This window comes from Pantherophis guttatus, chromosome 18, assembly GCF_059756535.1.
Source record: "Pantherophis guttatus breed Tessera chromosome 18, ASM5975653v1, whole genome shotgun sequence".
NCBI classification, from domain to species: Eukaryota; Metazoa; Chordata; class Lepidosauria; order Squamata; family Colubridae; genus Pantherophis; species Pantherophis guttatus.
The window spans coordinates 14,352,698-14,422,406 of record NC_142080.1 but is presented as its reverse complement, the minus strand read 5'-3'; the positions used below and the strand labels follow the sequence as shown (position 1 = coordinate 14,422,406).

Sequence of the window (69,709 nt, the reverse complement as noted above, 5' to 3'; positions counted from 1 at the left end):
AAGGAGAAAGTTTGTAACTCCAGGTTGAAAGAAGGGGTCCTTGGTGCTCCCATCTATCTATCTATCTATCTATCTATCTATCTATCTATCTATCTATCTATCTCTATTTATCACATGTTCTTCCTGGGTCAACAAGCTCAGACTGCCCAAGGAGCTGCTGATCTACAGAGGAATTTGGGAGTCTCTCCTTTGTACCTCTACAACTGTCTGGTTTGGCACAGCAACCAAACTAAAAGTCCCCTAAAGAGAGAAGACGGCAAGGAAGCTACAGGCAGCAGAGAGAAAGCAGAGTTGCTTAACTCGTTCTTTGCATCGGTCTTCACTCAAAAAGAAACTATAGCCCAACCTACCAACAACGTAACTGTGAAAGACAGACTAGAAATAAAAGTTGAAAGGCTTCAGCGAGGTATTTGACAAAGTAGAACACTCCCCTCCGCTCTGCTCTGCTCTACTCTGCTCAACACAACTCAACTGAACTCAACTATCCTCCATTCTCCTCAACTCTCCGCAGCTCCCCTCTCATCCCTTCTGCCTTTATATCTCTGCCCCAGGGGCTGTGACATCAGCGCATTATGTTCTCATGGGGGACAGCTGGTGTCATGACCCAAGGGGCCTCTTACTCCCCAAGATAATAGGGATGGGATATGGAGGGTCCCCTGGATAACCCCCTTGATAACATTAGCGACATTATGGGGAGCAAAGCTAGGGGTCACTATGGAATGACCCACTGTGATGGTGTCCCTCAATGTGCTAGATCTCAAAAGAACCTAACCAAGATTAAGGCTGATCAACTTTGTTCTTTGATTGGCTAAGTCTGCTACTGAGCTTGTTTTTTTAATTTTTCTTATTATGAGATATGAGATATAGGAGATATGATATACTGGTGTAGGGTTTCCTGCATAGGCAGCGGGTTGGATTAGGAGACCTCCAAGGTTCCTTCCAATTCTCTTATTCTCTTCTCTTCTCTTCTCTTCTCTTCTCTTCTCTTCTCTTCTCTCTTCTCTTCTCTTCTCTTCTCTTCTCTTCTCTTCTCTTCTCTTCTCTTCTCTTCTCTTCTCTTCTCTTCTCTTCCCTTCCCTTCCCTTCCCTTCCCTTCCCTTCCCTTCCCTTCCTTTCCCTTCCCTTTCATTTCTTATTCCATTCCATTCCATTCCCTCTATTCTATTCTATTCTATTCTATTCTATTCTATTCTATTCTATTCTATTCTATTCTATTCTATTCTATTCTATTCTATTCTATTCTATTCTTATGGAGTCCTTGGCTTATAACAGTTCTTTTAGTGATGGTTCAAATTACAACAGCACTGAACAAAGTATTTTTCACATTTATGACCATTCTGGCATCTCCATGGTCATATGATCAGAATTCGGACCTTTGGCAAGTGATTCACATTTATGACAGTCGCCGTGTCCCAGGAGTCACGTGATCCCCTTTTGCGGCCTTCTCCCAAGCAAAGCCAAGGGGGAAACCGATTCACTTAAGAACCATGTTACTAATTTAGGAACTGCAGTGATTCACTTAACAACTGGCAACAAAAATGTTGGGCTCAGTTGTGGTCGTAAATCGAGGACTACTGGTATATATGATATTTTTTTGGTCCAATTTCTGCACTGCCCATCATCGCTGAAGTGTTGTAGTAGCTTTGGTAAAACTCTCCAACGATACGAAAGCTGCAGTTGAAAACAAAGTTTTTTTGAAAAAAGCCAAACAGTTTTTTAAAATAAAGGAAAAAAGAGACAATTGCAGAGTCGAAAGGAGAGGAAGCTCTTTCTTCCCCAACCCCCCCCCATGGCTTGCAGGGCCCCCTTGGGCCCCCAGACAGCTGGCAGAGTTGAGTCTTCATGCTCTTGGGGAAGGTCAGGAGGTTGGGGGCCTGCCTCGTCTCTGGGGCTGGGCTACCTAGACGTACAGCCACAATTCAGCTCAAGAGGCTTGGCAACTGGCATGTACTTATGACGGTTGCAATGTCCCGGGGTCACATGACCCCTTTTCTGACTTTCTGACCAGCAAAGATGATGGGGAAGCCAGATTCAGTCCCCAACCGTGTGACTAACTTATAGGATAGGATAGGATAGGATAGGATAGAATAGAATAGAATAGAATAGAATAGAATAGAATAGAATAGAATAGAATAGAATAGAATGAGCTGGAAGGGATGTTGGAGGGCTTCTAGTCCAGCCCCCTGCTCAAGCAGGAGAACCTATAGATTTCAGATAAGTGGCTGTCTAGTTTCCACTCTAGGGATTCACTTAACAACGATGGCAAGAAAGGTTGTAAAATGGGGCAAAACTCACTTAAGGACCGTCTCGCTTAGCAACCTCAATTTTGGCCTAGATTGTGATGGCAAGTCAAGGGTTGCCTACGTTTCAGTTTCCTTGCAGACCATCCAGAATCTCTTCCTTTGTGAGATGGACAATCCTTTCACTTAGATGAAGAAAGAAAGAAAGTTTGTTTTGAAGGGGGGGGGCGATTTTGGTGATTCAATGCAGCTTCTGGTTTCAGAGCTGAGTTTGCTCCAGTTGCTTTAAACACCGGCAGCTCTTTAAATTTCGAGTTTCTTGGCCTCTTCAGCTTTGAACAACCTTCAGGGCATCAGATCTCCCTACCGTCAGTTTTGCACCTAACCATTCCTTCTTTCTCACGGGGTTACACGGCACATCAAGGTGTCTGCGCTTTCTCCAGAGATTTGAGCTGCCATTCACTTGCTGAACGTTTTCTGGATTGGACACAAATAGTTTCTTTACTGGAAGAGACTTTAGACATGAAATAAACGCTAATAAGTCAAACAACAATATGAGAGCGTGTTATGTTCAGGGTCCCAGCGTCTGTGAGAAATATACCCTATTAATAATGTCTTTGTGTATTTTGAATGCCTTCACTGAACATAATTATCTGCTGTTTCCATGAGTCACAGCTATTGTCTTAATCAGTTGAACTTTGAACTGAGTAGAATTCTCCAGTTATTTCAGAATAAGAGAGTTGGAAGGGACCTTGGAGGTCTTCTAGTCCAACCCCTAGCTCAGGCAGGTGACCCTACAATCATCTCAGACCAATCTCTTCTGAAAAGCTTCCAGTGTGGTTGGAGTTTCAACTTCAGCTTCAACTTCTGGAGGCAAGTTGTCCCACTGGGTGAATGTTCTAACGGTCAGGAAATCTCTCCTTAGTTCTAGGTTGCTTCTCTCCTTGATTAGTTTCCACCCGTTGCTTCTTCTCCCTCCCCTTCTTCTTTGGGGCAGCCCCTGAGATATTGGAAGACTGCTATCCTGTCTCCCCTAGTCCTTCTCTTCATCAAACTAGACATAGCCGCCCTGAGTCTTCGGAGAGGGGCGGCATATAAACTTAATTGATTAAATTAAATTAAATTAAATTAAATTAAATTAAATTAAATTACCCAGTTCCTGCAACCGTTCTTCATATGTTTTCGCCTCCAGTGGTATTAAGACTTCACGGGCTCTTGATTCTCTCCCTCTGTTTACGCAGCCCAGAACTGTGTTGGCTTTTTTGGCAGCTGCTGCACACGGCTGGCTCCTATCTAAATGGTTGTCCACTAGGACTCCAAGACCCCTCTCACAGTCACCACTATTGAGCAAGGGACCACGTCTACGGTACCTGTGCATTTGGTTTTTCTTGCCTAAATGTAGAACCTGGCTTTTTTCACTCTTGAATTTCATTTTGTTAGATAGCGCCCAATGTTCAAGTCTGTCAAGATCCTTCCGTAACTTGAGCCTATCTGCTGGAGTGTTGGCTGTTCCTGCCAGCTTGGTGTCATCTGCAAATTTGATGAGTTCCCCATCTCTCCCCTCCCCACCTCTCCCACCAAGCCATCAGTGACCGTCTGATAGGCCAAGTCAATGGGGAAACCGGATTCACTTAAGAACCGCGTGACTAACTTAACAACTGCAGGTCGTACAGTGGGGCAAAACTTGCTGAAGAACTGTTTCGCTTAGCAACAGAAATTTGGGGCTCAGTTGTGGTCGTAAGACGAGGACAATCTATAGAAGGAAATCACTGAAAGATCTTGTTTATCCTAAGTATTCGACCACGGCATTGGCTTAAGGACTGCTGCGATCACTTAGTGACCACTGGAGGTTCTATGACGGTCATATGTCGAGGAGTATACTATGGGAAAAGGTAGCGTAAATGACAGTTGTAAAAATACAAAACTGCCTTTAATGCAAAGAGTAAAAGGAATTTGGGGTCACTGAGTCTTCCTTCCTCCCTTCCTCCCTCCCTCCCTCCCTCTCCTTCCTTCTTTCATTCCTTCCTTCCTTCCTTCCTTCCTTCCTTTCTTTCTTTCTCCCTTCCTTTCTTCCTCCCTTCCTCCCTCCCTTTGCTACCTTCCTTCCTTCCTTCCTTCCTTCCTTCCATCCTTCCTTCCTTCCTTCCTTCCTTCCTTCCTTTCTTCCTCCCTTCCTTTCTTCCTCCCTTCCTCCCTCCCTTTGCTACCTTCCTTCCTTCCATCCTTCCTTCCTTCCTTCCTTCCTTCCTTCCTCCCTCCCTCCCTCCCTCCCTCCCCACCAACAACTTCTGGAGGGAAGCCATTCCACCGATTAACAGACTAGCAGAAGACCTTGGAGGTCTTCTAGTCGAACCCCCTGCTCAAGCAGCAGACCCTCTACAACAGGCACCCTCAAACTACGGCCCACGGGCAAAGAATACGGCCCGCGGAGTGGTGTGATTAAGCCCCGCCCCTTGCCCCGCCCCTAACTGCCTTATCTCCCAGCGAGCCAGCTGCAAGGCCAGCTGAGGGCCAGCTGAGGGGTGATCTCGCCGGTGCAGCCTGGAAAAGCAGCTCTGGGCTTGTAAAGAACTCCTTCAAATTAAAAGTCTTTAAAACAATTTAAATGGGGGCTTAGAAAGAGAGAAGCCAGAAAATGGACAGTTAAATTGGCCACGCCCACTCAGTCACATGACCACCTAGCCATGCCCACCCACCCAGTCCGGTCCCCCAACAGTCTGAGGGACTGTGAATCGGCCCCCTCTTTAAAACGTTGGAGGACCCCTGCTCTACAACCTCAGACCAATGGCTGTCCAGAATATTGGGGTGCATCCCAAGGTCTCCTCACCTCCGAGAAGAAAACCTTCCCGATGGTCTTCTCTCTTAGATCGGGACGGGGCAGGTAGGTGTTGGCCTCTCTGAACATCACCTTCAGCCCCAGTTTAGAGAAGCTGAATAAGTTCCTAAAAGAGGAAACACGGAGAGCTCAGACAAGATCTGCTGGTTAGGGAGAAAAAAACAAGCTAGAGAAATCATGATGTGAATTCAATTACTCAATGAATTACTCCATTGAGAGAATTTCTCACCCTCCCTCTCTCTTTTTCACTCTTCCCTTCCCTCCCTTTCTTCCCCTCTAACCTTTCCTCTCCCTCACTTTCGCCTTCTGTGTCTCCCTCCCTGTCTCTAATAACATAAATATCCATTAGTATAGTAAAGTATAGCATAGTATAAAAATGTCATAGTAAGTTGTTGAGGACACGAGGATTAGAAACCTAACCAAGAAAGCGGCCCCTTGGTAAAAAAAAAAGAAAGAAAAAAAAGGAAGCTCTATAGTTCATTGGCTTCTTTGTTGCCTTGTTTTCCCCAGATGAATAAATGCAAGCAAAACCTTCCTGCGATGTTGGATCAGATGCTGGGATTCCTGAGGAGCCGGAACTCTTCCCATCGCGAGGCAGCTGCCCTCTTAATTGGTAATCACCAATGCCAACTCTGGAAGGAGGGCAGGAAAACCCAAGACAGGCGGGCGGCCTTGTCACCAAAAGAATCTATGCAGAATTAAGCCATGTCGCTTAATCAGACTGGAAGCTGCTCTTATACCGTGTGGCTTCTCCGGAACGGCTACGATCGCGCAACAGTTTCTCAGGCAGTTCCTGCCCTCTTTCTTAAGGGTATCGCTGCCGTTGTTAAGTTAGCCACATGGTTGTTAAGTGAATCTGGCTTCCTCCCGGATTTGGCTCATCCGAAGATCGCAAAAAGTGATCTTTGACCCCCAAGACACTGTAAGCGTCATAAATACGAGTCGGTTTGCCAAGCATCCGGATTTTGATCTTGATGTGGCAACGCTTCCAAGTGTGAAAAGCAGTCGTAAGTTCCTTTTTTCAGTGCCATTGTAACTTTGAATGGTCACTAAATGAACTGTTAGAAGTCGAGGACTACCTGGCCTGTATCCCTCTCTCTTGTATAGGCAAACCCACAGCCGTGGCTTTTTCTCTGGAAATATTTCCAGCTGGCCTCCCATTCTAGTATTAACTGGATTCAAGGCTGCTTAGATTTTTTTCCAAGATGATGGTTGTTTGCACAGTCCTAGAACATAAAGTAATAGAGTTGGAAGGGACCTTAGAGGTCTTCTAGTCCAACCCCCTGCTAAAGCAGGAGACCCGATTCCATTTCAGACCAGTGGCTGTCCAATCTCTTCTTTAATCTCTTCTTGAAAGCCTCCAGTGAGGCCTGGAGACAAAAACAGAGGAAGAACGGCTACCCCTCGTCCTTCTTATTATTAGACAGACCCAATCCCTGGAACCATCCCGTAAAGTCCCAAAGCGACTCTTCCAAGTGGAAACCAATGAATTGCGCGTTTTTTTCCTGAATCAGTCGATTTAGCCGTCTCTGTTAACCCCACCAACGTTTTCTTTTTACGTGCCCAGGCTGCTGCGCGCAATACATGCAACCGGAAGTGATGACTTCAAAACAAATGAAAGAAGTTTTCCTGGGTGAGTTTCAAAGTTCCCTCGCTTGAAACAAGGAGTTTTTCTCCAGAAGCTCTGTCGCTGATCAGGGCTGGTTCTCACGGTTGATCCCGGAAATCCTTTGTTTTCTGGATTCGTTTCAGGTCTCCAGGATCTGCAAGGCGATTCCGAAGCCTCAGTGGCTCAGGCTGCAGCTGACTCAATGCAAGAAATCTTTCGGCAGTGTGGCCATCTGATCAAGCTGGGTCTTGTTAGTAGTCAACTCCTCTCCAAAGGCATCAGGAGGATCTCCGAGACCAAGCAATAATAGTTTCATAGTTTCATAGTTTTCATTATTGTCATGGCACCTCATAGAATGAAATTAAGTGCCATCCTCACTGTATATTATACTTTTTAAAAACCCTATAAAAATAAAACAAAAACACACCTCCTTCACATTGTATGCAATTGAATTAAAAAACCCTCGTATTGTATTAATATTGCACTGTACGTAGAATTGTATAGTTACTGCTCTGGGATAGAAGCTGTTTTTCAGCCTACTTGTCCTTGTTTTTATTGTCCTGTACCGTCTGCCAGATGGTAATAGTTCAAAAAGAGGGGGGCCCAGGGTGAAATGGATCCTTAAGGATGCTTTGAACTTTCTAAAGCCAGCGGGAGCTATAAAGCTCTTCCAAAGTGGGGAAGGGGCAACCCATGACCCTCTGGGCACCTGCCTTCCAGCTGGTCTTTGGGGAAAGCGAGGAAGCGTGAAGATAATTCTTACATCGCGAAGGACCACGAAGGAACGTCGCAGAAACAAGACCTGGCAGGGAGATTGTGGAAACAGGCCCTGGAGATAGACAGAACAATTTAATGTCAGAGAGAGGAGAAGGTTCCACGAGAAGGTCACAGAGCCACAGGTGCTATTGGAGAAGGGTGGTAGCAACCATCAACCATCGATGATATCTGGAACATCTCCACTCTTGCTCGTCTTCCAACAGAAATAGGAACGCCTAGAGTAGGGCAGATGCAGAGAGCTGAACACTCCGTGGGGGGAGATCTAATGTCCTCCAAAAAGATGCTCATTATTATCCACATAGATGGAGCATTGAATAAAAGCCTTCGGGAAAACCTCTGGATCCCAAAGGCGTCTTCCCATGGGCCCTGATCTCCTTTGGAAAGCATGCGACGTTTCTCAACTTAGTTTGTTAAGCCAGAAGGTGGCCGAGCACTGGTCCCCTCCTCATATCTGTTCCTGGCAGTCCTTTCAACTTTCAGCCCTGAATGAGCCCAGCCTCATAGGTTGTAAGTTGGACCGGTCATAAACCAGGTCATCCTGCGTCCGTGATCGATTTAATGACTTTTAAATGGATTAAGGGAGTTGTTCAGTACAGACATTGTCAATAATCATATATTCATGTGCGTCTCCTAGGGGAAATTGTTTTGAGAATAGAAGAAGAAGAATAGAATAGAGCTGGAAGGGACCTTGGACAGGGGTGAAATGTAAAATTTGTTACTACCGGTTCTTTGGGCGTGGCTTGGGGGGGGTAATGTGACTGGGTGGGCATGGCCAACTTTGTTTTTTTAACTTTTCAAAGCATTTTTTCTGCAAATGCAAAAAAATGCTTTGAAAAGCCTCTGCCGATCAGGCAACACAGCTGGGATTGTCAGAGGCTTTTAAAGCATTTTTTAAAAAAGCCTCTCTGCCAATCAGGCAACTCAGCTGGGATCGGCGGAAGCATTTTTTCGGCGGAAGAGTTTGTAGAAAAAATGCTTTTAAAAGTAAAAAAAAAAGCCTCTGATGATCGTGCGGGTCAGCTGGGCATGGTGTGTGTGTGTGTGTGGGGGGGATGCAGGGATTTTTGCTACCGGTTCTCCCAACCACCCGCCGCCATCGGTACCGGATCGGGCAATCTGGTCCGAACCAGGAGATTCATCCCTGACCTTGGAGGTCTTCTAACCGAACCCCTGCTCAAGCAGGAGAATTTACACAATCTAAGATAACTTTGTCCTCTTAAAAGCCTCCACTGATAAAGCACCCACGACTTCTGGTGGCAGGCTGTTCCACTGGTTAATTGTCTTCTTTCTTAGGAAGTTTCTCCTCAATTCCAGGTTGCTTCTCTCCTTGATGAGTTTCCGTGGTTTCTTCTCCTGCCTTCTGGTGCTTTGGAGAATAATTGGACCCCCTCTTCTTTGGGGTAGCCCCTCAAATACTGGGAAACTGCTATCATGTCGCCCCTAATTCTTCTTTTCTTTAGAAAAGAATAGCGTCTAATTATGGTAGATGCCCCAAAGTGGAGAAAGGCAGACCAAAAAGGCATAGAAATATCAGGACAGGTAGTTCTCAACTTATAACCGGTCATTTAGTGTCCGTTCGAAGCTACAATAGCACTGAAGAAAGTGTTTTACGTCCCTTTTTCACACTGATGACCGTTGAAACATGGTTGGTCCTCAACTTACGACCACAATTGAGCCCAAAGTTTCTGTTGCTAAGTGAGACATTTTTAAGTGAGTTTTGTCCCATTTTACGAACCATTCTTGCCACCATTGTTAGGTGAATCTCTGCACTTGTTAAATCAGCAACAAAGTTGTTAAGTGAATTGGCTTTGCTGGTCAGACGGTCGCAAAAGGGGATCACATCACCCTGGGACACTGCAACCGTCGTAAATGTGAATCAGTGGCCTAGTGTCTGGATCTGGATTGTGTGACCCTGGGAAATGCTGTGGAAAACAGCCCTAAGTCACTTTTTCCGTGCCGTTGTAACTTTGAATGGTCACTAAATGAACTGTTCTAAGTCAAGGACTACCTTACCCCAAGGCTTTCCTTTCTTTTCATTCTCCACTTTCCGTTTCCTTTCTTTTCGTTCTCCACTTTCCGTTTCCTTTCTTTTCGTTCTCCACTTTCTGCCAAGTCTTTCCAAATTCTTCCAGCAGATGGTGGCATAATCTTACGAGTCTTTCCTCAGCCAAGTTCTGTAAAAAAATAATAATCAGAATTTGATTTTGGAATGTTGGAATTTCCCGATATATACGGCATACCTTGTTTGAACTTTCTGAACATGTCCCGGTCAGTTTCTCAACATGATGAGATGGAGGAATAAGACTGAAGAAGAAGGTTCGCAAAAAAGTCAGGAAAAAATCGAGATGGAAAAATTACAATCTTTTTGCCTGGGGAGGATAGTAGTAGTGAAAATGAATGACTAGACTTTTATTTAGGGACATGATTTGTTTTGAAAAGTTATATTAAGTAATCTTACGTTTGAATTGTTATGGGCTACTGACCAAACTTTCACTTTTGTCCTGAAGTATATTAACACTAAAGTTAATTTTAAGGAATGCTTTGCTGAAAATTTATATAAGCTTATAAAGAATGTTTTGTTGAAGAATAAATATAAACTTGTGGGGTATAAGGAAAATATAAGTGGTGCAAGGGTTGAGGGAAGGTCTTTTACAATATTTTTTATAGATATCAAATAGTGAAGATGTTATTTGATTATAAGCAGTGTATTTGTAGAGAATAAGATGAATAAGTTTATGCAAAGTTATTAAGTAAGGCATGTTCCCAGGAAGAATTAATATGAGTTTATGGGGTAAAAAGTACAAATAAGGTTTTTACAGTATAGTTTATTTAAGATTGGTTAAAATATTTTGTCAATGGGTTCATATATGTAAGGGTTGGAGATGTGATGGTTAATTGTAATTGGGTGCTGATTGTGCAATGCTGGAAGAAAGAAGACTTGCGTATTATTGAAGAACGGACAAGAATGAAGTTGGATTCATTATTTTCAAACAATAATTGGTTTAAATAGTTATATTCAGATACGAACAAGGGGAGTTAAAGTGTAAAAGGGAGATAAATCTATAGATAGTTAGCTTATGTTTTTTTTATATGTTTGTTAAATGCTATAGCCTGTATTTGCTCTGGGAAGTCGGGGGGGTGGGGGTGGGAGGGTTGGGCAGGAGGGGGGAGGAGGGAAGGGAAAATATGTGTAAAATTAAAAAAAACTTTTTAATAAAAAAAAAGAAGTGGTTTGGAGTAGAAGGCCTCCAAGGCAGGGGTGAAATGCTACCAGTTTGGGCAGGTGAGCCCGAACCGATAGTAATAATTGCTACCTTTTGCCCAAACCGATAGTTTAAAAATGCTTTAAAAAGTACGACAATCAGCTGAACCAGGCAATATCGGAGCTTTTTTAAAACTTTTTTTTAGCATTTTTTTACTACCAATCAGCTGTGAGAAATCTGCTGTGCCTGATTGTCTATGAGGTTCCTGCTTGTTGCAGGGGCCATTTTGTGTGAAGTTCAGCCGCTTTTGCATTGCGTGTGAGTCAGTTGTGCAGCTTTTGTGTTATTTTTGTGCAAAGTGTAATAATTTCTTTTTGAGCTCTCTGTGATTCTGTGAGGTTCCTGTTTGTTGCAGGGGCCATTTTGTGTGAAGTCAAGCAGCTTTTGCATTGCGTGTGAGTCAGTTGTGCAGCCACGCCCACCCAGTCACATAACCACCAAGCCACGCCCACCCGGTCAACTGCCCACCAAGCCACGCCCACAGAACCGGTAGGGAAAATTTTTGAATTTCACCACTGCTCCAACTTCCAACTGGGTCATTCTGGGAAAAGCACTTTTGGGTTAATTTTGGAGACACGCTGCTCCTGGAAACCTCCCCCCCTTGACCAGTTTTGGGGTCCCTGGCACTTCCGGTGGCGCAGAGGCCCTCCGTGAGGGACGGCCCACTGAACTCTCAGCCACGGAGGGTGCGGTGTGGCTTGCCAACTCCTCAGCAGATGTGGCAGGGGAACGGCCAACGTTTTACCTGCCTGGGCTTCCTTGGAAAGCAAACTTCGGGAGTGGACCAGGGTTTCCGTGCTTCGGAAGGCTTTCATTGCTGCAGAGAAGAAGCAGCAAAGGCCCAGGAGCAACGTAAGCTTCCTGCCATCAGATCAGTTGGCAACCCTGGCTCCTTCACAGGGAGATACCAACCCAGAGGAATATATGGGCGGTCCTCGACTTACGACACAAGTGAGCCCAACATTGCTGTTCTGAAGCAAGACAGTTGTTAAGTGGATTTCCCCCCATTTTACGAACTTTCTTGCCATGGTTGTTAAGTGAACCACTGCAGTTGTTGAGTTAGAAACAGTTGTTGAGGAAAGAAGGAAGGAAGGAAGGAAGGAAGGAAGGAAGGAAGGAAGGAAGGAAGGAAGGAAGGAAGGAATTAAGGGAGGGAGGGAGGGAGGGAGTGAGGGAAAGAGGGAAGGAGGGAAGGAAGGGAGGGGAGGGATGGGGGGAAGAAGGGAAGGAGGGAAGGAAGGGAGGGAGGGAGGGAGGGATGGAGGGAAGAAGGGAAGAAGGGAAGGAGGGAAGGAGGGGAGAGGGAGGGGGAAGAGGATATGGGAATGACCTTTTAAAGATATTTTAGGACTTTTCTTGTCACATCTGTTAAGTGAATCACTGCAGCTCTCAAGTTAGAAACATGGTTGTTAAGTGAATCTGGTTTCCCCACTGACTTTCCTTGTCAGAAGGTCGCAAACTGTGATCGCTTGACTTTGGGACACAGCAACGGTCATAAATCTGAACCAGTGGCCAAGCGTCTGATGCTGGGCTTTTTTTTTCTGGCAGCCAGCAAACACTCTGCTGCCCATTGGGAGACTAAGGAGACTATGATAGATCTATCTCGGACTTATAAGTCCTCCTCAGTTAGCCACACCCTCATCCCATGTATCCTCCCTGTAAAGGTACAGTATTTGGTTTTTTTTTTCCTTTCCTTTTCATAGGCTTTATGTGTATTTCTCTTTAGCCAGGTTCTTCCTACATAAACCAAGATTTTTATGGAACCCTAATTCAGTGAAATCACAATCCACTAGTTTCTAGGCTTTTTTTTTCATGGCAGCCAGCAAACACTCTGCTGCCCATTGGGAGACTAAGGAAACTAAGATAGATCTATTTTGGACTTATAAGTCCTCATCAGTTAGCCACACCCTCATCCCATGTATCCTCCCTGTAAAGGTACAGTATTTGTTTGTTTTTTTTCCCTTTCCTTTTCATAGCCTTTATGTATATTTCTCTTTAGCCAGGTTCTTCCTACATAAACCAAGATTTTTATGGAACCCTAATTCAGTGAAATCACAATCCATTAGTTTCTAGGCTTTTTTTTTTCTGGCAACCAGCAAACACTCTGCTGACCATTAGGAAACTAAGGAGACTATGATAGATCTATCTTGGACTTATAAGTCCTCATCAGTTAGACACACCCTGTTTGTATTAAAACGGTTCATTTGGCCATCTGTTTTCTAATCCTTTCTTCCATTGGTGGGGGGGATTTAATCTATCTGGATTGGCCGTCTCTTCGAAAATGGGGAAAGAATCTGATTTTTCCCCCAATCCATTTTTCCACCTGCACAGAAGCACCAGAGAGTTATGGAAGGCGCTGGCCGCAGACCCCTATGCTAACCTGAAGATCATGAAGCCCCTCCTCAAAAGGCTTCAGGATCAAGACCCCAGCACCAAAGCCATCGGGAGAAGAAACAGCAAGTCTACCATGCCCATTGCAGTAAGCCCTCAGCCCGCGGCTCTGCTTTCCTTAAATCTAGAGGTGGGCCAGGCCTGAGGGAAGGGGGAAGGGGCTGAGCAGAAGAGTCAGCCTCGGGGGGTCTCCTCATCAAGAGCAGGCATGCCCTGGTTGGTGGGAGGCAGTGGGCAAACTGGTGGGGGCTGAAATTATTTAATTCGTTTTTAATTCATTTTAATTTTTTTGTATTTATGTGTTTTATCTTGTGGCTGTTCACCGCCCTGAGTCCTTCGGGAGAAGGGCAGTATAGAAATTTAATAAAAAAAAAATTGGAGCAAAATTTGGCATAAGCCCCCACCCCCCAAAATGCACCACTGAAAGTAGAGGCATCTGTGGGCTTCCTCGCCAGAACAGCTTTGATATTCATCCATCCATCCTTCCATCCTTCCATCTATCCATCCAGTCATTCATCCATCCATCGGTTCATCTATTCATTAATCCAGTCATTTATTTATTCATTTATCCATCTATTCCTTTGTTTATTCGTTCCTTTATTCATCCATTCACTCATGTATTTATTGATTCCTTCATTCATTTCTTATTTCTTACAGAAATAATTAAAAAAGAGGAGGGGAAACCAGTTTGTCGTGATTTGGTTGACTTTCGTCAGGAAAATATTTCAACAGGAGAGGAATTAGATGGACCGCCTCAATGCATGGATGTCCGCAGCAAGGAGCTTAAGGAGGAAATGAAGGGTCCGGAGAGTTTCCTTCGCTACACTCTTCTCTGGGTGACAAGCGCAGTTGATGACCGGCATGAAAACTGGCCCTGAGATGTTCTTCTGGAGGAAGCAGGGAAAGGAACGAGCAATCAAACACGGTCACTGGAGTTCTCTGAGTCTCGCAGCGATCATGACAAACACAAGAGAAGCCCACAGAGCATAGAAGAAGAGGGTTGAAAAGGAACTTGGAGGTCTTCCAGTCCAACCCCCTGCTCAAGGAGAAGACCCTAGACTATGCTGGACAAATGGCTGCCTGGTCTCTTCTTGAAAAGCTCCAGTGATGGAGCAGCCACAACTTCTGGAGGCAAGTCGTTCCAAGGATGAATTGTTCTCACAGTCAGGAAATTTCTCCTTAGTTCCAGGTTGTTTCTCTCCTTCATCAGTTCCCATCTGTTTCCTCTTGTTCTGCTTTGAGATCTTCTCCAAGAGGATCTACTTGATCCTTCAGATCTTCCAGGGGTGCACCCATCTTTGTAGAAGAGACACCACTCTAGCTGAGTCCATCCTGTTCCTGATGATTGTCTTCTTCTCCTTCTTCTGTCCTCCCCAGCCTTGAAGACTTCCCAGAGAGTGAGGCCACACCTGCTACTACCTTGGAAGCCACTCACTTCCTGCCCCCCATCTCTTACCTCCAAGGGGTGCTGAAGAACATATCCCAGTCCTCTCACGCTAAAGATCTGGATAAGAGGATACGGCTGAATCATCCATTCCAGGAGAACCTCGAGAACGTCTGGCGTCATAAAGAAGTCTCCAACCTCCGGGTGATACAGCAGCTGAGGAAGAAGAGTGGAGATACGGAGCATTAGCCAAGCCAAGGAAGGGAACTGCCCCGAGAGCCTCGACTAAAGATGCCACTTTCAGCCATTACGGGGAGAGAAAAAGAAAATACAGTCCTCGGTTAGTGACCACTGAAAGTCACAACGGCACTGACAAAAGGGACATGCCCATTTTTCAGACTTTCAGACCATTGTAGCATCCTCATGGTCATGTGATCAAAATTTGGGTACTTGCCGGTCCATATTTATGACGGTCGCAGTGTTTCGAGGTTACATGATCCCTTTTGTGACCGTCTGATAGGCCAAGTCAATGGGGAAACCAGATTCACTAATTCATCAGATTGACCACCGTAAGAACTGCACTGCAGCGATTCACTTAACAACTGTGGCAAGGAAGGTCAAACAATGAGGCAAAACTTGCTTAAGAACTTTCGCTTAGCAACAGAAATTTGGGGCTCAGTTGTGGTCGTATATCGAGGACAACTTTTAGACGGAAATCACTGAAAGATCTGGTTTATCCTAAGTATTCGACCACGGCATTGGCTTAAGGACTGCTGAAATCACTTAGTGACCACTGGAGGTTCTATGACAGTCATATGTCGAGGACTACAGTATGGCAAAAGGTAATGTAAATGATAGTTGTAAGAACACAAAACTGCCTATAATGCAAAGAGTAAAAGGAAATTGTGGTCATTGAGTCTTCCTTCCTTCCTCCCTCCCTCCCTCCCTCCCTTCTTTTCCCTCCCTCCCACCTTCCCCACCAACAACTTCTGGAGGGAAGCCCTTCCACCGATTAACAGACTAGCAGAAGACCTTGGAGACCCCCTGCTCAAGCAGCAGACCCTCTACAACAGGCACCCTCAAACTACGGCCCACGGGCAAAGAATAGGGCCCGCGGAGTGGTGTGATTAAGCCCCGCCCCTTGCCCCGCCCCTAACTGCCTTATCTCCCAGCGAGCCAGCTGCAAGGCCAGCTGAGGGCCAGCTGAGGGGTGATCTCGCCGGTGCAGCCTGGAAAAGCAGCTCTGGGCTTGTAAAGAACTCCTTCAAATTAAAAGTCTTTAAAACAATTTAAATGGGGGCTTAGAAGGAGAAAAGCCAGAAAATAGACAGTTAAATTGGCCACGCCCACCCAGTCACATGACCACCTAGCCATGCCCACCCACCCCGTCCGGTCCCCCAACAGTCTGAGGGACTGTGAATCGGCCCCCTCTTTAAAACGTTGGAGGACCCCTGCTCTACAACGTCAGACAAATGGCTGTCCAGAATATTGGGGTGCATCCCAAGGTCTCCTCACCTCTGAGAAGAAAACCTTCCCGATGGTCTTCTCTCTTAGATCGGGACGGGGCAGGTAGGTGTTGGCCTCTCTGAACATCACCTTCAGCTCCAGTTTAGAGAAGCTGACTAAATTCCCAAAAGAGCAAATATGGAGAGCTCAGACGAGATCTGCTGGTTAGGGAGAAGAAAATCACCAAGCTAGAGAAACCATGATGTGAATTCAATTACTCAATGAATTACTCCATTTAGAGAATTCCTCAACCTCCCTCTCGCCTCCCACTCTCTCTCACCCTCCCTCTCTCTTTTTCACTCTTCCCTTCCCTCCCTTTCTTCCCCTCTAACCTTTCCTATCCCTCACTTTCGCCTTCTGTGTCTCCCTCCCTCCTTCTTTCTCTCCCTCTCCCCTCCCTGAGACTGATTTCTAGGATCTTACCCAATGAATCCAAACACAGGATGCAGTGAACCAATGCTCTTTATTGATCAACGTTTCTATTACAGGTATTTAGCTGGAAGTGGCCCCTGGACGCCTGGACCATGACTTAAGTACCTGGGAGGCGGAGCTAAGGGAAGGAGGGGTCAGGGGAGGATCTAGGTGGATGTAGAGTTAACCCTTATCATACCTGGGATGGTGAATGGTGGGCATTTATACATAACAAATCCCCCTCTAAATGCCCAACAGTTGGACCTGTTACAGAATCCATGGATCAGGCCCAATAACTGGCACGAGTCAATCATTTGAATAAGTCTCTTTTATTTACAGGTTCATCATTACGTCACATACTGCATCTGGAAGTGGAAGTCGGGGAAGAGTGTGTCTACTTTTTATACTTGTGGGCGGAGATTCAGGTAAGGAGTGGTCAGTGGGTGGTACTGACCAAGTGAGTATTGTAGTTAACCCCTGCACTACTGTGTCCCTGTTGACCCCTGGCATGAGTAAGGCATTTATTTCTGACAAATCCCCCTCTAAATGCCTGACCTGTGGCTGTGGATCTGACTGTTTAAATGGTGCCCAAGGGCGGATATTGAGTTTGGATACCAGGTGTGAGTGTTGCCTGCCCTGTAGTGGTTTCGTGAGTATGTCTGCAGTCTGTTCTTCTGTGTCGCAATGTATGGCCTTTACAAATCCGATTTTAGAGAGCTGTCTCACATGCTTGTACTTTATGTCAATATGCCTGGATCTCTGCCCTACCGCGTCGGCCATGGAGATTTCTATAGCGGCCTTGTTGTCTTCGTAGATGTTTATCGGATACGCAGGTTTGCACCACACACTGGCGAGTAGGTCGTCAAACCAGATGAGGTTGTTTGCGGCCTTGGATAGGCATATGTACTCCGCCTCTGTGGTTGAAGTGGCCACTAAGTTTTGCTTACCCGTGTACCAATGCACCGGACTATTGTTCAAGTAGAATACGTATCCTGATGTGCTTTTCCAGCTTTTGGTGTCACCGGCCCAGTCAGCATCAGCATAGCAGGAGAGGACGGGCTCATTGGACGGCTCTGGTTCTAGGACTAGACATGCGTCGGCACTTTGCTTCAGGTACCTCAGTACCCTCTTTACAGCGTCCCAGTGGTACATGGTGGGTTTGCCTATGTGCCTGGACAATAGATTAACTGATAATGCAATATCTGGCCTGGTCCAGTTGGCGATATATAAAAGAGAGCCTATGACTGACCTGTACAGTGTGTTGTCTTCAAACTCGGGTGATTCACCATGTGTATTTTTTAGGAAGTCCGGCTGCATGGGTGATTCACACCCCTTGGCATCTGCCATGTTGCATTTGTGTAGTATTTCTTCTATCTTTTCTTTCTGGGACAGTTGAAAGCCCTTAGGTGTTTCGTTGACCTGCACGCCTAGGTATCTGTTTATTTTCCCTAGGTATTTTAATGTGAAGTGTTCACTTAGTTTACTGGCGAAGGCGTTGCGGTTCCCTTCGTGTTTACTGATGTAAAGTATGTCGTCCACGTAGACTAGGATGTATTCTGGTGAATCCCCCTCTCTCCTAGTGAAAAAACAGTTGTCGGCTATGGTTGCTGTAAATCCCATTGACTTCAGGACCTCAACCAGGCACTCATACCAGCGTTTGCCGGATTGTTTCAGTCCATATAGGTTTTTGTGAAGTAGCCAGGTGTCCCCCCCCTGTTGGTCTCTTTACTGTGTGGTGCCCTAACGTATATTTCCTTATCTAGGTTGGCATGCAGGTAAGCTGTCTATACATTGAACTGATGTACCTCTAGTCCTAGCAGGGAAGCGATGACCAGGGCACTCTTGACACTTTCAGTCCTTACAGTTGGTGAGTAAGTGTCAGTGTAGTCTTCTGGGAACCTCTGGGCAAATCCCTGGGCAACCAGCCTAGCCTTGTACAGGTTTTGGCCACCCTCCAGGTTCTTGATTTTGAAGATCCACCTGGTACCTATCGTATTTTTGCCCTCTGGAACCTCGGCTGGAATGTAAACTTCTAGCTCTCTCAGACTGTCCATTTCCTTGGCCATGGCTGATTCCCATTTCGACCTCTCCTCTTGTGGTAGTCTCAATACCTCTTCATATGAGTTAGGTGTGATATGGTTCGTGTGTATGTGCATCACATAGTCATTTAAACTTCTTGGTAATTGGTTCCTGGTTGATCTGACTGGCCTATCTGTCGTTTGTTCGGTGTCATGTAAGTACCTGGCTTCCTTTTGTGTTAGTGAGTCTACACTTATCTTGGGGTGATTCCCTTTCCATTCCTCAACCTTGATGCCTTGGAGCTTGGGTTTGTGTTCCTTCCTTTCCTGTCTATCTGCCGTTTCGTGTTTATCTTGCACTTGCTCGTCTGGCCTAGTCTCCTGCCTGGTGGATACCTCGTTGAGGTGTATCCTGGACCAGTTAGCTTGTTCATGGAATACCGCTGTCCTAGAGATCACGAATCTGTCGTTATTGTCCACAAATCTGAACCCCTTGGTACCTGGCTCGTACCCCATAAATCTCAGTCTCCTGGATACTTTGTCCCCCTTCCTGCGCAGCTGTTTGGGTATATGGACATCAGCAGTTACGCCGAATACATGTAGGTGTGCTATCTGTGGTTTTTTGTTGTACATGAGTTCGTATGGCGTTTTGTCTATTACACTGGACCAGGTTCTGTTGAGTGTGTAGTTTGAGTAAACTAAGGCCTCAGACCAAAAATGTTGACCAATTCCCGCGTCCTCTAAAGCGCACCTGATCATAGTCTGTAGCGTGGAATTCCGTCGTTCTGCGACACCGTTCTGAAAGGCCGAGAACGGGGACGACGTAAAGTGAAGCACGCCTTTGGATCTGAGCCAATGAGAGAAATCCTTTGACAGGAACTCAGATCCTCTGTCTGTCATGATTTGTTTGATTTGTGTGTTGTTTTGAGTCTCTATCCTTTTGTAGAACTCTTTGAATTTTTGGAAGGCCTCATCCTTTCGTTTTAGAGTATAGACGAAGCCATAACGACTATAATCGTCTACGATGGTGAGAAAGTATCTTTTCTTGTATTTCATGGATGGCCTTAGGGGCCCCACCAGATCCATATGGACTAAATTGAATACTTGTTTGGTGGCGCGTGAGGATTTCTTAGGTCTGGGTTTGACCTTTAGCTTAGAACATTAGCACACCGAGCACTCGAGGTAATTTTCACAACTCTTTATTTTGACGCCCTCGGTACAGTTGGCCATTTTTTGGATTACGGGGAAACTGGCGTGCCCTAGTCTCCGGTGTAGTAAGTGAACACAGTCGTCGTGCGTGAGTTTGCCTATCGATGGCCTTCCCTGGGTGTGTTTGGTGGAGTGTGTTTCATGTGTCATGTTCTCCTCACTCTCTGTCTCTCTCTCATTCACCTGTTCTTCCTCAGCTTTGTCCTGGTTAGTGTCCTTCGTGTATTCTGAGTTGGTGTATATGCTGGGTGTGTTATTCTCATGGAATGTTATGTATGGTAGCCCTTGCTTGATTGTCACTCTACCTACTCCCTCTCTACCCTTGCTGACGTGAGCCTTCCCTTCTGCAAAGGTTACCTTGATCCCTGATTCTTCACTGAGTTTTAATGCAGCCAATATGTTGTGGGGTATCTCCGGGACCAGTAATACCCCCTCTATTTTCCCTATGCCTGGTAGCGTAACTACCCCCCTGCCTGTTACCTTAACCTCGCTTTGGTTTGCAACCTTGATTGAAAAATTCTCCTCTGTGAATGAGGAGAGCAGTTTTTGGTTATAGGTCGTGTGGTTGGAGGCCCCAGAGTCCAGAAGCCACGAATTGGCCTCCCCATCCTGACATGTTATGTGGGTGCGCTCCCCTATCCCATATAATGATCCTGTTCTGCTGTCACGTGAACTATCCCTGTTCCCCCTCCTGTCTCTGGGATTGGGTGAGTCCCTGCGTCTGTACCTCTCTTCAGAAGTGTGTCTCTCTTTCTGTCTGAATCTATGTTCCGGTCTGCTTCTCTCTCTGTGGTTCTTGGGGCAGTCTCTCTTGAGATGTCCCCTTGACCCGCAGCTATAGCACTCTGTTACGCCATGCTGCCTGTCTTGGAAGGCTACTTTCTTTTCATGTTTATGTTCTCTGGAGGGACCAGAGCGGCTCCTTTTCAGATTGTCTTCAGCGATCAGTTTGTTAGACAGCTTCTCAACGGACAGGAGGCCTAGACTAACAGTATCTAAGTGTGCTAAGAAGCTGTCCCATGAGTGATCTAAAGAGTTAATTATTACACTCTTCATGATCTGATCTGATATGACTTCCCCCCTAAGGTGTAGTTCTGCCCTGGTAGCGTTTAGGGACACCAGGTGCTCGCTTATGGGGGTCCCCGGTTTGACTCTGGCAGAGAAGAAATCTTTGGAAATCTGGGTAGTGGTTGCCACACTTTCACTGTAAAATAACCCAAACATTTTTTGTATGATTTCTGACACAGTGAGATTGTGACCAATGCTATGGTAAATTGTGGGAGATATGCTAGAAATTAAAAGGTAAAATGCCCTATGGTGCAATACAGTCCAACTCTAAAGTCCATGGTCTCTCTGGGGGGGTCATTAATAAAATGTGACATGTTTTCTTTTAGGAACACCACCTGAAGCTGCTGTGACCACTCTAGGATATTGCCCCAATCCATCCTCAACTTTGGAAAGTCACTTGGTAAGTTCCCAGCATTATTTGTAAAATTACTTACTGCAGGCTGCTGTCCATGGTTCTTTATGTGCCTATAACAGCAGTACGGCATGGGAACGCTTGCCGGCAGTTTAAAAGTCCCTCTCTGTAATTTTTTTCTTTTTTCTTCCTCTAGGTGAAACAGCGCATGCGCGAAGTCCATTTCAGCTCTGCCGTCATCGTGGAAGGACCTGTTCATTGCAGCTCCGGCGTAGAGGTCTCTATCTCTCAGGTAGGCCTCGGCTTCGGTCTTGGGGGTCCAGGTGTGCTCCGGAAGGTGTCGTCTTGCAGCGGCTTCGTCAAAGTGAAGATCCTGATGGCGTTGGAGTCCCGGCGACGAATGCAGGTAGCTGCCCCAATCCCTGCGTTCTGGGGTGCGTGGCCTGGGCGATCGGAGGCGCGGTGTCCTTGGGGTGCGTAGGGGGGTTGGCGCGCTGGCGTGGGCATCGGTAGTCCTCGGGTGGGTGTTCCGGTGCCCCTCTCCTCGCTTTCCTTTTTGCTTCGGCCCCTCCGGTTCCCCTTTTGCGATTTTGAGGCCTGGGCTGAAGGCGGCGGCAAGGGTCTTCATGGCCTTATCGACTTGCCACTCGGTCGGGGTGCATCTGGAGTCCGAATCGGATTCTGTCCCCTCACCCCGGTCACTTTCTTCGCCGCTTAGGGTCGGGTATTTTTCGCGCGCCGGCCATTTTGAATTCTGGCTACCGATTGGACGGGAGTCGGCCATCTTGTCTGACCACGTGGTCAAAGATGGCCGCCGTTTCAAATTTTGAGCGGGGCTTCGCGGCTCGGTGACTGCTGTGGGGTCTTTTGGGGGCGATCCACTCACCGAGTTCAGCTTTTCGAGCTCCGGATCCTAGTCTTCCTCGCTCCTCGCCACATCGCGGTCCATTATGAAGCTTCGCAGGTCCGCGAGAAGGTTCTTGTCGCTGGCTCGCTCCTTTAGTAATCATAGGACGTCGAGTCGTAGTCTTTCTTCCTCCCGGTCATCATGGTCTGCTATTTTTCCTTTCTTGACCTCCCCCTTTTCTTCTGTTGCGGTGGCCTTGGGGTCGATCGAGGTTTCTGCCTTCCCTGGCGATCCCGCTGGGTTGCCCTCTCGTTGCTTCGGTGTCGTTGCCATCTCGTTGGCAGCGATGTGTCCTCATTGCGTGATCGGGAGTTATTGGGCCATAAAACCATCCTCTGCTACCATATTGTTACAGAATCCATGGATCAGGCCCAATAACTGGCACGAGTCAATCATTTGAATAAGTCTCTTTTATTTACAGGTTCATCATTACATCACATACTGCATCTGGAAGTGGAAGTCGGGGAAGAGTGTGTCTACTTTTTATACTTGTGGGCAGAGATTCAGGTAAGGAGTGGTCAGTGGGTGGTACTGACCAAGTGAGTATTGTAGTTAACCCCTGCACTACTGTGTCCCTGTTGACCCCTGGCATGAGTAAGGCATTTATTTCTGACAGGACCTGCTTGCGTATTCTGTACCCGTACCCCTAATTTAGTCGTAAGGTAGGCATGTTGTTTGCTGGGTAGAGGTTTGGTCAGGATGTCTGCGGCTTGCTCGGCGGTCTCACAATGTACAGCCTTAATAAAACCAATGTTTGTTAATTCTCTGACATGTTTGTGCTTAATGTCTATATGTCTGGACCTTTGGCCTACTGCTTCTGCCATGGATATGTCTATGGTTGCTTTGTTGTCCTCATGTATTACTATCGGGTAGGCCGATTCATTCATCTTTTGTACCATTGGAAAACTAGCGTGGCCTAGTTTTTTGTGTAGTAAGTGGGCGCACCCATCATGAATGGGTTTGCCAATATGTGGTTTCCCTTTGTGTGTTGTGTTTGTGGTGGGTTTGCCTCCTGCGGTGTGTTCTCCTTCACCCCCTCTATTTTCTGTGGGCATGCTTGTCCCTTTCTCGTTACTTTCTGAGTTAGTGTTTGAGTGCTCTTGGGGCACTAAGTAGGATAGTCCCCCTTCTATGATGATCTTTCCTATGCTTCTCTTTCCTTTGGTCATATATGCTTTCCCTTCCCTGAAGGTTGTCTCAATGCCCAAGTCTTTACTTAGTTTGAGTGTTGCTAATATATTGTGGGGTATTTCTGGGATGAATAGTACCCCCTCTATCTTCCCTATTCCATCTATGTGTGCGCTCCCTTCTCCTTTCACCAATACCTTGTTCTGGTTGGCTACATTGATGTGGTATTCCTTAGGTGTGAATGCCTCCAGTATGTTCCTATTGTTGGTGGTGTGATTGGTGGCTCCTGAGTGAATGAACCATGTGTTCCTTCCTTTTGCCTGGGTGTTTGGGTGTTGGTGGTCTCTAAGTTCGTATAGTGACCCAGTCTGACTATCCCTGGAGCTATCCCTATATCCTCTCCTGTCCCTGGGGTTGGGTGAGTCCCTGTGCCTGAACCTGCTTTCTGGGGAGCGCCTGTCTGAGTAACCTGGTTTGCGGCCTTGCCTTTCCCTATGGTAGCTGTGGTCCCTGTCCCTCTGGTTTCTGGGCAATCTCTCCTATAGTGATTCCTAGACCCACAGTTAAAACATTCTGGCTTATCTTGGTCCCTGGTCTGGAAGTCTACCCTTTTTGTTGGTCTGCTTTCCCTGAGGCTTGATGAGCGTTCCCTTCTCAGGCTGTCCTCCGCAATCAGCCTGTTGGATAACGTCTCTAAAGAGAGGTGCTCTATGTTGAGACTATCCAGTTGCATGATAAAGTTCTCCCAACTGGGGTTTAGGGAGTTTATGATGATGCTTTTCATGATATTATCAGAAATGGTTTCCCCCCTTTGTATGAGTTCTGCCCTGGTGGTGTTTAGCTTGAGTATATGTTCCCCCATGGGTGTCCCTGCCTTATGCCTGGCTGAGTAAAATTCCCTGGATATTTTGGTTGTAGTGGCTGCACTCTTACTGTAAAATAAATTAAGTATTTTTTATAGTATCTCTGCCACGGTTAAGTGGTGGCCAAGACTGGGGTAAATGCTGGGTGACAAGCTAGACATTAGCAGATAGTAAGCCCTGTGGTGCAAACAGTCAATCTCAAAAGTCCATGGCTTCTTGGGTGGGTCATCAAATAAGTACAACATATTTTCTTTCAGAAAAGCAATCTGTAGTTGGTGGTACCACTCCAAAAGATTGGCCCCATCTAATTTCAATTTGTAATTGTCAGCAGTAAAAGTTATATTACTTACAGTCTGTTGCTGTCCATGGTTCTTTATGTGAGTGAACTCACAATATGCTGGGGGAATGCTTGTTGCCAGTCTGAACTGACTTATCTCTATGTTCCTTGTACTTATCTCTATGTTCCTTGTACTTATCTCTATGTTCCTTGTACTTCCTGTAGGTGGCGACTGGGCATGCGCGAGGCTCATTTCGCGCCGGAGGTCGTCTGGTGAGGAGCTCCTTATTGCTGCTCTCAGGCCTAGGCCTAGGCCTGCTGGTGGGGGGCTGGGCTCGCTCCTGGCGGGCCCGTAGCCCTCCCTGGGCGTCGGATGCCATGGCTGGGCCCCTGCATCTTGGGCGAAGGCTGGAAGAAGGCGAGGAGGTGAGGCGGTCGCAGGTCGAGGATCCCTGGGGACGGTGGCGGCGGCTGTCGTAAGTCGAGGATCTCCCGGATTCGGCGGCACGGTAGCGGCGGTGTCAGGTATGCTTCCTTCAATATCCAGGAAAGAAAAACCCAAACTCAATCATTTTAAAGAGCTTAGTACTTTTACTGAATATGAAATGATCGCAACCCAGGTAAAGCTGGAAGTGAGCAAAATGCGCGAAATAGCATCTACTAAGCTTCTCCCCCCCCCATGTCCATTGACCATCATCCAATCCAAAGGTCTCCCAAAGGTCAGGTGGCATCACGTCTGGCTACGTCATTCATCAGGAATGTAGGGCAGTTGGTCAGGGCAATCTCCCCTTTGGAGATTCACTTTCGTTTCTTGGGAAGACACGTCCTACAATGGAAAAAACACCTCCTGCACCTTCCCCCCCTTCGCCCCCTTTACTAGTCCCTCCCCCCGTTTCTTATGGCAGCTGAAGCAGGCAAAGCTGAGGCTGACATTCGGCCCCTCTTGCAGAAGAGAAGTTATTCCTAAATAAGAGAAAGGGAAAAAAGAGAGAAACAGAATATATACAATAATTATGGTTTATCTGGGTATTTGGTATAGAATTGCTGTATTTTCTTGGGAGCTCGGACATCCCGTTTATTCACCCATTCAGCCTGAGACAAAGGGAAATGTTTCCAGGCTATCAGATATTGGACTTTACCATGGTGTTTCCTAGAGTCCAAGATTTCCTTAACTTCAAAATGTTGCTCCCCCTCTATGAGAATGGGAATTGGAGGGGTGCTTTGATCAGCCCTCAGGGGAGACGAGTGTTCAGGTTTTAATAAACTAACATGAAATACAGGATGTATACGTCTCAACGTTTTTGGCAATTCCAATTCAACTGTTACTGGATTAATCAGTCTAATCACACGAAATGGTCCTACATACTTAGGGCCAGTTTTTTCGACTTCTGGGTAGTCTGTAAATATTTAGTAGATAAATAAACTTTATCACCCACTTTATAAATGTGAGCTGGGGACCTTTTCTTATCGGCTTGCGCCTTATGGGCCCGGTGTGCCTCATCTAATGCCTTCCGAGTCACTGCCCATGTGCTCTTTAATTGTTCAATCCAATCCATCAAAGAGGGATTCTGGGGATCATCTTGTGGTAGCTCGGGAATGGGTACGAAATCCTGGCCCGAAGCGACCTTAAAAGGAGTGAATCCGGTGCTACTGTGTACGGAATTATTATATGCCACCTCTGCAAATGGCAACAAGTCTACCCAATTGTCTTGCTGGTAATTTACGTAACACCTCAGGTATTGTTCTAGAACCCCATTGGTTCTTTCATAGGCCCCATTTGTCTGAGGGTGGTGACTGGAACTCAGCCCCTGGGCGGAGCCTATCAACTTCAAAAACTCTGTCCAGAAACTGGAAGTAAATTGCACACCCCTTGGAGATCCATGTAGCCGGTAAATCTGCCGAATAAACAGTTTTGCAAGGGTTTTTGCTGAAGGGATCTTTGAGCAACGGATGAAATGTACTTGTTTGGAAAACAAATCAGTTACTACCCAAATGACAGTGCAGCCTTCACTCTCTGGTAAGTCCACAATAAAATCCATAGATATTTCCTTCCATGGGGCATTCGGTCTGGCCACACCTTGCAGTAATCCAGGGGTTTTTCCTGGAGGTCTTTTAGCCGAGGCACATACTGGACAGCTAGCCACATATGCCTCTATGTCCTTTTTAAGTGCAGGCCACCAAAATTGTCTCTTAACAAGATGTAGAGTCTTGACAAACGCAAAGTGTCCCACGGCCTTGGCATCATGAGCATATTTCAATACGGTTGTTCTTAATGTGGTCGGAACATACAATTTCGATCCAACCCAAGCTAGTCCATCACAAAGTGTGCATTCATTCGAGTGGTTCTTAAACCACTCGTCAGTTTTTAGCGCTTCTCGCAATTTTTCGAGTAAATCCCCCAAGAGTTCTGGTTCGGGTTTTCCCTGCACTCTGGTAGTGACAGGTGTTGCCAATTGTGTCGAGGGGATCATAGGTTGAACCACCTCCTTCTTGATGCTGTTATACTGCGGCAATCTGGAAAGTGCGTCCGCCATGAAGTTCTTTCCACCAGGAAGATAACGTAGGGTGAAATTGAAACGATTGAAATGTTGGGCCCAACGAGCCTGTTTTGGTGATAGTTTGTGTGGTGTTTTTAATGCCTCTAAATTCTTGTGATCAGTCCACACTTCGAAAGGGTGTTTCGCCCCTTCTAAAAATTGTCTCCATGTTAACAGCGCCCATCTAACTGCAAACGCCTCTTTCTCCCATATGGCCCATCTCCTTTCCGTTTCTGATAGTTTACGGGACGTGTAAGCACAGGGTTGTAATATCCCGTTCTCATTCTTTTGCAAGAGTATTGCTCCTACAGCTACGTCACTGGCGTCAGCTTGTACTACAAAAGGTTGTTCCATGTCGGGGTGTTTGAGCATTGGTTCAGCCGCAAACAGCTGTTTCAATTTTTCAAAAGCGGCTTGACAGTCCATAGTCCATTCTAGTGGTTTCGAGGGTTTGGGCTCTACTTCCCCTTTCCTTTTTAGCAAGTCTGTAATTGGTAGTGCGGTTTCTTATGGCAGCTGAAGCAGGCAAAACTGAGGCTGACAGGCAGTGGATCCTGGGCGACGTTGGAGGACCTCCGGATGGGCCAGGAAGCCTGGTGGAGGCCGCGTGGTTGGTGAGTCATTGTTTCTTCTCCTCATTCCGCGGCCTAGGGAAGTTGGTGCGGCGGGTGGCGAGTGCGAATCCTGCAGGTATTCAGTCCTGCAGGCGGCTGGGTCTTGGGTGTAGTTTTTGGGGTGCGTTGTCCCACGTGGTGTCTGCTGGCGTGCTGCAAAAGTTCCGGTGGCTACCCTGCTGCTCTTTTGGGGGTGCTGAGCGTCGGTTTGTTTCTTCCTGGCTCCTGGGGACTTGAGTGCTGAGCCGAGTGCTGCAGCCAGGTGTTCGATCGTTTCCTCTGCTTCGGGCTCGATGGGTGAGCCCCCGCAGGCTTGTGATCTTGCTTGGGTGCTGTTTTGGGGGTCTTCCCCAGCGAAGTTGGGGTTCTCGCTGTTTCCCGCCATTCTATTTGAATCTCAGCTTCCCATTGGCTGTTGGCCATTCCAAGATGGCCACCGAGAGCATGGCGCGGAAATGAAATCCTCTACGTCCGGAGCTTCAGCTTGGGGATACCTTCCTCTTGCCGGGCTGAGGATTTCTTCTCTCTGTTGCTGGGTGCTCATCGCTGCTCCATTGCTTTCGAGTAGGCTTTGGAGTTTCGCGATGAGCTCCTCTTTGCTGGCAGTCGCTTCCATCATCCCCAGGATGGTGGATCGGAATTCTTCATTGCTTGGTGGCTCTGCCCTTTCGCAGTAGTAGGTTTCTTCTCTTGGCCCTTCGTCCCTGAGTTGTGGACTCGGGTTGTAGTCTCCATCACCTTCAGTTGTGGTGGTCCTTGCTGTGGCACCTTCGAGAACCTGCAGTTCTTTCATCTGTTTGATGTAGGCTCTGGTGGCCATTCTTTTCTCTGCCTCTGTCTGGGTTCTTGATTCTGCCATCTCTGTGAGTTGCGGGTAAACCGTCCTCTGCTACCAACCTGTGACTGATTTCTAGGATCTTACCCAATAACTCCAAACACAGGATGCAGTGAACCAATTCTCTTTATTGATCAATGTTTCTATTACAGGTATTTAGCTGGAAGTGGCCCCTGGACGCCTGGACCATGTCTTAAGTACCTGGGAGGCGGAGCTAAGGTAAGGAGGGGTCAGGGGAGGATCTAGGTGGATGTAGAGTTAACCCTTATCATACCTGGGATGGTGAATGGTGGGCATTTATACATAACAGAACCAGCCTATGCCAGTCTTCAAAGCCCTGAAACCTCATTGAACATCAGTTAACTCTGCATTCGTATTTGTCTTTATCTCCCCTCCCATTTGTGTTTCCTTATTTATTTATTTTATTAAATTTCTATACCGCCCTTCTCCCGAAGGACTCAGAGCGGTGAACAGCCAGAAGATAAAACACAGAGATACAAAAATTTAAAATAGATTAAAAACGAATTAAATAATTTGGCTGAATTTAAAATACCCCATAATTTAAACAGATTAAAATTTGTATTTAAAATTTATATTTAAAAGGGGAGAAGATTTAGGCCAGGCCAGCTTGATGAAAGAAAAACGTTTTAAGCATTTTTGCAGGACTAACATCTCTGAAAAAGGGGGCAGAATGTCAGAACTGCAATCTTCAACTTGGCACTTCACTGGCGTCCTGCCACCAATTGTTAGGGGAGAGGATGGAGGCAATTGTCATGGACAGGGTAGAGTTGGCCTACAGGGAGGGCGTGTAACAGGCTTCAAAGAAACCACAGGTGTGAGAACCAGCCTGTTCCAGTCTTCAAGTCCACAAAGCCTGAGAAAAGAATGCAAACTTCACCAAGAGGCACCAAACATCTGAGCGGTTCCCCAAACACCTCCTCGGCACACCATTGGTTGAAGACGGACCGGTCGGGGTGGGTGGATGGGATGGTGAGAAGGGGAGAAATTTGCAAATTTTTGACCAGGAGCTTTAGTTCTAGCCGGCTTTTGCTGCAACCACTAATTCCTCTTTTAAAAACCTATCACTTCAACCAAGTGACACTTCAACCAAGTGTCCGGGAGGATCCCGGATCTGCGCACCTTCCGTCGCGCGCTTAAAACGTTTTTATTTCATCAAGCTGGCCTGGCCTAAATCTTCTCCTCTTTTAAATTTAAATTTTAAATACAAATTTTAATCTGTTTAATTATGGGGTATTTTAAAATTCAGCCAAATTATTTAATTCGTTTTAATCTATTTTAAATTTTGTATCTCTGTGTTTTATCTTCTGGCTGTTCACCGCCCTGAGTCCTTCGGGAGAAGGGCGGTATAGAAATTTAATAAAATAAATAAATAAATAAATAAAACGGAGTGGAGGGTCTTTCTTTCCTAACGACCTACTTTTGGCAAGCCTAACAACATCATCCTGGGCAAAGGAAGGAGGCCAGGAACTTCCTGACATGATTGGGATACCTACTAGAAACACTCACGTCAAAGGACTCTTCCACCACATTTTTGTTGCGATTTGGCGAGATCTGGCCATGAATGGTGTGGATGGGTTTTAATTGTTTTCTTTTATTGAAAAGTTTTACAAACAAGAATTTTTTTCCAAATATTTCCCCTTCCCCGCCCCTTCCTACCCCCCCTCTACCCCCCCCCCCCGGACTTCCCAGAACAAAATACAGGGTAAAACAATTAACGGTCATATGCTAAGCTAAGCTAACTAACTACAGATTCCTATCCCCCCCTCGACACTTTAACTCACCTTTTACTTAACTAAATATACATACTCTTAACTTTTCCATTCATTCATAAGCTATTTGATACTTTTTAGTCCGATATTTGTTTTGAATATAATCAATCCATCTTCTCCATTCCAATATATATTTTTCTTGTGAGTGATCTTTCAAATATGCTGAAATTTTCGCCATTTCTGCCAAATTTGCCACTTTTAATGTCCACTCTTCAATAGTAGGCAATTCTTCCTTCTTCCAGTATTGCGCCACCAAAAGTCTAGCTGCAGTTATTAAATTTAAAATCCATTTAGTCTCTATAACCGTACAATTATACCCAAGAAAAACAATTGTGGGGTAAACTTTATCTTCTTTTTAAGAATATTTTGGATAATCCACCATATTTTAATCCAAAATGCTTTAACTTTTTTACAAGTCCACCATATATGATAATCACAATCACATCTCCAACACTTAGATTGCAAATTCAGATACATACAAGCCAACTTTTTAGGATCTAAATGCCATCTGTAAAACTTTATATAAAAATTTTCTCTTAAATTTTGTGCTTGCATAAATTTTACATTTGTTTCTATTTCTTGCATAAGTATCTTGGTTACCCAAACCATGTCTATTCTGGACCAGGACTTATGGGGGTTAGAATAATATGTGAATTTCTTTACCTCGGAATTATAAAATCTGCAACCATCTATTAAATTCACTTCTTGTACTAAATCCATAAAAGTTCTAGGCAGTACATTTTTCTTTTTTTTATTACTCTGATCACTGCTATAATCCTTTTTACATCTACAATTGCGTTGAAATCGCCGATCAAACATATATTCCCTATTTTTTCTTCTATTATCTTTTGATGTACTTTTTTTTGTAAAATTCTAATTGTCCACTGTTCGGCGCATAGATAACCACCAATAACATACTTTTATATTTAAATTTTACTTCTATCATCAATATTCTTCCTACTGAATCTGCATATCTCAATTTACACTCTATTCCTTCTTTAATGTACACCACTATTCCTCTTTTCTTTTCTTCCGCTAGTGTTACAAATGATTCCCCTAATTTTTTACGTAATAAGTATTTTTCATCTTGTTTTCTTATGTGTACCTCTTGAAGGCACACAATATCCATTTTTTGTTTTATCACTTTTCTAAAAATTTGATGTCGTTTAGCCAGAGAATTGAGAGCATTTACATTTAATGATAAGATTTTAAAATTTTGTTCCATTCCTTTGTGGTTCTACTATGCGATATTTCCTATTACTTCCTGTCCTTTCTCTTAGCTCTTCTTTTCACTCCTTCTTCCTCTTGAGGTTCCCCTTCTTCCTCTTTATCTCCTTCCTCTAGTAGTTTTTCTCGCTCTTCCTGTTTTTGTGTCCTTTTAGTCCTCCGTTCCGGTTCCTCCCTGTTACTATTTGCTCCTTCTATGCCCATCATTTGGTCATGCAGGTTCTGTGCTCTGTGCTGTGAATCCACTTTTATTTTTTTCCCTTGCCACGACACCACCATTCCTTCCGGTATTATGCATCTAAATGGTATATGCCGTTTATTTAATAATGTGGCTAGGAACCAATATTCTTTTCTTAGTTCTCTTATTCTCTTAGGTACTTGCTTTACCGTAATTATTTCTTTGCCTTTATAAAACATGGGTTCATTTTTTGTCATTTTATAAACAATGTCTCTTATTTGGAGGTGGGGGTGGGGGTGAGGATACAGTACAGCCTCAATTAATAGGACTAAAAACCCAATGTCAGACCAAGCTATAATAATAATGCAAATCCAGAGCATGTAAATAAAAATATCAATCTCTGCTATAATTTTCTGTTGATGTAATTTTTTGTTGCAGTGAATGAAACAATACTGATTTGGTGCGCAGGACATCTGCCAGGACCCCTCTGAAGGCTTCTCAGGGGGAGATGGAGCCTGGCCTGAAAGAGCCCCCTCCCTTGCCAAGGAGGCCCGAGAGGGAAAGGGCTCCGGGGAGAAAACGCTCACCAGACGCCGTCCTTCCCTCATATCCAGGTATAGATGCTACAGGGCTGGGCTACCTATGGAACCAGCCTTGTCCTATCACATCAGCCCACCCCACACAATCAATCCATAACACGGCCGCAATTGGAATCTCGGGGGCGTACACGGTGGGCTCTAGGTCACGCCACATAGACATCCGCTACAAGAATGTCAGGTAGCTTGCCAGAATGGGGTTTGTACACATCAAACATTGTAATACAACCGACCAGTTAGCTGATCTGTTCACAAAACCTGTGCCCATTGACCGACACAACCTTCTGTGTAAGCGTTTGTGTTTGCTCCTGTAAACGATGCATCTGCATGTCTATGACGCCTGCTCACCCCCTCACTCATACTCACTGGCACCTGTCATTGGCTGGCAAGAAGGGGAATTGTTAGGTGTTTTGTGCCAGCCATGGCAGTTTCTTAAAAGGCCACCAGATGGGAGCAAAGAGGCACCTTTGATCCCACTGGTGGGCCAAAGGGCTCCGGCCCCTGCAGCCCCATTGGGGAGAGTTAATGGCCCTCCGGCCCCCTCACACTTTGGTAAGGGAGAGGCCAGGGGCCCCTCTAAGAATCCCTGCACAGGGGCTGCTCTTTGGCTCTTGTTCTAACTTCCTACAGGACTGAACCATGGGCTCAACCCAGGCATGGATGCCTCCATGCCAGGGAACTCATTTTACTCTACTTTACTTCTAAATAAAGACTCAACGTGATTGCATCCTTGTGTGCTGCCTTTTCTTGGAAGTGGCCTCAACGAACCATTGATCTTTGTGAGATCCCTCACATCCCCATCATCTTTGCTGGTCAGAAAGTCAGAAAAGGGGGTCATGGGACCTCGGGACACTGCAACCGTCATAAGTACATGCCAGTTGCCAAGCCTCTTGAGCTGAATTGTGGCTGTACGTCTAGGTAGCCCAGCCCCAGAGACGAGGCAGGCCCCCAACCTCCTGACCTTCCCCAAGAGCATGAAGACTCAACTCTGCCAGCTGTCTGGGGGCCCAAGGGGGCCCTGCAAGCCATGGGGGGGGGTTGGGGAAGAAGGAGCTTCCTCTCCTTTCAACTCTGCAATTGTCCCTTTTGCCTTTTTTAAAAAAACAAACCTGTTTGGCTTTTTTTTAAAAAAACTTTGCTTTCAACTGCAGCTTTTGTATCGTTGGAGAGTTTTACCAAAACTACTACAACACTTCAGCGATGATGGGCAGTGCAGAAACTGGACCCCCCCAAAAAATCATATATACAAGTAGTCCTCGATTTACGACCACAACTGAGCCCAACATTTTTGTTGCCAGTTGTTAAGTGAATCACTGCAATTCCTAAATTAGTAACATGGTTGTTAAGTGAATCCGGTTTCCCCCTTGGCTTTGCTTGTCAGAAGGCTGCAAAAGGGGATCACGTGACTCCTGGGACACGGCGACTGTCATAAATGTGAGTCACTTGCCAAAGGTCCAAATTCTGATCATATGACCGTGGAGATGCCAGAATGGTCATAAGTGTGAAAAATACTTTGTTCAGTGCTGTTGTAATTTGAACCAGCACTAAAAAAACGGTTGTAAGCCAAGGACTCCATAAGAATAGAATAGAATAGAATAGAATAGAATAGAATAGAATAGAATAGAATAGAATAGAATAGAATAGAATAGTATAGAATAGAATAGAATAGAATAGAATAGAATAGAATAGAATAGAATTAGAGAGTTGGAAGGAACCTCGGAGGTCTCCTAATCCAACCCCCTGCCCATGCAGGAAACCCTACACCAGTATATCATATCTCCTATATCTCATATCTCATAATAAGAAAAATTAAAAAACCAAGCTCGGTAGCAGACTTAGCCAATCAAAGAACAAAGCTGATCAGCCTTAATCTTGGTTAGGTTCTTTTGAGATCTAGCACGTTGAGGGACACCATCACACTGGGTCATTCCATAGTGACCCCTAGCTTTGCTCCCCATAATGTCGCTAATGTTTTTTGTGGTTTTTTTGAGAAACTTTATTGAGATTTTTTACAAAAAAGAAAAAAAAACATAAGTGTACTGACATTTACAGTTAGTATCAGATGTGCAGTGTTTTAACTATATACATAAATAATACTTGGTGATATTTCAAATCACTTTTTACCGTTATTTAACACACCTTTAGGTCTTTCTTTCATTTTATCATGCATCCACTTGTACCACCTTTCCCACACAATATAATAAACTGACTTCTCATCATCGTTTAATTCATGAGTTAATTTAGTCATCTCTGCGCACTCCAATATTTTCCTAATTGTGAACTCTTCTGGTGGTTGGGTTTTCTCTTTCCAGTACTGTGCGTATGCCAATCTGGCGGCTGTAATTATGTGGATCATTAAATGTATCTTTTCCTTTCCATATGGCTTCTTTACTATTCCCAGGAGAAATATCTCTGGTGTTAATTCAATATCTTCGCCAATTATTTCATATAACCATCTCCTGATCTTGTTCCAATATCCTTTCGCTTCCGGGCATGTCCACCACATGTGAAAGAAGGTGCCTTGACCGTGGCCACATTTCCAACAATTAGGATGTATATTAGGGTATATCTTTGCTAGTCTGGCCGGGACTAAATACCATCTATGTAGCATTTTATAATGGTTTTCCTTGTATGTCGCCGCTGTAGTCAATTTAAGATTCCTATTCCATGCCTCCTCCCATTCCCCAAAATTTATATCACGCCCTATATTTTTCTCCCATGCATTTATTTGATTCTTTGTGATATCTTCGGACTTGTCATCACCTAATAAATAGTTGTATAGTTTGGCCAGAATCTTTTTATTTGTTCCCATCAGGACTTTATCCAATCCATTTGATCCAAGTTCTAAACCGTATTGTTCTTTGTCTTTCTGATATCTAGATTTTATTTGTGAATAGGTCCACCAATCTAAAGTTATTCCTTGCTCTCGTAAAGTATCATTTGATTTAAGATTCCCTCCTTCGTCTAAGATATCTTTGTACCAGCCCATTTTCTCCATCCCCCATCTATTGGGGTGGATCAGGGCCTCCATCGTTGAGAGCCAACTTGGAATTTTTTTGTAATATCTTTGCCTAATCGGGGTCCATGTTTGTATCAATGAGTCTCTAATTTTATGTCTATGGAAATATGTCTTCCTTTTCTTCTCTACATCCCAAATGTGGGCATGCCACCCTTTTTGCAAATCGTGGCCTTCTAGGGTAAGAATCCTCTCATTTTCCAGGGTGATCCAATCTCTTATCCAGACTAGCTTAGCTGCCCTGTAATATATTTCCCAATCGGGGAGTCCAAATCCACCTATATCTCTTTTGCCCCTTAAAATTTTAATAGAAAACCTCGGTTTTTTCCCCTCCCATATAAATTCTCTGATGATTTTGTCTAATTCTAAAAAAAACTTTTTCTCTAAATTTACCGGTATGTTTTGGAATAAAAATAGTATTCTGGGGAGAATATTCATCTTAATTGTGGCTATCTTGCCCAAAAGTGATCATCTTATTTTCTTCCATCTGTCAAGGTCTTGTTTCATCTTCCTAATTAGGGGAGTATAATTGTCGTCTTTTAAGGTCGAACATCTTGATGTAATCCAAATTCCTAGGTATTTAATTTTTTTGGCAACCTGTAGTCCTAATACTTGTTTTTCTGGCTCTCAGTTGTATTCTTAATCAATACTTTGGTTTTGGTTTTGTTCAATGTGAAGCCTGCCACCTCTCCATATTTACTTAATTCCTCTAGCACTTTTGGTCCTGATTCTATGGGGTCTTCAAGGATTAAGGCTACATCGTCTGCAAATGCTTGCGTCTTGTAAATTTCCTTCCTGATCTTCAGTCCTTTTATTTCCTCATTAATTCTAATTTTCCGTAAAAGAACTTCTAAGGCCAAAATAAACAATAATGGGGATAGGGGGCAACCTTGCCTTACTCCCTTACTAATTTGGAATGTTTTAGTCCTATGCTCAGTGGCAGACTTAGCCAATCAAAGAACAAAGTTGATCAGCCTTAATCTTGGTTAGGTTCTTTTGAGATCTAGCACGTTGAGGGACACCATCACAGTGGGTCATTCCATAGTGACCCCTAGCTTTGCTCCCCATAATGTCGCTAATGTTATCAAGGGGGTTATCCAGGGGACCCTCCATATCCCATCCCTATTATCTTGGGGAGTAAGAGGCCCCTTGGGTCATGACACCAGCTGTCCCCCATGAGAACATAATGCGCTGATGTCACAGCCCCTGGGGCAGAGATATAAAGGCAGAAGGGATGAGAGGGGAGCTGTGGAGAGTTGAGGAGAGTAGAGGATAGTTGAGTTCAGTTGAGTTGTGTTGAGCAGAGTAGAGCAGAGCAGAGCGGAGGGGAGTGTTCTACTTTGTCAAATACCTCGCTGAAGCCTTTCAACTTTTATTTCTAGTCTGTCTTTCACAGTTACGTTGTTGGTAGGTTGGGCTATAGTTTCTTTTTGCATGCAAAGAACGAGTTAAGCAACTCTGCTTTCTCTCTGCTGCCTGTAATTTCCTTGCCGTCTTCTCTCTTTAGGGGACTTTTAGTTTGGTTGCTGTGCCAAACCAGACAGTTGTAGAGGTACAAAGGAGAGACTCCCAAATTCCTCTGTAGATCAGCAGCTCCTTGGGCAGTCTGAGCTTCTTGACCCAGGAAGAACATGTGATAAATAGAGATAGATAGATAGATAGACAACTAGATAGATAGATAGATAGATAGATAGATAGATAGATAGATAGATGATAGATGATAGATGATAGATGATAGATAGATAGATAGATAGATAGATAGATAGATAGATAGATGATAGATAGATAGATAGATAGATAGATAGATAGATAGATAGATAGGAGCACCAAGGACCCCTCCTTTCAACCTGGAGTTACAAAACTTCTCCTTTATTGACAGGATCTCCATCCAGTTCAAGAACTCCCTCTTCACGAGAGGATGGACCACATGCTAAAAAAGTTGCCCTTCTTGAAGAAGGAGGACAGCAAGGAGTCCCATCCACAAATTACGAATAATGACCCATGGCAGTGGAACAGTCACTTCTCTGGCTCCCACCCGTCCACTTCTTCGGCCACTCAAAGAACCACGCAGGTCTTGCCCCTTCTTGTAAAGGGTTCCCCAGCTCCAGTGGACATGAGCAAGAAGGTGCAGCCTCCAGCACTGGTGCTGCCAGAATTGGTGCGCAGGACCCCTCTGAGGGCTTCTCAGGGGGAAATGAAGCCTGGCCTCAAAGAGCCCCCTTCCTTGCCAAGGAGGCCCGAGAGGGAAAGGGCTCCGGGGAGAAAAAGCTCTCAAGACACCATCCTTCCCTCATATCCAGGTATAGATGCTACAGGGCTGGGCTACCTATGGAACCAGCCTTGTCCTATCACATCAGCCCACCCCACACAATCAATCCATCCATCCCTCCATCAATCAATCCATCAGGACAGAGCCAGAAGGGACCTTAGAGGTCTTCCTTCTCCAGAGACCAATTGCATTAAGCAATAAGTTTCTCTTCCTACCTTCTAGTGCTTTGGAAAATAAGTTGACCCCCTCCTCTGTGTGCCAGCCCCTCAAATACTGGAAGACTGCTCTCATGTCACTAGTACACCCTTCCTTCCTTTTCCTAACTACCCAAATCCAAATCCTGCAATCGTCCTTCATCAGGTAGGGACGTTATGGTGCAGACTCCATCAGTCAAAGAGTTTCGACTGTGGGGCCTAGGAAGAGGGTCTTCTCTACTGCTGCCACTGTATTAGGGAACATCTTACCCTCAGAGGTGAGGAAAGACCCCTCCCTCTTAGCCTTTTTCAAAGGCTAGATCTAAATTATAAGATTACAACATCATGAAATTTCAAAGCAATAAAAAATTCCAATTCCATATATAAGATGGTTGTCTAAGGACAGGAAGATCAGGGCCTCGAGACTTATGACACGTTTGACCCCTCCCTCAGGCTCAGCCTGGTGATCCACTACGCACTCCTTGTCTCTCTCTGCTTTGAGAAGGCTTGTCCTGTCGAATTGCCCATCAATCTCTGTCTGTCTCTTCTTCTCAGAACTCTCTGACGAGTCTTTCAAAAATTTATGGGAGAGCAGGAAGCCATTAAAAGGCAGACCCGTCAAAGAAATCTTGGATCTCATGGACGAGAGAGAAATATTAGAGACCATCTTGGACCATCTTCGTCCTTTCCAGGTAAGCAGCTGGGTTTGTGTCGCGGTGGGCCCTGAGGTCCATCGTGGAGAGGGTCCAGAAGCCAGGGCTGCCTCGGTGGAGATCATTTATCCCAAAAGTAGACAAATGTAGTTATGGAGAATTTGCTGAACTAGGGGGTCCTTGCTGGAAGGATCATGGAACGACCATGGAATGATTGCCTCAACCATTTTGGACTCCACCTCAACATCAAGACAGGATACTTAGGGACTGTCACCACCCCTGGAATGCTTCAAATCAATGGAGAAAACCTAAAGCAGGTGGACATTTTTTGGTATCTGGGATCCCACCTCCAATGTCAATGGTGACATCAATGGCGAGGTGAGAGCAAAGGAGAATGCAGCCTGGATACGTTGGCGAGAACTCACCAGTGTGTTACTGGACAGACGAATGGCCACCCATCTTAAATCTGAGACCTACAAGACAACCATCCGCCCTGTTGCACTGTCTGGCACTGAATGCTGGGCAGCAACAACAGGGACCGGAAGCTCTCTGCATGCCACGGAAATGCGAAATGGTCCTGAGTGTGAGAAACAGTCCATTTTTTTCAGTTGTAAACTATCCTTTATAACTTCGAACAGTCAGTAAATAAATGTTCTGACCCAAACACGACAAACCCTCTGAAGTGAACTCAAAGATTCCTTTATGAGGAGAGCCAGCAGCCCCGACAAAAAGTTTCTCTCCCACCACAGGCTAACAAGTCCATCCGGCAGGGAGAAGAATCGTTGTCTGCCACATCTATTCATCTCCGCCCCCTGCCTTTTATCCCCAGAGCTAGGGGGGGGCTTCGCTAGCAGTGGTGGCTCGTCTGTCCCAAGGACCGGCCCATAGATTTCCACTGCTCTCCTCTCCTCTGCCTTCTGTGTATCCGCGCGTCAGGCACTGGACCCAGATGTTCCTCCTCTTCCTCATCCACCTCCAGACCTGCGGTCTGTTGACTCACCATCTGAGGGCTGACGGATGGCCCAGGCTCCTCCTCTGTCTCTCTCTCTGCCAGCCCCATTCCCTCTTCCCCCTCGGAGCTCTCAGGTTGCCTTGATGCTGGCCCTGACTCCCACGCCTCCTCCTCCTCCTCCTCCTCCTCCTCCTCCTCCTCCTCCTCCTCCTCCTCCTCCTCCTCCTCCTCCTCTGATTCGGCTGCTGGAGGGCCACAACAATAAATGGTGATAAATCAAGTTCTCACAATTTGTGGCAGAGATTTTCCAACCGTTCATCTCAAAAGCTGCCTCAGCTCCAGCTGATACAATCCGGATGGTCCTTGTTACGTGCTTCGTGTCTGTCCCAGCTAGAAAAGTCAAATTACTTATAATATGCATCCGGACGCAGAAGGGAAACCAATCCTCCCCTTGGAAACACACAGAAAGCTGTTCCTTCCTCTGCTCCTTCACTTTCTCACAACTTCTTTTTTGTTGTTCTTGTTGTTGTTGGCAAAGCAGATTCCTTCAGACCACAAACTGCCCAGGAGGAAAACAAGCGCATTGCCGCCCATCGACCAGAAGCAAAGCACGTCCCAGGTCTTGTCTAAAGACAAGGTAAATATGCGGAGGTTTTACACTTTTAGGGCCGCAGTTATCTTAGATGCAACATCAGAAGAGGACAGCTTGCCATGGCCAACTCACCGTGGCTGCCCACGAGCCACAGCAGACTCACCGCGGGTTAATTCAACCATTCCGTTCTCTCCAATAATGTTAAAAATCATTTTAACATTTGTCGTTTATGTTTCATTTGTCCCTCCTTTGAGGCCTCCTTTCTTTGACGCTTCTGTTCCACCATTTCCTCGATATTAGACAGACAATGAATAATAGAACTACAGACTTGGAAGGGGGCCTTGGAGGTCTTCTAGTCCAACCCCCTACTGAAGGAGGAAACCCTTTCCCATTTCAGGCAAACGGTTGTCCAATCTCTTCTTAAAAGCTTCCAGTGATGCAACACCCACAACTTCTGGAGGCAAACTGTTCCACTGGTTAATTGTTCTCACTGTTTGGAAGTTTCTCCTTGGTTCTAGATTGGTTCTCTCCTTGATAAGTTTCCATCCATTGTTTCTTGTCTTGCCTTCGGGTGCTTTGGAGAATAGGCTGACCCCCTCCTCTTTTTGGCAACCCTTGAGGTATTGGAACCCTGCTATTAGTGTAACTCTTGTTCCCTGGTGAGTTGGCCACGGCAAGTAGGCCATGGCTAGTTGGCCATGGTTAGTTGGCCAAGCCAAGAGGGCCATGGCAAGTTGTCCCAATCCACCACGGAGAGCTAATGCATGTAAAAAGATGAAGCTGCCAGATCTCCACAGAAACCATAAAGGATCTCAGGACGGCCAAACAGAGAATCAGCAAAGGGCACCTATGGGGATGGGGGAGGGGGGTTAAAGTAGCTTTTCAAGAAGAAGAAGAAAGTCAAAATGGCAATTATTGACTTATTAGATTCGTATGCTGCCCATCTCCCCGATCAGGTCACCCAGGACCAGTTTCCGTGTGCTTGACCACACGGAGTCCTTTTCTGATCCTAATTTCTCCTATATTTCCTTTTCCTGGCCGTTTGGTGGAGCTCCCTAGGACTCACGGACTCTTTTTCCCACCTTCAGATTAGCCTCTACAAATATTATGGCGTTAAACTGCGAAACTCAACACAGAAGGACCTGGTGACGGAACAGCTCCAAAGCCTTCTAAGTTTTTCACTCCAGGAAGAAACAGACCGAGAGGTGAGTGGCAGTGGGATGCCTGCGGGGGCTGAGACCTCCATCTTTGTGGGGTCCTTGGGGCTCTCTGAGCTTGGATGTTTTCTTGCAGACGTTTAGTGACCCAACTAGGTCACCTCATCAGTGCCAGAAGAGAACAGGTTTTGCAGAATAGAGGTGAAGGGAGGAGGAGGAGGAGGAGGAGAATTGTGGGGTCCTTGGTGCTCTCTTAACTTGGTTGTTTTCCTGTAGATGTTTCATGACCCAGCTAGGTAACATCATCAGTGCTAGAAGAGAATGGGGGTTACAGAGAGGAGGAGGAGGAGGAGGACTGTGGGGTCCTTGGTGCTCTCTGTGCTTGGTTGTTTTGTTGCAGACATTTCATTACCCAGCTAGGTAATTTCATCAGTGCTAGAAGGGCCTGGGGTTTGCAGAGAGGAGGAGGAGCAGGAGGTGGAGAAGGGGAGGAGAAAGCGGAAGGTAAAGACAAAGGGTTAGGTGCAAATAAGAGCCTTGGTGGTGCAGCGGACTAAAATGCTGTTAAGTAGCACGTAGCTGCCAGCTGCCGGCAATTACTGTGAGTTCAAATCTCACCAGGCTCAAGGTTGACTCAACCTTCCATCCTTCTGAGGTAGGTAAAATGAGGACCCGGATTGTGGGGGCAATAAGCTGACTTTGTATTAAAAAAAACACCGCTTTGGGGGGGGAAAAGACCTACTAAGCAGGTCTATACAAAAGTATGAAGGCTATTGCTTAACACATTGTAAGCCGCCCTGAGTCTCCGGAGAAAGGGCGGCATCTAAATCGAACCTATAAATCAATAAATGTCCTAATTCACAAACATCGCTTTGCCTAGGGAATCTCGGAATCCATTCGAATGGCATCCTTTTGCCACCTGCCTGAGATTCTGGTGGCCCTGGAGGAGGCTGGCCAGTTCAGGCAGACAAAAGGACCGTTTGCAGTAGAAGCCCCCATTGAGGTAAGACCAGGGATGGGGTTGCAAGGTCTGAAACTCAGTGCAGAAGGAGGCTGGGGGATTCTGGGAAGGAAAGTCCAATGTGCTTAGAAGGACTTAGGCTCCAGGCTGTCAGGTCTCCTCAGATTGGTCATAGATCTCGTAGATGTAGGTGGTGCTGAAATTCTCCATCTCCATCTCCTGGAGAACTATTTTATAAGGCTAGAGAAGATTAGGAGCTGCCCCAACAAACACCTCGAGTAGACCCAAAGGTGCTTTTTCCAAAGGCTTGGGCTTGGTTTTTTCCTGAAGACATTTCGCTTCTCATCCAAAAAGCTTCTTCTCTTTTGACCCAAGTCAGACCTGAAGAAGCTTCTGGGATGAGAAGCGAAACCTCTTCAAGGAAAAACAAAGTCCAGTTGCCTTTGAAAAAGCCCCTTTGGGGCAACCGTGACCTGGATGACTAAGAAGCTCCATCAGTTTCCATCCATTGCTTCTTGTCTTGTCTTCTGGTGCTTTGGGAAAGAGTTTGACCCCCTCGTCTTTGGACTGACAGGACTCACAGACTCTCTCCGAGAGATGGATTCGGACCACATTAATACTCTGCTATGGCCAGGCAGTCCTGGGAGCGCAAGTAGAGGACATGATGCCTTTCCTGGACAACATTGTCTCAGAAATACTCTATCAGTATTCCAGCATGAAAAAGGTAGGCAGGTTTCCACCCTCTACTTCTCTTAATGCTGAGTTTAATCACAAGAACAATTATAATCCGGAGTCCTTAGCTTGTTTGATTTCTTAAAGACATTTCATGACCCAACTAGCATGTTGTGGGAGAGGAGGAGGAGGAGGAGGAGGAGGAGGAGGAGGAGGAGGAGGAGGAGGAGGAGGAGGAGGAGAATCTATGGTCTTGTTGCATTTATTATCCTCAAGGCAGCGCTCCTGCATTACACTCTTTCTTCCTTTCCACACAACAACTCTGTGACGTGTTTTGGATTGAGACTGGCCCCAACTCACCTAGCTGGCTCTCGTGCCTAGGGCGGGACTTGAACTCACAGTCTCCTGGTGATTGGCCCAAAGACAGTTGGCCTTTTTCCCTAAGGAGGAACTAGAACTCACCATCTCCTGGTGATTGGCCCAAAGTCTCTCAGCTGCCTTTCATCCTATAGTGGGACTAGAACCCAGAGTGTCCAGTGATGTTTTGATTGGGGGCCCCCAGAGTTCAACCAAAGACAATCGGCTACGTAAAGGTTTCAGTAAATAAATACATCCTCTTCCTTCTGGTTTCTTTTCATTCCCACTGGGGTTTTCCAGGACGAAGGGCTGAAGAAAGCCTTCATGAGGTCCATCATCATGATCACCAAAGCTGTTGCCAACAGCAGGAGGCAAGACCTCGATTTGCCCCAGAAACAGGAACTGGTCACAAACATCGTTGTAAGTGGGGAGAGGGGGGGAGGCAGGTGCTCCTGGGCGTCTTTCTTTTTGGAAGTGAATTTGAACCGAATTGAATGCCAATCAATGGAGCCTGAAAGGTTTTGTTGCTAAGTGGGACATTTGTTAAGGGAATTCTGCCCATTGTACGACCTGTCTTGCCACCGTTGTTAGCCGAATCATTTTCGTTCAGTTAATCGCACGGCTGTTAAGGGAATCTGGCTTCCCAATTTTATATAGGTCATCAAGAGGCCACAGTTACCCACCCCTGACTTAAATCATGGTCACGGGACACTGCAAACTGCCATCAATGCAAGCTGGTGGCCAAGTGACCGAAATGGGGTCACAGGATCGCTGAGGAAGGGGCGCCTCTCGGAACTTGGCATCTGGGTCATAAGTAGTCCTGAAGAGATCCCTCAAAACTTTAAATGGTGGCTAAGTGACCAGTTGTAAGCTGGGGACTTCCTGTGTCAACCAGAAAAAGCGTAGGGCTGGGAAGAGGGCCAGCTGGAGGGTGGCCATATCTCAGGTTCTTTCTTAGATGGGTTTCCTTCTCTTTTCAGGAAGTCATTGAAGATGAGCCCGCGAGACCCTTGTCCATCGAAAATCTCCATCAAGCGATCATCACCATCACCTGCATGAGGTATGTACCTGCCAAGAGACAGAGAGAGAGAGAGAGAGACAGAGAGAGAGAGAGAGACAGAGGAAGGAGGGAGGGAGAGAGAGAGAAATCCTGCATCCTGTTTTGGTCACCACAATATAAAAAAGATGTTGAGACTCTAGAAAGAGTGCAGGGAAGAGCAACCAGGATGATGAGGGGAGTTCTGATATTTGAGGGGCTCTCAGAGAGAGGAGGGGGTCAACTTCCCCTCCAAAGTAGCTGAGAGCATGATGAGAAGCGATGTATGGAAGCTTATCAAAGAGAGATCCAGGAGAAATTTCCTGACACCGAGAACAATCCATCAGTGGAACAGTTTGCCTCCAGAAGTTGGGGGTGCTCCATCCCTCGAGGTTTTCAAGAAAAGAGGGGACAACCATATGACTGGGATGGTTTAAGGACCATCAAGCAAGGGTTGGAGTAGAAGACCTCCGAGGTCCCTTTTAGCCTAATGAGTCTATGATCTTCTCACCCTCCTCCTCTTTTCTCGTCTTTCATCAGCCGTATGAAGCCCCCCTTGAACTCCGAGATGAGGTCTAAAGTGGTGAGAAAAAGCATCCAGAAGGTGTTTTCCTTGCCGGCTTACCTGGTGACAAAACTGAACGTGAACGGCCCAGGACAACCAGCTCAAACTCAGGTGAGCAGTCCAGATGGAGCCAAGCCATCTGAGATCCACCTGGAAATAAGCATGATTCAAAATCTCCTCCAAAACTCTGGATCCATCCATCGAGCCCAATGTCCTTTTGTTCCTCGTGTTCAGCCGAGAAAGCATTTCCTCCAACTCTGGAAGAAAAACCAGCCCTGCAAGACGGGCCACTCCGTTGATTGCAGAAGGGTGGACTTCAACTCCCAGAAGTCCGTGGCTGGCTCAGGATTGTTGGGCGTTGCAGTCCACCAGTCGTCCTAAAAGGGCCATAAATTCCCCAGCCCTGGATTTCTTCCTCTTTCTTCCTTTACACCACTTCTTCCTTTAGATATTCTTTTTCTCCTTCTAGGATTTTTATGACCAGATGGTGACCACCTGCAACACCATGCTCACCGCCTTGCTGTCCGAGGCTCCCAATTTGGATTCCCTGCAGGATGTCTTGACGGTAAAGAGTGATTCTTTCTCGGGGTTGGTCAGCCAGATGTTTAGGCTGGATTTGGCGATTCTGTCCAGCTGTCGAGCCCCTCCCAAGGACCCGGGATAGGCAAATGTGGCTGTTGGGTGGACAACTCGTCCCATGGGACAATTCAACCATTCAATTGAACTCATTTCAATAGTTAAAAAATGATGTTCATTTTTGTCATTTACATTTGTTTTGTCCCTCCTCTGGCATCTTTTCACTAATGATTCTATTCCACTATTTCTCTGATATTCGTGTCTCTCTTGTCCCACGGCAAGGAGGAAGGGAGGGAGGGAGGGAGGAGATGATAATAAGAGTGAGGGAGGGTCTCAGGGAAGTCCACAGGTGCCCCTGACACGAGAGACGTTGAGCTGGCCACTCCCACCTCGGCCACGCCCCCCTCGAGGTCAAACACAACCTTGATTCGGCCCTCCATGAAATCGAGTTTGACACCCCTGTCATAGAGCCTCGCAGCTGTTCCGAGTAAAGCTGCCTTCTGCAATTGACCGATGCAGATTATGTCGATGCCGATGGGATTCATTTTAGCAACAGAAATTTTGGACTCATTGTGGTCATAAGTCGAGGACTACCTGTATTTGTGATGGTTGCAGCATCCTGGGGGGGGGGGGGTGTCACCTGACCACCATTGGCGAACTGCCCAACTGGCTTCCAACAAGCCAAAGTCTACGGGGAAAGCGAGATTCGGCTAATGACTGCATTATTCACTTAAGGACCACAGGGATTCGTTCAACCCTGGCAAAAAAAGGTCATAAAGCCAGTCACAAGTCGCCTAACATCCACCTTGGTAAGCACCCCAAATTCTGGTCGTAAGTCAAGGACTACTTATACAGGAAGTCCTCGACATACAGCCATTCATTTAGGGACCGAGCTGGGATGCTGCAGCCGTCATAAAGATGAGTCATTGGCCAAGTGTTCAAATTTTGATCATGTGACCATAGGGATGCTGCAATGGTCATAAGTGTGAAGAATGGTCGTAAGTCCCTTTTTCAGTGCCATTGTAACTTTGAACAGTGACTAAATACTAATAGCACTTAGACTTACATACCGCTTCACCGTGGTTTACAGCCCTCTCTAAATGAGGACCCAGGTTCTTCTCCTATCTGGGTCCTCATTTGACCGACCTGGTAAGGACGGAAAGCTGAGTCAACCTGGAGCCGATCAGGATGGAACTGCTGAACTTCTGGCAGTTGGCAGAATTAGCCTGCAATACTGCGTTCTAACCACTGTGCCACCACGGCTCTAAATGAACTGTTGTAAGACTAGTTGTATTCCAGAAATCTTCAATTGCTACTCTAGTTTTCAGTCTAAAATAGACCTCAATTGACCAATGTCTCAAATTTGTTGAGCTCCTTAGATTTTCTCCCCAGTCCTGGCAACTTCTGTGGCTCTTCCAACTGTGAATCACAAATTCTTCCTTTCCTCCTCCTCCTTTGTTTTTCCTGGCAGCACATTAATCCCTGGATTGAATCTCCCAAGAGACACGAGAGAGAGAGGGCCATCAAGAGCATCAGACACCTCCTGAAGTTCGTTTCTGAAAACGTCAATTTCGACGTAAGTCACCGTTTGGGATGCGCAGTGAGATGTTTTCAAAGAAAGGAAGAAAAAGAAGCAAGTCCTGCTGCCTTTTGGAAAAAGCATCTTTGGGATGTGACCAGGAGGATATAAGGAGTCCCGCTTGATGAAGGGGTTGGAGGAGAAAACCTCCACAGTCCCTTCCAGCAATTGAGGTTCTGGGATTCTAAGGTTCTATGATTCTGGGATTCACAGATTCTAAGATTCAGAGATTCAGAGATTCAAAGATTGTATGATTTAGAAATTCAAAGATTCTATGATTCTAAGATTCTATTATTCAAAGATTCTAGGATTCACTGATTTTATGAATCTATGACTATGATTCTAGTCTTCTAAGATTCAAATATTGGATAATTCTAAAATTCTAAGATTTTATGTTTCTAAGATTCTGTGATTCTAGAATTCTAAAAGGTAGGATTCTAGGATTCTGTGGTGCTATGGTTCCTATGCTCTGATTTCAGTTGGCTGAAACCTTCATGAGCCCCCCTTCTCATCTTTCCCCTCCTTTTTGCTTCCTTTCATTAGCCCACAGGTGACTTTTCTTTGCTGGGACAGCTGGTGGCTTTGCTGGGCCTGCACGTTGGCGACACCAGCAAAGAAGTTGGCCAGACGTCCGCAGAGGCCGCCTACCACCTCCACCACCTCATCATGAGCAAAATGGGTGAGAAAGTTGGACTCCAAGGGCTGCCAGGAGCCCAGGGATGCGCACTGCCCAGGAGAGCACTGGGTGGCACAGCTTGTGGCGTGACCAAGACCCCGGTCGTTTGCCTGGGCAGAGATGCCTGGAATTGGCCGTTGGTATTGGCACCTCTCAGGGCCAGGGGTCATTTGAAGACTGAGTTTCTCACGTTAAGTGGATCCGTTAGGCCAGTGGTCGGCAAACTCATTAGTCAACAGAGCCAAATATCAACAGTACAACGATTGAAATTTCTTTGGAGAGCCAAATTGGTTAAACTTAAACTAGATAGGTAGGTACATTGTTATTAACTTAATTAGGGTACTCCTAAACTGGCCTTTGCTAAGAACGTCCTCAATCTGATGGAGGTACGTTCGCTGAGGTCGACCCCTTCCATCTCTCCCATCCACACTCGTCCTGTATACTTCTTTCGTCTATCTCCTTTCGTTCATCCTCTTTATATGTCCAAACCATCTCCTCGACACTACATCTTCTTTCACTCCACAACATTCCCTAAAATTAACTTAATAAACTTTACTTAAAGTTTTAAGTCTTAGTTAAACTATAGGTACGTTGAATAAAACTTGATCTCATACTTAACAACGATATTATTTATTGATAAAATTAAATTCCTTACAATTGACCTTACAATATCCATAAAATTAAATCATGACAATGACTGACAAACACTAATGTGAACAATGGCCTTGCATCTCCTTGGAAAGTTTGAGTAAGTCAGGTTTGTATGTTGTTTTTAATTTTAGGCACGATTCCAGGTTCTCATCAATAAGACAACTTCTCAATTTACTCTTTTTTTTTTTATTGAAAAAGTTTTCAAATACAAATTTCCCCCCCCTTTTTTTTCCCCTCTCCCTCCTCCTCCCTAACCCCCCCTCCCCACCCATCCCCCCCTGTGACTTCTTCATAACAAAAAAAAAAAACCTAATTCATAACAGATTACTTACTCCCTCCTCTAGATATTGACCTTTACTTACTAAAAATATTATTAATATTATAACATCCCCCTTTATCCATACATTTCAGAAAAGAGAAAAGAAAGGGAAAAAAAAAAGACATTATACTATGACATTATAGAATAACTTCTCCACTTTAAAACTATACAATAAGTCCTACTTTAACATTTAATCTTCTATATATATTAGTATAACATTTCAAAGTGGCCTTCCCCATAAAATCTAGTTTAACATTTATTCCACTCTATCCATTTCCTCCACTCCCCTAAATATATCACTTAAAAATCCCTTTTCTTAGACTAATCAATCTACTAACTAGCTTATTCACCCACTATCATGCAAAATTACCATACACAACATTTCTTAATATCTTTGAATCACTGCCCACACTACTTAAAAATATATGTCTATATTTTCCATTATATCTAAATAAAAAAAAAGAAAAGACAATGACTTTAAATTTATAATCCATGTAGTATCTTCTTTGAGGTCTTTCCACTGGATTGGTAGAACCAACATCCATAATCGGGTAACATAGCTTACTGGTGCAACAGTTTATTCAGGATCTTCAATCATATCTGCCCCCGTCAGTAGTAAATATCTTCTTATATGTATAAAAGTAAAAACAACCACCCGAGTGACATTATAATTATATTCCATATAGTAATAATTGTGGGTTTCATCAGGATTATTAATTCCCATCATCGTAGTGGGTAACAACCCGATCTTCTGCATGCCCCAGCATAATTCTCTTGCCTTGTAATTCAAGATAATATAATATGTTTATCAACACAAAAAGAAATTCCAAAATGGATAATTCAAATCCATCAGTTTAAGGCTCGTTTCACGTCCCCAAATTACGGCCATGCAGAGATCTGCCACAATCCTCAGGATGATATTAACCAATACATCGCCTCTTCTGTGTTTAGACATAATCATTCATATTTTAAAGTCACTGGCTTCACTGTTGCCTAATTTAGAAATTTCTATTTTTATGCCACCTATTTCTTTTTTTCTTTTCTTTTTGTGGGTTTGGTTTCCATCCTGGTTTCCTTTCTACAAATTGTGTATCATCTGGTCGGTTTTTATTCTGCTTTGTAGATTGGTCTTGTTGGTTTTGTTTTTGTATCTCATGTTTCTTTTTTATCCCTTGTACATCCCCTAATTGGTTTCCATACTTATCCTTGCCTTGATAAGTCATCACATTAATGTTAGATGCCACTTCTCTCAAATTTGTAGATAGTCCAGCTGGGGTATCCAATAAATCCAAAGGCAATTCATCTAGTACAGTCTCTGTAATTCGATATTTTACCTTTATTTCCGGCTCCTTCTGCTTATCCTGTATTATACCTGAAGATATTAAGTTCATTTTCAACCTATTTTGATAAAATTCTTCCGCTCTTTCAACAGTATTTAGCTGATATCTTTCTCCTTGGTATCTAAATATAATACCAACTGGGGCGTCCCACCTGAATGAGATATTTCTCTTTTTTAACTCATTCACCAGAAAACCAAATTTCTTCCTTTCCATCAATATCTTAGGTGGGAGTTCCTTGTAAATCCAAATCTTTCTTCCATACAATTGCAAATTAGAATTGAAGGAATTTTGCACGATATTATTCCTAATTTCTTTGTCTGTAAAATAAATCACCACATCTCTAGGCAATTGCCTTTGCTTGGCAATCCAGGAGTTAATTCGATAAACTCTGTCAATCCTACAAAACACTTCGTCAGGTTGAACCTTTAGAATCCCAGCTAGAAATTCAGAAGATATTTTCCTTAAATCCTCTCTATTATTTTCCTGCAAACCTCTTAATCTTATCGCATATTCTGTGAAATTATATTGTACCATTAAAATCTCTTTTTCAATCTTCTGTTGCAGATTTTCTGCATTACCATACTTTTGATCAGCATCAGCGATGTTTCAACAGGCTTGGAAAGTGAATCGAAGTTTCTCTTTCAAAATCTTGAGCAAAAAGAGATCATTGGTTTTCGAATGAAATAACTTCTTCTAACATCGAAAAAATGGTGTTTCCTTTCCCCTGTAGTTTACGATTAAGCTGATTCAAATGAGACGTAATATCTACCATGAAATAAAATTTTTGGATCCACTGATCGTTCGTTAGTTCTGGATAGCGAATCCCCTTCTCATGGAGAAATGCTTTAATTTCTGTTAATAAGGAAGCGAAACGTTTCAAAACGTTTCCTCTTGATAACCAACGTACCTTGTTATGCAGCAGAAGATCGGCGTACTCGCTCTCCATTTCAACTAAAAATCCTTTAAATTGGTGATGATTAAGAGGTTTAATCAGTATATTCGAAGACATTTTGACTGTTCTGTCTTTCACTGTTTTAGCAGACAATGGTAACTCTTTAATTTTTTTTAGAATATCGGCTTTGTTCTTAAAATCCCGAAATAGCTCTTCGGATGCATTTATAAAACAACTTTTTATGTATTCGCCGTCTGTATATGGTTTTCCTCTCTTAGCAATCTTTTGACTAACCACAAAACTTGCAATATTAACATTGTTGGAAGATTGAATCCAGTAATCAAATACAGAACTTGATTTTTCTTGACTCTTCTGAAGTTCCTCAACTGCTTTCTTCCTTGCATCACCGACAGGATATTTACTACTAAATGGCACGTGTTTAGTTTTAAAGTGTCTCTCCAAATTTGATTTCTTGTTATGCACCAATTTTTCCTGACAAATGAGACAGGTCGGAAGGCCATTTAAGTTTTGAACAAACGCGAAAGTCTCGGTCCATTCAACTTTAAATTCATGGTTTTCGTCTTCCGTTTTTCTTTGCTTCTTCTTTGTAGCCATGTCAAACAGGGCACCTAAAAAAATGTTTCATTTTATAATAATAAAGCCACCAACACAAAATAATTACAATTCTTAAATTGATGACAAAAATACCTGTAGGATTTGCAGCTGGTTGGAAAAATACAGGTAACTTTATGCTCCGAGTAGTTACTTTTGTCACCCGCGCGTGATTGGCGGATGCGACTAGCACTAACCACTGCACAAGGAGATTGCTGACTGACTGGCTGACTCAACTCGTGCATGAATCGCGTGCGCCTCTCCCACGCTGCGTATCCCATGGCCCACCTGCGCCGCGTCTCCCGTCTCCCGTCTCTCGCCCGCAAGACACCCCCACTTCTTCTAATGCCACTTCTTCAGAATAGACTCGCCCAGGCCGAAAACCGACTTCTGCGCATGGGCCACGAAGTTCCAATCGCACTGTGCGTGCGCGCCCGCAGGTGGTATTTTGTGGAAGAGCCACACTCAAGGGGCCAAAGAGCCGCATGTGGCTCGCGAGCTGCAGTTTGCCGACCACAGAGTTAGGCTAGGCATCTGCCATCAGCCAGCCTGGGCTTGTGAGTCTTGGCACATGGATTGGGTCTTAGCGTGTTTTGCAAAGCCACCTTTTAGTCATTGGATGGCTGCATGTATTGCAGGGAGCCAGAAAACGGGTTAACCAAGTTACGGGTTGAGTGGGCATTGTTAAGGAAAGAGCTAAAGAGGGTTTATAATTGCAATACATTATTTGTTAATTTTATAGTTTCAACCCCATTTTACGTGTCTTCTAATTTTTAATTGGGAGCCGTCCACAATCGGTTGAAAGACAGGCACTTATATCAATGGTTTACCTAAAGAAAAGGATCGGTTAAATTTGGCTAGTTAAAAGCTTAACCCAGTGGCAACTTTAAGCCATGTGGATTTCAATGCCCAGAATTCCCCAGGCAGCACACAATCAATTCACAACCTAATGCTTCATTTGCACATCAGACCAAGGTAGTCTGGGTTAAATCCGGTTAGATTCATTCATTCGTTTGTTCATTCGTTTGTTGGTTCATTCCTTCATTCCTTCATTTATGTAATTTGTCTCTTATGTAGCCCTATATTTCCCCTCCATTTACAGTCCCATCTATTGTGTTAACCTAGAAAAGGGGTTACAGGTAGTCCTTGACTTACAACAATTCATTTAGTGACCATTCAAAGTTTAACCGGCACTGAAAAAAAGTGACTTGTGATTGTCTTTCACACTTACGACCGTTGCAGCATCCCCATGCTCACGGGATCAAAATCTGGACACTTGGCCACTGACTCCGATTTATGACGGTCGCAGTGTCCCAGGGTCATGTGATCCCTTTTGTGACCTTCTGCCAAACAAAGTCAATGGGGAAGACGGATTCACTTAACAACCGTTTTGCTAACTTAACTGCTGCGGCAATTCACTTAACCAGGTTGGCAAGAAAAAAAATCGCAACCTGAGGCAAAACTCGCTTCATAACTGTCTTGCTTAGGACTCAATTGTGGCCGTAAGTCGAGGACTGCCTGTAATTGGACCACTAAAGAGGTCATTGTACCTGTTTCGTTCCTGATCAGTGAGATAAGAGAAGGGGGGGGCAGAGAAAGAGGGAGCGAGGGGGGAGGAGGAGGACTGGTGTCTCTGAGCTTTGTTGTTTTCTTGTGAAGGTTTCATGACCCAACTAGGTAACGAGAAAACCACCGAGCCCAGAGAGCACCAGGGACCCCTCAGGTCAGCCCTGAGCTACAGATCTTCTCTTCTGTTGGAACGACTAAACCGGCCGTCAGACGAAGGATGTTCAGAAGTTCCGAATGCCAAAATCTGACCTTCTCTTGTTTTCCTCCCTCCAAAGCCAAAGAAATGGATGAGAAACCTAGAAACAAGAAGGGGAAGGTCGTCACTTGGCTGAGGGAAGACTTCTCCTTTTCGGGCCCAACAATATTTTATAATAACGTCTCCAAAATGGCTACGGTACGTTTTCGTTCAGCATTTTGCCTGGCTTCTTATTGACCTTCCTTTTTCTCCTCCTCTTGACCTGGAGATACTCAAAAAAGTCAATATCACAGTGGGGACGGCAGGCTCCAAAGGCCGGAGGGTGGATATCCATCCCCCACAATGTCTAGGAGCAGGCGATCTCGGCTGCCATGTTGGCTTCTTTCACCCACATCCTAATATCACGTGGTGGATGTCATGGAATACGGCCTGCCTCTCTACATGGGGTGCTGTCCCCAGATACGGGTCAAAGTCTCTGGCTTGTCAAAACCCTGATGCATCTCTTCATGGTCTCCTTTTCTTCTTTCCGATAGGCCTTTGGCGAGCATCTGAGCCCGTCTCAAATAAACGACCTGATCTTAAAAGCCCTGGCAGCTCTGACACACCTGGACAAAAACATTTCACACACTGCGGGACTCCTGCTCAATTCGTTCTTGGAAGAATGTGGGATGGACATGGAGGAGGTAAGAAAATGGCAGGGTTTGGAGCAAAAGGGATAGAGGAGATTTTGTAGAAAAGAAAGATGAGAATGGGTGAGACCTTGTTGACTTGGTGACAACACTTCGGCTGGATTTAAGAAGGCTAGGGTTGGATGGAGACCACCAGGTAATCTTAGGGCTGTTGAGAAAGTTGGTCATCCCTTGGATTTCTCTTTTGCCATAGCTGCCCATGATCCTCAAGGAGATCTACCGACGTCTCCCGAAGATCTTGGACCCTGCCACCAAACAACAAACGCTAAAGGCAGTGTGTCACCTGGCGTCCAAACGGGTGAACAAAGTCGTGGATATTCTCCTCGAGTGCTCGGTGGCGTGCGATGGGTAAGAAGAACCTCAAGGAGATGTGCCTCCTGTTTTCTTGTACTCTACAGAGATTCTCAACCATTTGCGATAGGGGTGAATATCTGTAGCTTGGGGTGGGCAGGTCATGTGCTGATTGGGGGGGAGGTTGCATTGGGTTGGTTGAGGGCCAGTGCAGTCGCTGGTTGGCTGTGCAGTCGATCTGAATTCTGAGAGCTTCCTAGGCTGGTTGTCTCCACCATCCAGGTCATGATTGTCCCAAAGGTGCTTTTCCAAAAGGCAGCTGGACCTCCTTGGTTTTTTAACTTTCTTGGTCGCCACACTGTAGAAACAATGCAGAGACTCTGAAAGAGTGCAGAGAAGAGCAACGAAGATGATTAGTGAACCGGAGCCTAAAACATATGAAGAAGAGTTGCAGGAATTGGGTCTCTCTAGTTCGATGAAAGGAAGGATTGAGGGGGGACAGGATAGCAGTGTTCTGATATCTGAGGGGCTGCCACAAAGAGGAGGGGGTCAACCTATTTTCCAAACCACCTGAGGGCAGGACAAGAAGCAAAGGGTGGAGACGAATCAAAGAGAGAAGCAACCTACAATGTGCAGAACTTTCCTAGCAGTGCAAACAATTAACCAGTGGAACAACTTGCCTCCAGAAGTTGCGGGTGCACCATCACTGGAGGTTTTCAAGAAGAGATTGGACAGCCATTTGTCTGAAATGGGATAAGATTTCCTGCCTGAGAAGCGGTTTGGAGTACAAGACCTCCAAGGCAGGGGTGAAATCCTCTGGTTTGGTCTGGTTCGCCCGAACCGATAGTAATAATTGCTACTGTTTGCCCGAACCGGTAGTAAAAAAAAAACGCTTTAAAACGTACGACAATCAGCTGTGCCGGGCAATGTCGGAACCTTTTTGTAATTTCTAATTTCAGCATTTTTTTACTACCAGTCAGCTGTGAGAAAATCAGCTGTGCCTGATTGTCTGTGAGGTTCCTGTTTGTTGCAGGGGCCATTTTGTGTAAAGTCCAGCTGCTTCTGCATTGTATGTGAGTCAGTTGTGTAGCTTTTGTGTTACTTTTGTGTAAAGTGTGATCGTTTGCTTTTGAGCTCTCTGTGATTCAGTGAGGTTCTGCATTGTGTGTGAATCAGTTGTGCAGCCACGCCCACCCGGACACATAACCACCAAGCCACGGCCGCCTGGTCATATGACCACCAAGAAACGGCCACCCGGTCACATGCCCACCAACCAACGCCCACAGAACCGGTTGGGAACATTTTTGAATTTCACCACTGCTCCAAGGTCCCTTCCAACTCGGTCCTTCTGTGAAAAGCACCTTTGGGTTAATTCTGTAGACACACTGCTCCTAGAAACCTCCCCCCCCTTGACCAGTTCTGGGTTCTCTGGCACTTCCGGTGGCGCAGAGGCCCTCCTTTGAATGGCTACTAGACAAACGGTTGCAAGTCGAGAACTACCTGTAGCTTTATTTTTTTCCATGCCTTAAAGCAGTTCATTTGGCCATCGGTTCTCTAACCCTTTCTTCCGTTGGGGGGGTTAATCTATCTGGAATGGCCGTCTCTTTGAAAATGGGGAAAGAATCTGATTTTTTTCCCCAATCCATTTTTCCACCTGCACAGAAGTGCCAGGGAACTGTGGAGGGCGCTGGCTGCAGACCCCTATGCTAACCTGAAGATCATGAAGCCCCTCCTCAAAAGGCTTGATGACCAAGAGCCCAGCACCGAAGCTATTGGGAGGGGAACAAGCAAATCCATCATGCCCATTGCGGTAAGCCCTCAACCGGTGGCTCTCCTTTCCTGAGATCTGCAGGTGGGCCAGGCCTGAGGAAAGGGGGAAGGGGCTGAGCAGAAGAGTCACCCTCGGGGGTCTCCTCATCAGGAGCAGGCACGCCCTGGCTGGAGGGAGGCAGAGGGCAAACTGGTGGGGGCTGAAATCGGAGCAAAATTTGACGTAAGCCCCCCTTCCCCCCAAAATGCCCCATTGAAAGTAGAGGCATCTGTGGGCTTCCTCACCAGAACAGCTTTGATATTCATCCATCCATCCATTCATCCACCCATTCATCCAGCCAGCCAGCCAGCCAGCTCTATCATCTATCCACCCATCCATCCATCGGTTCATCTATTCATTAATCCATTCATTCATGTATCCGTTCATTGATTTATTCGTTTATTCATACATTCCTTCATTTATTCATTCCTTTACTCATCCAATCATTCATAATTCAATTGATTCCTTTATTCATTTCTTACGTTATTTCTTACAGAAATAACTAAAAAAGAGTTCGATTTAAGAAAATACATGATAGGAACCAACAAAGGCAAACACCCAACGGAGTACTTTGTGTCATATCTTATTTTAAATATTCTTAATCTGTATTTTTATTATGTGTTATATTGTTTTATTACATTGTTGTAAACTTCCCAGTGTCAGATTGCTCAGATGGCCGGTGGAGAAATTTAATTAATTAAGACCAATAGATTTGTAGTCCAGGTTTGAACTGTGGGGTCCTTGGTGCTTACTGAGCTTGGTGGTTTTCTTGCAGATGTTTCACGACCCAACCAGTCTAACCCTACCTCTAAGCCTAACTCTTCCAGCACTGATGAGGTTACCTAGCTGGGTCATGAAACATCTGCAACCAAAAAACACACGCTCAGACAGCACCCAGGGCCCCTCCAAGGACCCCTAAGAGGTGGAGAGTCAAGAGCCCACTTAGGAATGAAGACAAACAGAGAAACGTGAGGTTACCAATCTCTTTGTCCCCAGTTCTGTCTCACTTGTGCTACTCGTTGTCTCCCTTTTGTCCTGTATCTACACCCCACTGGCCTCTCAAAGTCTGGAGGGGGTGTAGAATGGGAGTTTCAGAAGTCCCACTTCTAGCAACCTTTTGCTCCGTGTCTCAGACATGGACTTTCCTGGCTCAGCTTTCATGGACATGAGGATTTTTTTCTTTCTCTGGGCACAATGAGAATGTATCTGCCGAACAAAACTCTGCATTGGCGACAAGAAGGGCATCCAGCCAGGAAAGCCTCAGCTCCATTCAGTTGCCCAGACTCCACCCCGCAAGGGATTAGGGGGTCGTTAAAAGAAGAAATAGATGATGATGATGAATCTAAGTAACCTGATGAGCCCGAGCTGACTCTCCTCTCCTCCTGTTTCTAGGCCACCAATGCGCTCTCCTTCCTCCTCTCGCTTCCTGAGGCAGCAACCATTGTCCAGCATAAGTTCTCCAGCCTGCTCCTGGCGCTCGTGACGCACATCTATTTTCTGCTGGGAGCAGGCAAGAGCGGGTCAGAACAGACCTACCATCTGGGGTAAGGAATCTCCTGGGCCCAATCTGGATCCTTTCTCCATTTCTGCAAAGCTCAGGAAACAGTCATTAAGTGAACTTTGTCCCATTTTGCAACCTTTCTTGCCAGAGTGGTTAAGTGAATCATTGCACTGGTTAAGTCCCATGGTCGTTAAGTGAATCTGGCTTCCCCGTTGACTTTGCTTGTCAGAAGGTCCCAAAAGGGGATCGCGTGACTCTGAGACACTGCGACCGTCATAAATATGGGTCAGTTGCCGAGAGTCTGAATTCTGACCACATGACCATAGGGATACTGTAACGGTCGGAAGTGCAGTGGGATCAGCTGAATGATTGGCACCAACTCTTCTGCCTTTGTTTCATTTAGCAACGCAGTCAAAGCCGTCAAACACCTCATCTTGCGCACCGGCTATCAGGAGGAGTTCAAGGACTTAGATATGGTTCAATGTTGGGCGATGCTGATGAGTCCTGAAAGTGTGTTTGAAGGCATTTTCCACCTGGTCCGGTAAGAAATTAAAAGTCAAAAGAGCTTGGCTACGAGGGGCAGTGGGTGAGAGAGGGAGGGGAGGCAGAGGGAGAGGAGGAAGAAGAAGAGGCAGAGAGATAGGGGGAAGGGGAGAGAGAGGGAAGGGGAGAGGGAGAGGGGAGAGGGGAGAGGGAGAGAAAGAGGGAGAGAAAGAGGGAGAGAGACACACAGAAGGCAAAAGTGAGAGAGAGGAAAGATTAGAGGGGAGGAGAGGGAGGGGAGAGGGAGAGGGAGGGGAGAGGGAGAGGGAGAAAGAGAGAGGGAGGGTGAGAGAGAGAGAGGGAGGGTGAGAAATTCTCTAAATGGAGTAATTCATTGAGTAATTCATTTATCGATCATTCAGCTCATGATTTCTCTAGCTTGGTGATTTTCTTCTCCCTAAACAGCAGATCTTGTCTGATCTCTCCATATTTATTCTCTTAGGATCTTGTTCAACTACTCGAAACATGAGCTGAAGGTCATGCTCCGACAGGCTGAGACCTACGTGCGCCACCCCGATTTAAGACACAAAACCATTGGGATGGTTTTCTTTTCGGAGGTGAGGAGACCTTGAGATGCACCCCAACCTTCTGGAGCTCAAGGAAAGTTGCCCAGGGTTCAACAGAACTTTATGGTTAGAAACTAGAAGTTGTGGGTTCTCCATCACTGGAGGTCTTGAAGAAGAAACTAGACAGCCATTTGTCTGACATGGTAGAGGGTCTCCTGCTTCACCAGGGGGTTGGGCTAGAAGACCTCCAAGGTCTCCTGGTATTCTGTTAATCAGTGGAATGGCTTGCCTCCAGAAGTTGTGGGAGGGAGGGAGGAAGGAAGGAAGGAAGGAAGGAGATTGAGGGAGGGAGGAAGACTCAGTGACCCCAAATTCCTTTTACTTTTTGCATTATTTTTTGTATTCTTGCAACTATCATTTACACTACCTATCAGACAGTCACAAAAGGGATGACGTAACCTCGAAACACTGCGACCGTCATATATATATATATTTATATGCCGCCATTCTCCCGAGGGACTCAGGGCGGCTTACAAAAACAATATCCAATACAAATCACAATAAATTAAAATCAACAACCCAATTAAAACAATTTAAAATTATAACAATGTACACCCATAACGGATCAGTTAAGTTGACGAAAGGGCCACATCTTCAACTCAAATATGGACCGGCAAGTACCCAAATTTTGATCACATGACCATGAGGATGCTACCATGGTCATAATTCTGAAAAATGGACGTATCTCTTTTGTCAGTGCCGTTGTGACTTTCAGCGGTCATTAACCGAGGACTATGTTTATTTTCTTTTTCTCTCCCCGTAATGGCTGAAAGTGGCATCCTTAGTCGAGGCTCTCAGGGAAGTTCTCTTCCTTGGCTTGGCTAACGCTCCATATCTCCACTCTTCTTCTTCAGCTGCTGTTTCACCCGGAAATTTGCCAATTCTTTGTCATCCAAGACATCCTCCAGGTGCTGAAGGAATGGATGACCCAGCCATATCCGCTGATACAGACTTTCAGCGTTAGAGGACTGGGGAACCTCATCCAACACCCGTTTGAGGTAAGAGATGGGGGGCAGGAAGGGAGTGGCTTCCAAGGTAGTAGCAGGTGTGACCTCGCTCTCTGGGAAGTCTACAAGGCTGGGAAGGAGAGAAGAAGGAGAAGAAGAAGGCAACCAGCAGAAAGAGGACAGCTAGAGTGGTGTCTCTTCTACAAAGATGGCTGCAACCCTGGAAGATCTGAAGGTGCAAGTAGAGGCCAGATCCTCTTGGAGGACATTTGTCTGAAATGGTATAGGGGTTCTGGCTTGAGCAGGGGTTGGACTCGAAGACCTCCAAGGTCCCTTCCATCTCTGGTATTCTGTTAAGGACCAGGGGAGACCTGAGAGCAGTCTTCCAGTATTTGAAGGGCTGCCCCAAAGAAGAGGGGGTCAACCCATTCTCCAAAGCCCCTGAAAGCAGAACGAGAAGCAGCGGATGGGAACTAATGAAGGAGAGAAACAACCTGGAACAAAGGAGAAATTTCCTGACCCTGAGAACAATTCATCCTTGGAACGACTTCCCTCCAGAAGTTATGGGTGCTCCATCACTGGAGCTTTTCAAGAAGAGTTTAGATAACCATTTGTCCAGCAGAGTCTAGGGTCTCCTGCTTGAGCAGGGGGTTGGACTGGAAGACCTCCAAGTTCCCTTTCAACCCTCTTCTTCTATGCTCTGTGGCCTTCTCTTGCATTTGTCATGATCGCTGTGAGACTCAGAGAACTCCAGTGACCGTTTAATTGCTCGTTTCTTTCCCTGCTTCCTCCAGAAGAACATCTTGGAACCCCTCTTGATGCCAGTGCTAAACTGCGCTTGTCACGAAGAGAAGACGGTGGCAAAAGAAGCTATAAGGACCCTGCATTTCCTCCTCAGGAACCTCGATATCAAAACCCATGCGGTGAAGGCAGTCAACCTCATTCCGCTCCTTCTGAAACATTTTCATGATGTAAGTCAACCAAATCATAACAAACTGGTTTTCCACCTCTCTCTCCCTCCCTCCCTCCGTCCCTCTCTCCCCCTCTTCCCTCACTCACTCTCTCCCTCTCTTTCGCTCCCTCCTCACTCCCTTCCTCCCTCTCTCTCTCTCTCTCTTTCTCTCTCTCTCTCTCCCTCCTTCCTCCCTCCTTCCCTCCCTCCCTCCTGCACTCCCTTTCATTCTCCCTCTCCCTCTATCTCTCTCTTTCTCCCATAAAGATGGGAGAAAGTCCAGAAGGAGCTGCTAAGATTGAACAACTCTGGTCTAGATCAGGATTTCTCAACCTTGGCAACTTTAAGAGGTGAGGACTTCAACTCCCAGAACTCTCCAGCCAGCATACTGGAGTTGGGCTCCCCATCTTTGGGGCAACCATGACCTGGATGATTGACCATCTCCATGGACATTGAACTGGGAATAGGTGTGCTCTGAACTTGTGTGTTCTCCTGCAAACTTCAAGAAACTTCTGCATGGCTATTCTGCTATTGGAGGGACTAACCTGTCTCTCTTCCTTCGTAGGACGACATCGAACTGAGGAATACCTCCATCACCATTTTTGGCATGCTCCTGAAAGGACTGAAGGAGTTACGGAACAGTAATATGGCCGAAAACATCCTGAACAGCCTTATTCCCCTCCTCATACAACTGTCAAATGATCGGACAAAAGAGGTGAGTTGAAGGGCTGGCTAAGCTGAGCTCCTGCTCTGATCATGCTACCTTCACAGAGACCACTCTGTACCCCCATCTTCACTCAGAGCAACGTGGTTGTACCACGTGGACACTCTGGAGAATGCAAAGACATTGTAGACAATCCTGAAGTTGTGGGGTCCTTGGTGCTCCCTGAACTTGGTTGTTTCCTTGAAGACCTTTCCTGACCCAACTAGGTGACAGGATCTCCCTCTTTCCTCCCTCGGCCAGGTCTCCAGGAAGACCCTCGACTCCTGCGTGTCCTTTATGAACTGGGGGGGCTTTCCCAGCAACTTGTTTGACTATGAAATGTACACCAGTCTTCATAGCATGTACTCCAACATCTGCTACGTGGTTGTAAGTAGGAGCCAAGCTGGCCTGTTTTCTTCCAGATTAGAGTATACTAACCGTTTATTTCTTTATTTTGCCCTGCCTTTCTTATTTTTATAAATAGTTCAAGACGGTGGGCATCCCTAATACTTCTTCTTTTCTTCACAACAACCCTGTGAGGTGGGTTGCCCTGAGAGAGAGGGACTGCACCAAAGTCACCCAGCTGGCCATCGTGACTAAGGAGGGACTAGAACTCCCAAAGTCACCCAGCTGGCTTTGACCAAGAAAGCAGCCCCTTGGTAAAAAAAAAAAAAAAACTCTATAGTTCATTGGCTTCTTTGTTGCCTTGTTTTCCCCAGATGAATAAATGCAAGCAAAACCTTCCTGCGATGTTGGATCAGATGCTGGGATTCCTGAGGAGCCGGAACTCTTCCCATCGCGAGGCAGCTGCCCTCTTAATTGGTAATCACCAATGCCAACTCTGGAAGGAGGGCAGGAAAACCCAAGACAGGCGGGCGGCCTTGTCACCAAAAGAATCTATGCAGAATTAAGCCATGTCGCTTAATCAGACTGGAAGCTGCTCTTATACCGTGTGGCTTCTCCGGAACGGCTACGATCGCGCAACAGTTTCTCAGGCAGTTCCTGCCCTCTTTCTTAAGGGTATCGCTGCCGTTGTTAAGTTAGCCACATGGTTGTTAAGTGAATCTGGCTTCCTCCCGGATTTGGCTCAGCCGAAGATCGCAAAAAGTGATCTTTGACCCCCAAGACACTGTAAGCGTCATAAATACGAGTCGGTTTGCCAAGCATCCGGATTTTGATCTTGATGTGGCATCGCTTCTAAGGGTGAAAAGCAGTCGTAAGTTCCTTTTTTCAGTGCCATTGTAACTTTGAATGGTCACTAAATGAACTGTTAGAAGTCGAGGACTACCTGGCCTGTATCCCTCTCTCTTGTATAGGCAAACCCACAGCCGTGGCTTTTTCTCTGGAAATATTTCCAGCTGGCCTCCCATTCTAGTATTAACTGGATTCAAGGCTGCTTAGATTTTTTTCCAAGATGATGGTTGTTTGCACAGTCCTAGAACATAAAGTAATAGAGTTGGAAGGGACCTTAGAGGTCTTCTAGTCCAACCCCCTGCTAAAGCAGGAGACCCGATTCCATTTCAGACCAGTGGCTGTCCAATCTCTTCGTTAATCTCTTCTTGAAAGCCTCCAGTGAGGCCTGGAGACAAAAACAGAGGAAGAACGGCTACCCCTCGTCCTTCTTATTATTAGACAGACCCAATCCCTGGAACCATCCCGTAAAGTCCCAAAGCGACTCTTCCAAGTGGAAACCAATGAATGGCGCGTTTTTTTCCTGAATCAGTCGATTTAGCCATCTCTGTTAACCCCACCAACGTTTTCTTTTTACGTGCCCAGGCTGCTGCGCGCAATACATGCAACCGGAAGTGATGACTTCAAAACAAATGAAAGAAGTTTTCCTGGGTGAGTTTCAAAGTTCCCTCGCTTGAAACAAGGAGTTTTTCTCCAGAAGCTCTGTCGCTGATCAGGGCTGGTTCTCACGGTTGATCCCGGAAATCCTTTGTTTTCTGGATTCGTTTCAGGTCTCCAGGATCTGCAAGGCGATTCCGAAGCCTCAGTGGCTCAGGCTGCAGCTGACTCAATGCAAGAAATCTTTCGGCAGTGTGGCCATCTGATCAAGCCGGGTCTTGTTAGTAGTCAACTCCCCTCCAAAGGCATCAGGAGGATCTCCGAGACCAAGCAATAATAGTTTCATAGTTTCATAGTTTCCATTATTGTCATGGCACCTCATAGAATGAAATTAAGTGCCATCCTCACTGTATATTATACTTTTTAAAAACCCTATAAAAATAAAACAAAAACACACTTCCTTCACATTGTATGCAATTGAATTAAAAAACCCTCGTATTGTATTCATATTGCACTGTACGTAGAATTGTATAGTTACTGCTCTGCGATAGAAGCTGTTTTTCAGCCTACTTGTCCTTGTTTTTATTGTCCTGTACCGTCTGCCAGATGGTAATAGTTCAAAAAGAGGGGGGCCCAGGATGAAATGGATCCTTAAGGATGCTTTGAACTTTCTAAAGCCAGCGGGAGCTATAAAGCTCTTCCAAAGTGGGGAAGGGGCAACCCATGACCCTCTGGGCACCTGCCTTCCAGCTGGTCTTTGGGGAAAGCGAGGAAGCGTGAAGATAATTCTTACATCGCGAAGGACCACGAAGGAACGTCGCAGAAACAAGACCTGGCAGGGAGATTGTGGAAACAGGCCCTGGAGACAGACAGAACAATTTAATGTCAGAGAGAGGAGAAGGTTCCACGAGAAGGTCACAGAGCCACAGGTGCTATTGGAGAAGGGTGGTAGCAACCATCAACCATCGATGATATCTGGAACATCTCCACTCTTGCTCGTCTTCCAACAGAAATAGGAACGCCTAGAGTAGGGCAGATGCAGAGAGCTGAACACTCCGTGGGGGGAGATCTAATGTCCTCCAAAAAGATGCTCATTATTATCCACATAGATGGAGCATTGAATAAAAGCCTTCGGGAAAACCTCTGGATCCCAAAGGCGTCTTCCCATGGGCCCTGATCTCCTTTGGAAAGCATGCGACGTTTCTCAACTTAGTTTGTTAAGCCAGAAGGTGGCCGAGCACTGGTCCCCTCCTCATATCTGTTCCTGGGTCCTTTCAACTTTCAGCCCTGAATGAGCCCAGCCTCATAGGTTGTAAGTTGGACCGGTCATAAACCAGGTCATCCTGCGTCCGTGATCGATTTAATGACTTTTAAATGGATTAAGGGAGTTGTTCAGTACAGACATTGTCAATAATCATATATTCATGTGCGTCTCCTAGGGGAAATTGTTTTGAGAATAGAAGAAGAAGAATAGAATAGAGCTGGAAGGGACCTTGGACAGGGGTGAAATGTAAAATTTGTTACTACCGGTTCTTTGGGCGTGGCTTGGGGGGGGTAATGTCACTGGGTGGGCATGGCCAACTTTGTTTTTTTAACTTTTCAAAGCATTTTTTCTGCAAATGCAAAAAAATGCTTTGAAAAGCCTCTGCCGATCAGGCAACACAGCTGGGATTGTCAGAGGCTTTTAAAGCATTTTTTTTTAAAAAGCCTCTCTGCCAATCAGGCAACTCAGCTGGGATCGGCGGAAGCATTTTTTCGGCGGAAGAGGTTGTAGAAAAAATGCTTTTAAAAGTAAAAAAAAAAGCCTCTGATGATCGTGCGGGTCAGCTGGGCATGGTGTGTGTGTGTGTGGGGGGGGGGATGCAGGGATTTTTGCTACCGGTTCTCCCAACCACCCGCCGCCATCGGTACCGGATCGGGCAATCTGGTCCGAACCAGGAGATTCATCCCTGACCTTGGAGGTCTTCTAACCGAACCCCTGCTCAAGCAGGAGAATTTACACAATCTAAGATAACTTTGTCCTCTTAAAAGCCTCCACTGATAAAGCACCCACGACTTCTGGTGGCAGGCTGTTCCACTGGTTAATTGTCTTCTTTCTTAGGAAGTTTCTCCTCAATTCCAGGTTGCTTCTCTCCTTGATGAGTTTCCGTGGTTTCTTCTCCTGCCTTCTGGTGCTTTGGAGAATAATTGGACCCCCTCTTCTTTGGGGTAGCCCCTCAAATACTGGGAAACTGCTATCATGTCGCCCCTAATTCTTCTTTTCTTTAGAAAAGAATAGCGTCTAATTATGGTAGATGCCCCAAAGTGGAGAAAGGCAGACCAAAAAGGCATAGAAATATCAGGACAGGTAGTTCTCAACTTATAACCGGTCATTTAGTGTCCGTTCAAAGCTACAATAGCACTGAAGAAAGTGTTTTACGTCCCTTTTTCACACTGATGACCGTTGAAACATGGTTGGTCCTCAACTTACGACCACAATTGAGCCCAAAGTTTCTGTTGCTAAGTGAGACATTTTTAAGTGAGTTTTGTCCCATTTTACGAACCATTCTTGCCACCATTGTTAGGTGAATCTCTGCAGTTGTTAAATCAGCAACAAAGTTGTTAAGTGAATTGGCTTTGCTGGTCAGACGGTCGCAAAAGGGGATCACGTCACCCTGGGACACTGCAACCGTCGTAAATGTGAATCAGTGGCCTAGTGTCTGGATCTGGATTGTGTGACCCTGGGAAATGCTGTGGAAAACAGCCCTAAGTCACTTTTTCTGTGCCGTTGTAACTTTGAATGGTCACTAAATGAACTGTTGTAAGTCAAGGACTACCTTACCCCAAGGCTTTCCTTTCTTTTCGTTCTCCACTTTCCGTTTCCTTTCTTTTCGTTCTCCACTTTCCGTTTCCTTTCTTTTCGTTCTCCACTTTCCGTTTCCTTTCTTTTCGTTCTCCACTTTCTGCCAAGTCTTTCCAAATTCTTCCAGCAGATGGTGGCATAATCTTACGAGTCTTTCCTCAGCCAAGTTCTGTAAAAAAATAATAATCAGAATTTGATTTTGGAATGTTGGAATTTCCCGATATATACGGCATACCTTGTTTGAACTTTCTGAACATGTCCCGGTCAGTTTCTCCACATGATGAGATGGAGGAATAAGACTGAAGAAGAAGGTTCGCAAAAAAGTCAGGAAAAAATCGAGATGGAAAAATTACAATCTTTTTGCCTGGGGAGGATAGTAGTAGTGAAAATGAATGACTAGATTTTTATTTAGGGACATGATTTGTTTTGAAAAGTTATATTAAGTAATCTTACGTTTGAATTGTTATGGGCTACTGACCAAACTTTCACTTTTGTCCTGAAGTATATTAACACTAAAGTTAATTTTAAGGAATGCTTTGCTGAAAATTTATATAAGCTTATAAAGAATGTTTTGTTGAAGAATAAATATAAACTTGTGGGGTATAAGGAAAATATAAGTGGTGCAAGGGTTGAGGGAAGGTCTTTTACAATATTTTTTATAGATATCAAATAGTGAAGATGTTATTTGATTATAAGCAGTGTATTTGTAGAGAATAAGATGAATAAGTTTATGCAAAGTTATTAAGTAAGGCATGTTCCCAGGAAGAATTAATATGAGTTTATGGGGTAAAAAGTACAAATAAGGTTTTTACAATATAGTTTATTTAAGATTGGTTAAAATATTTTGTCAATGGGTTAATATATGTAAGGGTTGGAGATGTGATGGTTAATTGTAATTGGGTGCTGATTGTGCAATGCTGGAAGAAAGAAGACTTGCGTATTATTGAGGAACGGACAAGAATGAAGTTGGATTGATTATTTTCAAACAATAATCGGTTTAAATAGTTATATTCAGATACAAACAAGGGGAGTTAAAGTGTAAAAGGGAGATAAATCTATAGATAGTTAGCTTATGTTTTTTTTATATGTTTGTTAAATGCTATAGCCTGTATTTGCTCTGGGAAGTCGGGGGGATGGGGGTGGGAGGGTTGGGCAGGAGGGGGGAGGAGGGAAGGGAAAATATGTGTAAAATTAAAAAAAACTTTTTAATAAAAAAAAAGAAGTGGTTTGGAGTAGAAGGCCTCCAAGGCAGGGGTGAAATGCTACCAGTTTGGGCAGGTGAGCCCGAACCGATAGTAATAATTGCTACCTTTTGCCCAAACCGATAGTTTAAAAATGCTTTAAAAAGTACGACAATCAGCTGAACCAGGCTTTTTAAAAACTTTTTTTTAGCATTTTTTTACTACCAATCAGCTGTGAGAAATCAGCTGTGCCTCATTGTCTATGAGGTTCCTGCTTGTTGCAGGGGCCATTTTGTGTGAAGTTCAGCCGCTTTTGCATTGCGTGTGAGTCAGTTGTGCAGCTTTTGTGTTATTTTTGTGCAAAGTGTAATAATTTCTTTTTGAGCTCTCTGTGATTCTGTGAGGTTCCTGTTTGTTGCAGGGGCCATTTTGTGTGAAGTCAAGCAGCTTTTGCATTGCGTGTGAGTCAGTTGTGCAGCCACGCCCACCCAGTCACATAACCACCAAGCCACGCCCACCCGGTCAACTGCCCACCAAGCCACGCCCACAGAACCGGTAGGGAAAATTTTTGAATTTCACCACTGCTCCAACTTCCAACTGGGTCTGTCAGATGTAAATGCCTTATTCTCCAATGTGTAAATAATGTATATATGGAACATCAGAGGTTAACTTATTCTTTGGACTTTAATGTATTCAAACTTACCACTCCCATTCCTAGCTCCACCCCTTGTATATATAAGGAGCCACCCTCACCATTCTCGTTGCTTCTACCTCGAATATTCAGTGAATATAGAATGCCTATCATAATTAAAAAGAAATATATTTAAAGCTTTAACTTCTATTATCTTTATTGAGTCTGATCCTGAAAATATTGCAACAAGCTGGTAGCAGAGGATGGTTAATTGACTCAATAAGTAATTAAAAATGTCCAAGAAAGATAGGCCCAACACCAGGGCCTACAGCAAAGAAATAGAAACTGATCAAGAGATGATCAACGAATCCACCAATGCGATTTCGAGAGAATCCGAAGAATACACCACTGAAGAAGAAGAACTAATGAGTGAAAATAATGACCAGAAAGAAATCGAAATAGAAAATAACGAACTCAGGTCAGAGATATTAAAGATACTAAAAAGCCAAAAGAATGATGAAAGTCTCATCGCGGACCTCCAGGAGATGCTGAAGAACAGCGGAGCAGCGAGAGAGAAAAACGTCATTAAAGAAAAACCCAAAGATCAAAAAATCGTAAGTGAGATGACTACTGAGAAAATAGTTGTTAAAAAGAAAAGATGTGATCCCGCGCGAAATTTTGAATGGCAGCCATCTTGGTTTCAACGAACTTCAAAAGAGAATGGAGCAGAGCCAATCAAAACGCTCAGTTCAAAATTTCTGGCGCGAAAAACACTATCAGACGAAGAAAGTGAGAAAGAAGTCTCAAACTCTTCAGATGATCCAAAATCAGAAAGTGAAGACGATTTAACAAAATCTCAAGTAAAATCAGCAATGAAAACGCTTTTTGCTGCTTTTGGGCCAAGACTGAAAATTACCAAGACATCTACGAAGAAGCAAGAAATCAAACCGGCGACTCAAGACCTGCACGCTCCCATCCTGACTTCGAAAGCGACGACGCCCGAGCCCAGAGAGCCATGCCGATTTCGCCCTACACCACAGACAAAATTGAATACCAACGCACACAAAAAGAAGAAAAGAACCGTCACCACCACCAGAACCCCAAAAACCGAGCCAGAGACCGACTCATCTGAGGAGGAGCGGATCGAGAGAGCTGAAAGGGAGAGAACCTTCCACGACGCCACCAAAGAAGAAATGAACAACGCGCATGTGCGAAACTACGTAGACGACCCAGAAGGACTTGAACTGGCCAGAGAACCGCGCAGACTCATTGCAAGCATCCCAATGCCGTTCTGTAATTTCCTGCACTTGAGAGATCACGGACTGCCCCAGGTTGTAAGTAATGGACAGAATAATGTAGGTAACTTACCCAGTGACTTCCCAAAACTTAGAATTGATGGCATTAATTTACAAGAGTGGTATCAACAGCTTCAGGTTATTTTCATGAAAGAAAATTTACTATTCTTTATAACTAGCCCTCCAAGAAGACCTTGGACTTTAAAAATAGATTGTTTACATCATAGAGCATTTTTCATAATAATATCTAGCGTGTCTCCTGCAATGTATCATAGCATCAAACCAAACCTAACTGTATCAGAAATAATTCAATGCATGTTTAATCTATTTCACAGCGATAGCGTAGCTACAACCACAAGAATGTCTAAGGATTTCTTTTCCTCTAGAGTAAAACCAGGGGTTTCTATAAGTGAGCATTTGATAAATCTAAACAAAATAAGAGCTGAGCTACAATTGAGGGGGGAAGTGATTTCAGATCAAACAATGAAAAGTGTTATTATCAATTCACTTGATCCATCATGGGATAGCTTTATGTCACACTTAGATACCATTAATTTGGGATATTTATCCATAGAAAGTCTATCTAACAAATTGATAGCAGAAGACAATTCAAGAAAAAATCGATCCAGTAACCAAACAGACCACAAACCTTTTAGGAAAGTAGTCTTTCAAGATAAACATAATGAGGCCTTTAGATGCTACAATTGTGGATCCAGGGAACATAGTAGAAGAGACTGCCCCAAAGTCTCAAGAGAGAGACATAGACCAGAATATAGGAGCAAATATAATTACAGACAATCTTCCACAGATAGACACAAATATAGAAGCCCACCAAATTACAAAGAAGGTAGAGGGGGTAGAGAAAATTCAAAAGAGAGGAAATCTGGGTCACTGAATGGGCTAAATAAACAAGACAGCACCAGAACACAGCAGGATGAGAATAACAATTGGCTTATTGACTCTGGTGCAACAAATCACACCACCAACAACAAAAGTATATTATCTTCATTTATAGAAGATAAGTTTGTGATAAAGGTAGCTAATCAAGAAAAGGTTCAAGTACTAGGCAAAGGAAATGTGACCTTGCCTGGTCTAGGGAAAATAGAGGGGGTATTATTAA

The 69,709-nt window shown here is 45.1% G+C and overlaps 3 protein-coding genes across 5 annotated transcripts; all 3 read left to right on the top strand.

The window, feature by feature from the left end:
* The first annotated feature begins 5,566 nt into the window (after positions 1 to 5,566).
* Positions 5,567 to 7,120, top strand: LOC148111635 (maestro heat-like repeat-containing protein family member 6). Its single transcript, XM_087880684.1, has 3 exons — positions 5,567 to 5,689; positions 6,644 to 6,709; positions 6,829 to 7,120. The coding sequence occupies exons 1-3, from the start codon at positions 5,587 to 5,589 to the stop codon at positions 6,990 to 6,992; spliced, it is 333 nt and encodes a 110-aa protein (XP_087736810.1). The 5' UTR covers positions 5,567 to 5,586; the 3' UTR covers positions 6,993 to 7,120.
* Positions 7,121 to 12,273: 5,153 nt separating this feature from the next.
* On the top strand, positions 12,274 to 21,614 carry LOC148111634 (uncharacterized). The gene is made up of 6 exons (XM_087881311.1): positions 12,274 to 12,389; positions 13,057 to 13,204; positions 13,774 to 15,342; positions 16,757 to 16,842; positions 21,039 to 21,112; positions 21,261 to 21,614. Exons 3-6 carry the CDS (start codon positions 15,305 to 15,307, stop codon positions 21,543 to 21,545), a joined length of 483 nt encoding a protein of 160 aa, XP_087737437.1. The 5' UTR covers positions 12,274 to 12,389; positions 13,057 to 13,204; positions 13,774 to 15,304; the 3' UTR covers positions 21,546 to 21,614.
* A 2,850-nt stretch (positions 21,615 to 24,464) lies between these two features.
* LOC148111633 (maestro heat-like repeat family member 5) lies at positions 24,465 to 63,105 on the top strand. Of its 3 annotated transcripts, XM_087881309.1 has the most exons (30): positions 24,465 to 24,764; positions 27,293 to 27,390; positions 28,378 to 28,444; positions 31,859 to 32,034; positions 36,912 to 37,332; positions 38,051 to 38,187; positions 39,642 to 39,737; positions 40,781 to 40,897; positions 41,730 to 41,852; positions 42,385 to 42,534; positions 43,140 to 43,259; positions 43,820 to 43,899; positions 44,416 to 44,551; positions 44,910 to 45,005; positions 46,488 to 46,592; positions 47,139 to 47,274; positions 52,930 to 53,048; positions 53,384 to 53,533; positions 53,733 to 53,887; positions 55,493 to 55,640; positions 57,033 to 57,184; positions 57,545 to 57,682; positions 58,127 to 58,241; positions 59,105 to 59,248; positions 59,992 to 60,168; positions 60,715 to 60,864; positions 61,114 to 61,239; positions 61,572 to 61,674; positions 62,629 to 62,694; positions 62,814 to 63,105. In XM_087881309.1, exons 5-30 carry the CDS (start codon positions 36,951 to 36,953, stop codon positions 62,975 to 62,977), a joined length of 3,585 nt encoding a protein of 1,194 aa, XP_087737435.1. In that variant the 5' UTR covers positions 24,465 to 24,764; positions 27,293 to 27,390; positions 28,378 to 28,444; positions 31,859 to 32,034; positions 36,912 to 36,950; the 3' UTR covers positions 62,978 to 63,105. The 3 variants fall into 3 exon arrangements, with proteins under 3 accessions (XP_087737435.1, XP_087737436.1, XP_087737434.1); XM_087881310.1 differs by lacking the exons at positions 24,465 to 24,764; positions 27,293 to 27,390; positions 28,378 to 28,444; positions 31,859 to 32,034 and adding an exon at positions 36,234 to 36,439 and having other exon boundaries at positions 36,912 to 37,190; XM_087881308.1 differs by lacking the exons at positions 24,465 to 24,764; positions 27,293 to 27,390; positions 28,378 to 28,444; positions 31,859 to 32,034 and adding an exon at positions 36,252 to 36,439.
* Positions 63,106 to 69,709: the final 6,604 nt, after the last annotated feature.

Bases quoted from the DNA above. Each gene is read 5' to 3' on its own strand.
- LOC148111633 (XM_087881309.1), top strand. From the start codon at position 36,951: ATGGACCACATGCTAAAAAAGTTGCCCTTCTTGAAGAAGGAGGACAGC. The intron at 38,188-39,641 runs GTAAGCAGCTGG...TTGGCAAAGCAG, and splicing joins ACCATCTTCGTCCTTTCCAG to ATTCCTTCAGACCACAAACT. The intron at 60,169-60,714 runs GTAAGTCAACCA...CTTCCTTCGTAG, and splicing joins TTCTGAAACATTTTCATGAT to GACGACATCGAACTGAGGAA.
- LOC148111635 (XM_087880684.1), top strand. From the start codon at position 5,587: ATGAATAAATGCAAGCAAAACCTTCCTGCGATGTTGGATCAGATGCTG. The intron at 5,690-6,643 runs GTAATCACCAAT...TTACGTGCCCAG, and splicing joins GGCAGCTGCCCTCTTAATTG to GCTGCTGCGCGCAATACATG. The intron at 6,710-6,828 runs GTGAGTTTCAAA...GATTCGTTTCAG, and splicing joins AATGAAAGAAGTTTTCCTGG to GTCTCCAGGATCTGCAAGGC.
- LOC148111634 (XM_087881311.1), top strand. From the start codon at position 15,305: ATGACAGTCATATGTCGAGGACTACAGTATGGCAAAAG. The intron at 15,343-16,756 runs GTAATGTAAATG...TTTTATTTACAG, and splicing joins GGACTACAGTATGGCAAAAG to GTTCATCATTACGTCACATA. The intron at 16,843-21,038 runs GTAAGGAGTGGT...GTTTTCTTTTAG, and splicing joins ACTTGTGGGCGGAGATTCAG to GAACACCACCTGAAGCTGCT.